General features: G+C 39.9%; 3 protein-coding genes across 3 annotated transcripts in view; 2 read left to right on the top strand and 1 right to left on the bottom strand.

The window, feature by feature from the left end:
* The window catches only part of LOC134308130 (nucleotide exchange factor SIL1-like), a gene marked incomplete at its 5' end in the record, with an annotated part of 168095 nt that extends 150914 nt beyond the window's left edge, over window positions 1-17181 (top strand). The window contains 4 exons of the mRNA XM_062990664.1: window positions 14175-14296; window positions 14426-14522; window positions 16395-16559; window positions 16732-17181. Of these exons, the coding sequence (XP_062846734.1) occupies window positions 14175-14296; window positions 14426-14522; window positions 16395-16559; window positions 16732-17091 (744 nt within the window). The remainder of the gene's footprint in view (window positions 1-14174; window positions 14297-14425; window positions 14523-16394; window positions 16560-16731) is intronic.
* Window positions 17182-26306: 9125 nt separating this feature from the next.
* Window positions 26307-39928, bottom strand: LOC134308128 (transcription factor atoh8-like). The gene is made up of 3 exons (XM_062990663.1): window positions 39134-39928; window positions 32139-32330; window positions 26307-27272 (listed from the first exon to the last, which is right to left on the bottom strand). The coding sequence occupies exons 1-3, from the start codon at window positions 39779-39781 to the stop codon at window positions 27267-27269; spliced, it is 846 nt and encodes a 281-aa protein (XP_062846733.1). The 5' UTR covers window positions 39782-39928; the 3' UTR covers window positions 26307-27266.
* Window positions 39929-48079: 8151 nt separating this feature from the next.
* Window positions 48080-56473, top strand: LOC134308127 (mitochondrial import inner membrane translocase subunit Tim8 A). Its single transcript, XM_062990662.1, has 3 exons — window positions 48080-48152; window positions 48231-48363; window positions 56136-56473. The coding sequence occupies exons 2-3, from the start codon at window positions 48253-48255 to the stop codon at window positions 56295-56297; spliced, it is 273 nt and encodes a 90-aa protein (XP_062846732.1). The 5' UTR covers window positions 48080-48152; window positions 48231-48252; the 3' UTR covers window positions 56298-56473.
* The last annotated feature ends 15616 nt before the right edge of the window (window positions 56474-72089 follow it).

The following is a 72089-nucleotide window of genomic DNA, read 5'->3' as shown; positions in this document are numbered from 1 at the left end:
CCCATTCACTTCCATTCATTTTTTGAAAGTTCGAGATATCGACGCCGTTCCAACTCTATATCGTGAAGCTCACTGATGTAACCCCGACTCAGATACAGCATGGGGATTCGAACCCATGCCCACCTGCCACGCCCGGTTTTTGTCCCCATTCACTTCCATTCATTTTTTGAAAGTTCGAGATATCGACGCCGTTCCAACTCTATATCGTGAAGCTCACTGATGTAACCCCGACTCAGATACAGCATGGGGATTCGAACCCACACCCACCTGCCACGCCCGGTTTTTGTCCCCATTCACTTCCATTCATTTTTTGAAAGTTCGAGATATCGACGCCGTTCCAACTCTATATCGTGAAGCTCACTGATGTAACCCCGACTCAGATACAGCATGGGGATTCGAACCCACACCCACCTGCCACGCCCGGTTTTTGACCCCATTCACTTCCATTCATTTTTTGAAAGTTCGAGATATCAACGCCGTTCCAACTCTATATCGTGAAGCTCACTGATGTAACCCCGACTCAGATACAGCATGGGGATTCGAACCCACGCCCACCTGCCACGCCCGGTTTTTGTCCCCATTCACTTCCATTCATTTTTTGAAAGTTCGAGATATCGACGCCGTTCCAACTCTATATCGTAAAGCTCACTGATGTAACCCCGACTCAGATACAGCATGGGGATTCGAACCCACACCCACCTGCCACGCCCGGTTTTTGTCCCCATTCACTTCCATTCATTTTTTGAAAGTTCGAGATATCGATGCCGTTCCAACTCTATATCATAAAGCTCACTGATGTTACCCCGACTCAGATACAGCATGGGGATTCGAACCCACGCCCACCTGCCACGCCCGGTTTTTGTCCCCATTCACTTCCATTCATTTTTTGAAAGTTCGAGATATCGACGCCGTTCCAACTCTATATCGTGAAGCTCACTGATGTAACCCCGACTCAGATACAGCATGGGGATTCGAACCCACACCCACCTGCCACGCCCGGTTTTTGTCCCCATTCACTTCCATTCATTTTTTGAAAGTTCGAGATATCGACGCCGTTCCAACTCTATATCGTAAAGCTCACTGATGTTACCCCGACTCAGATACAGCATGGGGATTCGAACCCACACCCACCTGCCACGCCCGGTTTTTGTCCCCATTCACTTCCATTCATTTTTTGAAAATTTGAGATATCGACGCCGTTCCAACTCTAAATCGTAAAGCTCACTGATGTAACCCCAACTTGGGTACAGCATGGGGATTCGAACCCACGCCCACCTGACACGCCCGGTTTTTGTCCCCATTCACTTCCATTCATTTTTTGAAAGTTCGAGATATCGACGCCGTTCCAACTCTATATCGTAAAGCTCACTGATGTAACCCCGACTCAGGTACAGCATGGGGATTCGAACCCACACCCACCTGCCACGCCCGGTTTTTGTCCCCATTCACTTCCATTCATTTTTTGAAAGTTCGAGATATCGACGCCGTTCCAACTCTATATCGTGAAGCTCACTGATGTAACCCCGACTCAGATACAGCATGGGGATTCGAACCCACGCCCACCTGCCACGCCCGGTTTTTGTCCCCATTCACTTCCATTCATTTTTTGAAAGTTCGAGATATCGACGCCGTTCCAACTCTATATCGTAAAGCTCACTGATGTAACCCTGACTCAGATACAGCATGGGGATTCGAACCCACACCCACCTGCCACGCCTGGTTTTTGTCCCCATTCACTTCCATTCATTTTTTGAAAGTTCGAGATATCGACGCCGTTCCAACTCTATATCGTAAAGCTCACTGATGTAACCCCGACTCAGATACAGCATGGGGATTCGAACCCACACCCACCTGCCACGCCCGGTTTTTGTCCCCATTCACTTCCATTCATTTTTTGAAAGTTCGAGATATCGACGCCGTTCCAACTCTATATCGTGAAGCTCACTGATGTAACCCCGACTCAGATACAGCATGGGGATTCGAACCCACACCCACCTGCCACGCCCGGTTTTTGTCCCCATTCACTTCCATTCATTTTTTGAAAATTTGAGAAATCGACGCCGTTCCAACTCTAAATCGAAAAGCTCACTGATGTAACCCCAACTTGGGTACAGCATGGGGATTCGAACCCACGCCCACCTGACACGCCCGGTTTTTGTCCCCATTCACTTCCATTCATTTTTTGAAAGTTCGAGATATCGACGCCGTTCCAACTCTATATCGTAAAGCTCACTGATGTAACCCCGACTCAGGTACAGCATGGGGATTTGAACCCACACCCACCCGCCACGCCCAGTTTTTGTCCCTATTCACTTCCATTCATTTTTTGAAAGTTCGAGATATCGACGCCGTTCCAACTCTATATCGTAAAGCCCACTGATGTAACCCCGACTCAGATACAGCATGGGAATTCGAACTCACGCCCAACTGCCACGCCCGGTTTTGTGCCTATTCACTTCCATTCATTTTTTAAAAGTTCGAGATATCAACGCCGTTCCAACTCTATATCGTAAAGCTCACTGATGTAACCCCGAGTTGGATAAAGCATTAGGATACGCTCCCGCCCGACCGGCACACGGCAATCACACTCGCATTTTCTCCGGAAATGCACATCTCTAGTTAGTGTGATTGCAGAATGCAAGCACACTATTGTTATTGTTATTTTCGTTTTCAATATATTATTACCATTCCGCCCGTTTTTTGTCTCCCTTTCTTCGTCCGCAATTTTCGAGATATCGACCCCGTTCCAGTGCCAAATCGTCCGGCCCATACGGGAATGGACTGCTTGTATACAGCTTTTGGATCGAACCAACACTGTGGGCACAGTGCCCGTTTTAAGGTGCCCGTTTTGCCCCATTGACTCCCATTCATTTTGAAAAAAATTTCGAGCTATCAACGCCGTTCCAACCCTTGATCGACCGGGTCATTAATTAGCGCCCAAATCCAAAAAATCATCCGGATACGCCCATCCGTGTGGCATTTATGCCCGTTTTTGCCCGAATTTTTGGACAAAAATGTTGACACCTTTGGCTTTCCATAGAACGTCAACGTGATGACGTAGGCGACATCTTCAGGCCGTTCTGAGAATAGAAAATGGCGGCCGCCAAAAAATCTGACTTATTTTGGTCTGTAACTAAAGTATTAGTGATTTTTAAGATGAAAACGCTGCACAGAATGAAATTATACTGCAGTTACACTTAGCAGGGAGCGTCATATCGTTCGCGTTGCAACAGAAAAAAAGATATTTATATCCGTTAGCTTCAAGGCTAACGGATGCATTAAAATCAATGGGAATTGCTAAATGCTAAAAGAGGGACCGAAGTCTGAGTGCACTATGCTTGAAAGCTGTAAATGAGACACAGCCGATCATAGATTGCGCAATACCATGGACCCTGCAGTGATAATAATAATAATACATTTTATTTATATAGCGCTTTTCAAGATACTCAAAGACGCTTTACATAAGACAAATAATCAAAACAAATACGTACATACACCATACAAATCATAGTACAAAATCAAAATAGTACATCAACATCAAGAATAATTAAGATAAAAACAAAGAGAGCAGCATAAGACAGTTCATTAAAAATTAGCTAAATTATGAGAGAGAACAACAAATATAGAACAATTTCTTAAAATTAGACAGAAACAGGACAGATTTACATGCAATCAGGAAACTGAAAACTTTACAAGTTTTAGGATCTAGGACTTCACATTTCTGTCGTGATCTAAGTATAAAAACTATTAAAAAGAATAGCAAAAATAAAAGCATTTATTTTGTGTTGTTACAAGTTAAATGCCACTCTGAATAGATGAGTTTTGAGAAGTGACTTGAATTTGGACAGGTCAGGACAATCTCGTAGGTGTTTGGGGAGAGCATTCCATAAAGATGGAGCAGCTATGGAAAAGGCCCTGTCACCCCAGGTCCGGTGCTTGGTCCTAGAGGGTATGGACAGTAGGTTAGCCTCAGAAGAGCGAAGGCTACGGGAGGGAATGTGCTGATGGAGCAGGTCGGTGAGGTAGGATGGGGCCTGATTATGGAGAGCTTTGTGAGTGAATAGAAGAATTTTGAATTGAATGCGTTGAGCAACGGGAAGCCAATGAAGTTTTTGTAGAACAGGTGTAATATGATCACGGGAGCGAGTATGAGTAAGGAGGCGAGCAGCTGAATTCTGGATATACTGAAGTTTTTTTAGGATTTTGTTAGATGTACCATAAAGGATGCTATTGCAATAATCAATTCTGGATGTAATAAAAGCATGAATCAAGGTTTCGGCAGCAGAAAAGGAGAGTGATGGACGTAGACGTGCTATGTTTTTTAGATGAAAGAAAGCAGTTTTGGTGATGTGATTTACATGGCGGTCAAAAGAGAGGTTGCTATCAAAAATTACACCAAGATTTCGGATGTTAGAAGACGGAGACAAAGTGTCATTATCAATGGTAATTTGAAAATTTTTTGTGGTTTTTGCCAGGGTTGTAGGACCTACGATGATCATATCTGATTTTTCACAGTTTAATTTGAGGAAATTAGCTTTCATCCACAATTTCATTTCAGTGATGCAATTTGTCAGAGTGGAGTGAAGTTCAGTATTAATGGATTTGGAGGAGATGTAAAGCTGAATATCATCAGCATAGCAGTGGAAATGTAAACCATGCCGACGTATGATGTCACCAAGGGGGAGCATATAAAGAATAAACAAAAGGGGACCTAACACTGAGCCTTGGGGAACGCCTTGGGACAGTGGAGCAATGGCAGAACTACAATTGTTGATATTAACAAACTGTTGTCTGTTTATGAGATATGACCTTAACCACAAAAGGGCAGTACCAGTGATGTTGACAGAGGATTCAAGGCGGGACAGAAGAATGGAGTGATTAATGGTGTCAAAAGCTGCAGTAAGATCAAGGAGGACGAGAATATTAATTTGTCCAGAGTCTGAGGAAAGAAGAAGGTCATTTGTGACTTTGAGGAGGGCTGACTCAGTGCTGTGCTGGGGGCGGAAACCAGACTGAAATGATTCAAATAGATTATTGGAATTTAGGTGATCTTTGAGCTGTGAGGCAACAACACGTTCCAGTATTTTCGACAGAAATGGAAGATTGGAAATGGGCCGAAAGTTACTCATAATGTTAGAGTCAAGTCCAGGTTTTTTAAGTATGGGAGTAACAGCAGCCAATTTGAGTGATTGAGGGACTGAGCCAGAACTAAGAGAGGAATTGATTATCTCTGTGATAAGTGATGAGATAACTGGAAAACAACCCTTAACAAGTTTTGATGGAGCAGGATCCAAAACACAAGTGGAGCTTCGCATCCCTGTTAAGATCTCAGATAGGTCCAAAAGAGACACAGGTGAGAACTGAGACAGAGGCTGGGTAATAAATTGAGATGAGATAGGCGGAGAAACAGAGATGACAGGGGAAACTGTCAGAAAATTGTGGATATTCTCAACTTTTGTTTGAAAAAATGAGAGGTAAGAGTTACACTTGTCAACTGTAAAGGAATTGGTAGTATTGTCAACTGGTTTGAGAAGTTTATTTATTGTGGAAAAGAGAGTCTTAGGATTTGTTGATCCAGCATGTATGAGTTCGGAATAGTAAGTGGATCGGGCTGCCGTAAGAGCGTCTTTGTAATGTTGAAGATAATCAGAATAAATCTGATAATGTACTGTTAGACCGGTTTTCTTATAAAGTCTTTCAAGCTGGCGTTTACGGGATTTCATTTGGTGAAGCTCAATTGTGTACCATGGTGCGGAATGACTAAATGAAACAAATTTGGTTCTCAAAGGAGCCAGCTCATCAAGACATGAGGCGAGTATGTCATTATAGTAATCGACAAGGTCAGATGAATTACTAGACAGTACAGGACAGACAGACATCTTTTTAACAAGAGAATCTGAGAAAGCAGAGGGAGAGATATATTGAAGATTCCTGAAGGATATTTTACGTTTAGCTCTAGTGATGGGCCTAGTGACCTCAATGTCCATGATGATTGTCAAATGATCAGAGACAGTAAGGTCATGGCTGGACGGCTGATGAACTAGGACACCAGTAGAGCAGACAAGGTCAAGAGTATGACCTTTTTTATGAGTTGGAAAATGTATATGTTGTGTGAAATTAAAACACTGTAACAATTCCAAAAATTCCCTGGCAAATTTACAGTTGTTGTCATCAATATGGATGTTAAAATCACCCATAAGCAGTACAGAGGATGAGAGGGCACTAAGCTGGGTTAAAAAATCTGAAAAATCAGAGAGAAAGGAAGCGTTTGGCTTTGGCGGACGATAAACTACAGCAGTGACCAGAGGAGTAGGCCCTGACAACTTGAAAGCCAGGTGTTCAAAAGAAAGAGCAGCAGGAAAAGACAAAGTGGTTATTTTAATATCATCCCTATAGACTGCAGTTGATAATCACATATAAATGAATGAGTACTGATTTGTAAGCAGTACAAACGTGCAGAAATGCATTTTTTTACAGGTTTGGCTTTTCAAACACACCCAGAGTGAACTTGTGCTCACACCACAGCTTGTGCACAGATACAGTGGCCTGTCTGGGAGAAAGTATTCACACCCCACGCACCGCACCACTTCTAAACGCATGCGCGCCCCCGACCTGCGCACGCCCGCCGACCGGCACACGGCAATCACACTCGCATTTTCTCCGGAAATGCACTCTCTAGTTGTTATTGTTATTTTCGTTTTCAATATATTATTGCCATTCCGCCGGTTTTTTGTCTCCCTTTCTTCGTCCGCAATTTTCGAGATATCGACCCCGTTCCAGTGCCAAATCGTCCGGTCCATACGGGAATGGACTGCTTGTATACAGCTTTTGGATCGAACCAACACTGTGGGCACAGTGCCCGTTTTAAGGTGCCCGTTTTGCCCCATTGACTCCCATTCATTTTGAAAAAAATTTCGAGCTATCAACGCCGTTCCAACCCTTGATCGACCGGGTCATTAATTAGCGCCCAAATCCAAAAAATCTTCCGGATACGCCCATCCGTGTGGCATTTATGCCCGTTTTTGCCAGGATTTTTGGACAAAAATCTTGACACCTTTGGCTTTCCATAGAACGTCAACGTGATGACGTAGGCGGCATCTTCAGGCCGTTCTGAGAGCAGAAAATGGCGGCCGCAAAAAAATCTGACTTATTTTGGTCTGTAACTAAAGTATTAGTGATTTTTAAGGTGAAAACGCTGCACAGAATGAAATTATAAGCCAGTAACACTTAGCAGGGAGCGTCATATCGTTCGCGTTGCAACAGAAAAAAGGATATTTCTATCCGTTAGCTTCAAGGCTAACGGATGCATTGAAAGCAATGGCAATGGCTACATGCTAAAAGAGGGACCGAAGTGTGAGTGCACTATGCCTGAAAGCTGTAAATGAGACACAGCCGATCATACATTGCGCAATACCATTGACTTCCATTCATTTTATTTTAATGGTTATTTAATGGTTATTTCTATAACCTTTATTTAACCTATAAGAGCCCCATTCATTCCATTCATTTTTTGAAAGTTTGAGATATCAACGCCGTTCCAACTCTAAATTGTAAAGCCCTCTGATGTAACCCCGACTCAGATACAGCATGGGGACTCGAACCCACGCCCACCTGCCACGCCCGATTTTCAGCCCCATTCACTTCCATTAATTTTTTGGAAATTTCGAGATATCAACGCCGTTCCAACTGTAAATCATCCGGGCAGTTAATGACACCCCAACCTGGGTACAGCATGGTCATACGCAGCCCCGCCCGCCTGCCACGCCCACTTTTTTAATATTTCGAGATATCAGCGCCGTTCCAACTCTAATTTGTTTAGCCCACTGATGACACCCCGACTTGGATACAGCATGGTCATACGCAGCCCCGCCCGCCTGCCACGCCCACTTTTTTAATATTTCGAGATATCAGTGCCGTTCCAACTCTAATTTGTTTAGCCCACTGATGACACCCCGACTTGGATACAGCATGGTCATACGCAGCCCCGCCCGTCTGCCACACCCGTTTCTGAGACGTCCGGACGTCGACGCTGTTCCGACTCTGAGCCGTCCGGCCCGTCGACGCTGCTCCCAGCTTAGATATGGCGTTCGGATAAGCGCGCACGCACGCCGACCGGCACACGGCAATCACACTCGCATTTTGTCCGGAAATGCACTCTCTAGTTGTTATTTTCGTTTTCAATATATTATTGCCATTCCGCCCGTTTTTTGTCTCCCTTTCTTCGTCCGCAATTTTCGAGATATCGACCCCGTTCCAGTGCCAAATCGTCCGGCCCATACGGGAATGGACTGCTTGTATACAGCTTTTGGATCGAACCAACACTGTGGGCACAGTGCCCGTTTTAGGGTGCCCGTTTTGCCCCATTGACTCCCATTCATTTTGAAAAAAATTTCGAGCTATCAACGCCGTTCCAACCCTTGATCGGCCGGGTCATTAATTAGCGCCCAAATCCAAAAAATCATCCGGATACGCCCATCCGTGTGGCATTTATGCCCGTTTTTGCCCGAATTTTTGGACAAAAATCTTGACACCTTTGGCTGTCCATAGAACGTCAACATGATGACGTAGGCGACATGTTCAGGCCGTTCTGAGAACAGAAAATGGCCGCCGACAAAAAATCTTACTTATTTTGGTCCGTAACTAAAGTATTAGTGATTTTTAAGGTGAAAACGCTGCACAGAATGAAATTATAGTGCAGTTACACTTAGCAGTGAGCGTCATATCGTTCGCGTTGCAACAGAAAAAAAGATATTTATATCCGTTAGCTTCAAGGCTAACGAATGCATTGAAATCAATGGGAATGGCTAAATGCTAAAGTAGGTACTGAAGTGTGAGCACTGTGTAAGTGCACTGTGCCTGAAAGCTGTAAATGAGACACAGCCGATCATAGATTGCGCAATACCATGGCCCCTACAGTGATAATCACATATAAATGAATGAGTACTGATTTGTAAGCAGTAGAAACGTGCAGAAATGCATTTTTTTACAGGTTTGGCGTTTCAAACACACCCAGAGTGAACTTGTGCTCACACCACAGCTTGTGCACAGATACAGTGGCCTGTCTGGGAGAAAGTATTCACACCCCACGCACCGCACCACTTCTAAACACATGCGCACCCCCCACCTGCGCACGCCCGCCGACCGCCACACGGCAATCACACTCGCATTTTCTCCGGAAATGCACTCTCTAGTTATTATTCCACCCGTTTTTTGTCCGGCTTTCTTCGTCCGCAGTTTTCGAGATATCGACCCCGTTCCAGCGGCAAATCGTCCGGCCCATACAGGAATGGACTGCTTGTATACAGGTTTTTGATCCGCCCGCCCGTTCGCCTGCCACGCCCGTTTTTGTAGCGTTTTTTTGGTCCCATAGACCTCCATTCATTTTCGAAAAAATGCACTCTCTAGTTAGTGTGATTGCAGAATGCAAGCACACTATTGTTATTAGTGTGATTGCAGAATGCAAGCACACTATTAGTTAGTGTGGTTGCCTAAAGGCAATCATACTATTGTTATCCGAAAGTCATATTATTTTTATTATTATTATTATTCCACCCGTTTTTTGTCTCCGCTTCTTCGTCCGCAGTTTTCGAGATATCGACCCCGTTCCAACGCCAAATCGTCCGGCCCATACGGGAATGGACTGCTTGTATACAGGTTTTCGATCCGCCTGGCTGGTCGCTTGCCACGCCCATTTTTCCGGAAAATTTTCCCCATAGACTCCCATTCATTTTTGAAAAAATGTTGAGATATCGATGCCGTTCCAACTCTAAATCGTCCGGCCTGTTAATGACACCACTTCTTGAAGAAAGCTTTAGGATCCGCCTGCCCGTTCGCCCACCACGCCCGTTTTTTACCGGTTTTGGCCAATCTTTCTGGCTTTTTTTTCTACAATTTTCGAGATATCGATACCGTTCCAACTCTAAATCGTCCGGCCCGTAAATTACAACAATGCTTGTTTACAGCTTTTGGATCCACCCGCCCGTTCGCCCGCCACGCCCGTTTTTTTGTCTTGTTCACTTCAATTTATTTTTTGGAAATTTCGAGATATCAATGCCGTTCCAACTGTAAATCATCCGGCCAGTTAATGACACCCCAACTTGGATAGAGCATGGTCATACGCAGCCCCGCCCGCCTGCCACGCCCGTTTTTTAATATTTCGAGATATCAACACCGTTCCAACTCTAAATTGTTTAGCCCACTGATGACACCCCGACTTGGATACAGCATATTGATACGCAGCCTCGCCCACCTGCCATGCCCATTTTTTCTATTTCAAGATATCAACACTGTTCCAACTCTAAATCATTCGGCCCACTGATGACACTGGGACATGGATGTAATTTTTGGATGGGCACACCCGGCCGCCTGCCACGCCCATTTTTGACATTTCCAGATATCGACGCCGTTCCGACTCTGAACCGTCCGGCCCGCCGATGCCCCACCTGGCTTACAAACGGCGTCAGGATACGCGCGCACGCCCGCCACACGGCAATCACACTCGCATTTTCTCCGGAAATGCACTCTCTAGTTCTTCTTGATCTCACACTGCCTCAAAAATACATCATTCATGACGGCATAAAAAACAGTCATGTATAATTAACGTTTAGCATTATCCAGCACTTTTACATCAGATGCCCTGGCTAAAGGTAACTATATAGGGGAGGCAATGTACAAAGCTGAGAGTCTCTTTAGCAGAACACTTTTATTAACAGATTTCTCAGAAAGCGAGCTGCTAAGTAGGGAATACTGGTTAGACGTGTAGACCTGAAATGTTTGTTTAATGTTGGTTCTTAGCCCTTTGGCTTTGTCATTGAGACATCACCCATTTGTCCCTGTGTCGAAAACTCTACTTTTTTACATTCGAATCAGAATCAGAATCACTTTATTTCGCCAGGTATGTTACACATACGAGGAATTTGTTTTGGTGATACATAATAATACACATAATAATACACATAGTAATACACATAATAGTACACATAATAATACACATGTATGACATGTAGCATGTTAACAGTCCGTGTGCTGTCTGGTCTGTTAAATAAGTATTAACCAAGGGAGCAAATGTGGTTGAGAATTGTTGCAGCTCTTGAAAAAAATCTGTTAGCATGTCTGGTTGTTTTCGTTTTTATTGTCCTGAGTCTCCTGCCAGACAAAAATGTTTGCAAAAGTTGATGTCCAAGATGAGAGGAGTCTGCTGTAATTTTGCCGGCACGCTTCAGCACTCTGCTGTTGTAGATGTCCTGAAGTGTTGGCAGACTACATCCAATGATCCTCTCCGCTGTCCTGATTATACGTTGGAGTTTGGCTCGTTCTTGTGATGTTGAGGAACCAAACCAGATGGTGATAGATGATTGCTGTGTAAAACTGGATCAGCAGACTCTGTGGCAAGTTGAATTTCCTCAGTTGTCACAGGAAGAATATTCTCTGCTGAGCCCTCTTGGCAATGGAGAGTGTGTTCTTTTTCCACTTTAGGTTCCTGGATAAGGTGGTGCCCAGGAACTTAAGTGGCTCCACCATCGAGACCATAGAGCCATTAATTGTGAGGGGGGGGGGGGTTGCGCCTGAGGTCCACCACCATCTCTACAGTCTTTTGTGTGTTGATCAGCAGGTGATTGCTGCTGCACCAGGTGACCAGCTGCTCGACTTCCTTTCTGTAGGCAGACTCGTCACCATCGGTTATGAGGCCCACCACAGTGGTGTCATCAGCAAACTTAAGGATCTTTACAGCTGGTTTCTTAGAAACACAGTCATTGGTGTAGAAACTGAAGAGGAGGGGTGAAAGCACACAGCCTTTTGGTACACCAGTACTTAGGGTCCGCTGGTCTGATGTGTTTTCCTAGCCGTACCTGCTGTCTCCTGTTTGTTTGGAAGTCCATGATCCACCGGCAGCTGGCATTAGGCACAGACAGCTGGGACAGTTTGACCTGTAGCAGCTCTGGCACTATGGTGTAAAAAGCCGAGCTGAAGTCCACAAACAGAACTCTAGCATAGGTTCCAGGACTGTCGAGATACTGTAGCATGAAGTGCAGGGCCACGTTGACTGCATCATCGACAGATCTGTTTGCTCTGTTTGCAAACTGCAGGGGATCCATCAAAGGAATTGTGGTTTGAAGACCTTCATGACTACAGATGTCAGGGGCTACAGACTTGTAATCATTCAGTCCAGAAATGTTCATTTTTTGGGGGACTGGTATGATGGTGGATGTTTTAAAGCACTATATCTCCACTCCTGAATGCTGCTTCCTTTTCCCTCCGAAGCTGTCTGAGTTCAGCCGAGAACCATGGTTAATTGTTACTACAACACAGGAAAAATACAGCTGTCCTCACAGAAACTGATGTATGATGCTACAGTGTCTGTATATTCATCCAAGCTGTCCGTCGCCCCTCAAAGACAGACCAGTTTGTGGATACAAAGCAACCCTGTAGCTTTTCAATGTCTTCACTGCTCCACTTCTTCACTGTTGTAATGACAGGCTTATTAGTTTTGAGTCTCTGCCTGTATGAGGGAATGAGGTGAGCGAGACTGTGGTGGGAATGTCCGAGAGCCGAACGCAAGACGGAGCGATAGGCATTTTTAACAGAGATGTAGCAATAATCCAAAATGTTCCCTTCTCTCGTGGCACAGTTGACGTGTTGTTTATATTTTGGCATTTCTTTTGTAAGATTTGCACTGTTAAAGTCTCCCAGGATGATGAGCAGTGAGTCCAGGTTCTCCCTTTCTATTTTAATTATCTGATCGGCCAGCAGTTTCTGCACATCGTGTGCGCATCCGGCGGAATGTAAACAGCAACCAGAATGAATGAAGAAAACTCTCTGGGAGAGTAGTACGATTTACAGTTAATGAAAAGTGATTCTAGATGAGGAGTGCATGATTTTAACAGTACCGTTACGTCTTTACACCAGCGTTCATTGATGTAGAAGCACAGTCTTCCTCCTCTTGTTTTGCAGCTAAGCTCCGTGTCTCTGTCCGCTCGGTGCAGCTGAAAGCCGGGGAGATGCAGCTCGCTATCCGGGGAAAGCTCCGAAAGACAGGTTTCCGGAAAGCACAGGGCAGATGTGTTTGAAGTCCTTGTTTTTTTTTTTTTTTTTTTTACCCCTTTTTCTCCCCTTTTAGCGCATCCAATTGTTCAATTAGCATCGTGCTTCCTCTCTGTCTATGCCGAACCCTGCCCTGACGGAGGTGATTGAAGCTAACCCGTATCCCCTCCGAAACACGAGCAGCAGCCAGATGCATCTTTGCCACCCACACATTGACGAGTTTGGCGCCACCTAGCGTTGCATGCGTAGAGACACACCCTAAGGGCACCCTCTCCCATCTCTGTGTAAGCGCCTCCAATCAGCCGGCAGAGAACGCAATCGCATTCTGACAGAGAGAGACCCACATCCGGTTCTTTGTCCCACCCCCCACATGAGCAACCGGCCAATCGTTGCTCATATAGCCACTCAGCTTCGAACCGGTAAAGCAAGGCTGGATTCGATACCACGCTTCTCAGAATCCTTGAAGTCCTTGTTGGTCTGGTTAAGCAGAAGTAGTTCCTCCATTTTGTTGTGCAGAGATTGCAGATTGGAGAGGAATAAAGACGGTAAAGGTGTTCGGGCTCCAATCCGCCGCTTTCTTGCCAGATTGAGTATAGCCAGCGCACCCGTTGTGAGGATTTCCAAAAACTCTAAAGGATTTTAAAAACTCTGGAATAAAAGTTGATGAAACATTGTCCCTGAAGCTCCAACTGACCGAGTTTGACGCACAATAGATAACATTAACAAACAAAAACCAACACAAAACAAAGAGAGCTCTCACCGAGGCAGCTATCTGCCACGCCATCCTTCTACTACTATGCTGATATCTTTATCAGATTAACAATTAATCTATACTTATTATTACACATAATACTATCACTAATGACTGAGAGAGAATAAACATGTCCCACTTAGATGTTGCAGAAACCACGTTTTGATGAGTAAAATTGCTCAATTGGAAAGAAACACCGGGGTTGCCAGTTGGTAATCCAATACTGCTTTCATTCCAGATATGGAAAAGTGTGTTAATCAGATAACTGATAAAAATCTGACCTTTTTTTGCTTTACTGCATTGTGTGCATGTAAACACATGCAATCATGGAAAAAATAGAGTAAAATGATCTGATCTAATTTTTTATCTTTTTTTATTTTAGGTGGATAATGCACATAATCTGGTGTCAATGGGTGGATTGATATTGGTAACTGATACCTTAAATGACACAAATGATAAACTTCAGGAAAGTGCGGCATTTGTATTAGGAGCAGCCGTTTCAAGGTTATGTTCTTTTCAATCACCCAACAAAAATACTTTATAGCTCTACTATCATTAGGAATTATTGTTGAGTAGTTGCTAAATTTAAAATATTGGATTAGTAAGTAATTGCCTGGTTTCTCCTTGTTTTAGTAACCCATCTGTCCAGGTTATGGCTTTGAAGTGTGGTACATTACAAAAGTTACTCACTTTACTTGCTACCCCACAACCATTGCCTATTAAGAAAAAGGTAGGAAATGTGTTTGTGTTGTATTCTCATTTCATACAATTGTTTTACTTTTAGGGCCTTACATTGAGAAATTGATACATTTTAAAGATTCAGCTTTTTATTTAAATTATTTAGCTAATTATGGTTTGACATTTTTTGTAATTTGTAGTAATAAAACACTGTATTAAATTGAAAAATGAAACTAAACTATCACCACTAGAGAAAAAAAAACATTATTTCACTAACCATTGTACAGTTGCAATCAACATTACTTAACCCCATTGCAATTAACGTTTAGTAGCCAAACTTTCAGTTGTTTGCAATAAACAAGTGGTTGCTCCAAATTCAACTTAAAAAGCCACTTTTAATGGCTACTGCTGTCTCATAATTATTAAACCCCTTCATGACACTAATATTCTTGCATTTGTGTGCCTCAACTGTCAAATCCCACCAAAGTTTTTCTATGGAATTTAAGTCGGGCAACTGTGACTGCCACTCCAGAATCTTCCAGGACCTTATCTAAAACCAAGCTTTGGTGGACTTTAAGGTATGCAGGGAATCATTTCCTGTTGGAAGGTCCAATTATGCTTTCTTACAAAAACCATGATATTTTCCTCCTAGGATTTTCTGACACTTGATTGAATTCATCTTGCCATCCATGTGCTGCAGGTTTTCAGTGCCAGAGGAAGCAAAGCAGCCCCAGAGCTTCAGCGAACCACCCCCATGCTTCACTGTAGGCAAGGTGTTCTTTTCAGCATATGCTTCTTATTTCCTCCTGCAGACAAACCAGGACCAAAAAAAATATTTTGTTTTATCACTCCAAGAACAGAATAATCCCATAATGTCTGTGGTTTATTTATATGGTTTTGTGTATATTAGAGCTGTGTTTTCTTGTGCATTTGGGTTAGTAGGGCTATACGTCTTGGAATTAGGGCATGGAGACCTTCAGCATTTAGTTCGCGATTTACTGTGCAAACTGGAACCTCAGTGCTTGCTGCTACCAAATCTTGCTGCAGGTCTTTTGTAGTCACTCAAGGGTTTTTGACCAAATGCCTCATCAGGAATCTTGTGTCAGTCATTCTGCCACTTCCAAGTAGTGTAGACAGTCAACTTTAACTTTGAACTCACGAACTATGCTTCCAACTGTATATCTAGAGTTATCTAGGTATATCTAGGATTATTAATCTACAATTATGTTTTTCTTGTTTGTGCATGCCAATTAGCTTTTTTCATAACAATTTGGACAACTCTCTTGACTTATTTCTAACATGCAGTCTAACCTCAGAGTCAATAACCCCTGTAGCCAGTCCAGGTATTTGATGTGTCTTATCTCAAACACACCTGATTCAACTAATGGAACTCTTAATTTGTTGCTTTGGGTGTGCTTGAGACATTTCCTGATTCGCAAATGTGTGCTCTTATAAGGAATTCTATTGAGAAAGTTAAATAATTCTGAGACTGCAGTAGTCAATAAAAGTGCCATTTTGTGTTGAAATTGGAGAAACCACTTGTTATACAGTATTAGTTGTGTAGAGCTATTTAAATTTTTGTTTGATTGCTTTTTTGCAAACAGCTGAAGTCTTGTACATTTTCTATTAAACCTAATTTGCAATGATGGTTGAATAAGTTTAAATGCAACTGTAATTATTCCCAGCATCTTTTGTGTATATCTGTTAGTGGCATCACCACATAAACAAAGGTATTCATTGTGTTTTGATGTTAATAAATTGAAGGACAACATTGCCATTACCCTTGTACCAAAAATAGCCATATGCTATATTGCTAAGTAAAACATTTGTGTACTAACAAAGTTGTTAAAATATGTGAGCATTTTTCCATTGTAATGAGTGCATTAACTGCTTATTTTTTACTTTTTCCACTGTTGTGTTTCAGGTGTTGTTTGCATTAGCATGTCTTTTGCATCACTTCCCCTTTGCACAAAGGCAGTTTGTAAAGCTTGGGGGTTTGCAAGTGCTTCATGAGCTGTTCCAGACACATGGTGCTGAGACTCTACATGTGAGAATTATTACAGTGCTGTATGATATGATTACTGAAAAGGTGAGTATTGGGTTTAGACTATCAAAGTTATTATATTAAAATAACCTTTCAACAAAACACATTTTGGATTCCAAACAGTATATAATAATATTGATGCAAATAAAATGTAAGTGTATTACAGTTGTTAGGGACAAAATCTAAATGGTTTTTATATCATTGTACTGTGTTCTAGGAGCTTGTCTCACAAACTGGTGTTGATCCAGTACTGGATTCTAATCATCAGGAAATTTTGGACCAGTATGGTGAAGTCATACTCCTCCCTATGCTTGTAGAGCAGGGATGGTGTAGCCTCGTGCCTGAGGTTCTGACCTATCCAGATCATGACAGGAGGGAGAAAGCTTTGCTCACTCTTCTTGCCATGGTTTCCCACTGTCAGCTGCACTATCTGCAAAACCCTACTCTAAGCATTTTACTTAGTGCCCTGCACAAGCAATACCAAAAAATGGCTTTCACAGAGAAGACCCAGGGAGAGGAAGATGGCTACTTTGGAGAGATCTTGGTTTTGGTGGACTCATTGTTGAAAATGCTCTAACTGCACAATGAAATAAATTAAAATAAATGAAATTACAATTAGAAATGTTGTATATGTGTACTATTAAAGTCTATAAAACATTTGTACATATATGGAGAGGAATCAGTGCTTGTAACTTCCATTGTGTTCATTTGTATTCTTGGGTAAGGTAGGCTTCTGGTTGAAGTATATTCTTTGCTGTAACTTGTTTTAGAATGTATCTTTGTAACTTTGACTATTAACTTGCTTAACTGCTAGAATTTAACTATTTGTAAGAAACTAAAGCTAGTCTATTGCTGCATTAATCTGTGTTTTGCTGATTGCTTGGGTGGTTTCAGGTGTCTATTGTTAGCGGCCTAGGTGTGAATTGAAGGGCAGGCCTAAGCTAAGTATAAAATTAAATCTCCGCTATGCTATTACTCCGCTAAATCTCCGCTTTACTATTACTAGGTTTTAATGTCTGTCTGGATTGTTTAATCTGTCTAACTTTTACTACTAATCTAAACTAAACTAACTTTGGGTAAGTACTATCAGTCTCTGACATTGTTTCATTTACCAAACTTATCTCGGCATGTGCTACTCATTTATTCCTGTGCTCATATCTCACAGACCCTGCAGACATCACAAGTCACATTACAGGAACAGCAATGCCAGCAACCTCATCTACCCCCAACTGTTGCAACAGTCTCAAACAGTGGTGGTAGGTGGGGTCTGGAACTGTCAATCAGCCGTCCAAAAAGCTGACTTCATCTCAGCTTTTGCACTTCCCCACAGCCTTGACTTCCTGGCACTGACTGAGACGTGGATCACCACCGAGAACTCAGCAACACCAGCAACCTTATCCTCTGCCTACACCTTCTCTCATACACCGAGAGGATCTGGTAGGGGTGGTGGTACAGGTTTGCTCTTGACCAGGAAATGGCACTTCACTCCTGTGAATCTTTCTCACCTTAACATTTCATCCTTTGAATTTCATGCTATTACTGTTACTTTTCCAATTACCCTTCATATCATTGTCATCTACAGACCACCTGGCTCATTGGGAGATTTCATAGAAGAGCTGGATGTTCTTCTGAGTTTTTTTCCTTCAGATTAAACTCCTTTGACTCTTCTTGGTGGCTTTAATCTCCCTACAGACAAACTTCAGTCCTCCTGTTTTCTTCCTCTTCCTTCATCTTTCGACCTCCTCTTTAATCACAGCCCTCCGACACACAAAGGAGGCAATCTTCTGGACCTGGTCTTCAGCCGTCCAGCTTCTGCTCTGGACCTCATCGTCACCCCACTTCACCTCTCCGACCATCACTTTGTGTCCTTCTCTCTCTATCTCCCAACTCTTTCTACTTCCAACCACACTTACACCCTTAAAACACACCCTAATCTTCACTCTTTATCTTCCTCCTTGCTGATCTCCAACATCCTAACTTCACTACCTAACCCTGACATGCTTGCTACCCTTCCACTCAACTCCGCAACTAATACTCTACTCTCTTCTCTTTCAACATCTCTTGATCAGCTCTGTCCTCTTACCCTCAAACGAGGAAAACCTTCTCACCCTGCTCCTTGGCTTTCAGATGCATTGCGCAGCAACAGAAGAGAATTAAGGGCAGCTTAGAGAAAGTGGAGGAAATCTAAGCTCGGTGTTGATCTCCACTCCTACCACGATCTGCTGTCCAAGTTCTCATCTGACGTGACTGCTGCAAAAACATCTTTTTACAAAGCTAAGCTTGAACAATCTGCTGCTGACCCACGTAAGCTTCATTCTATCTTTTCGTCACTTCTGAACCCTCCTCCTCCTCCCCCATCTGCCTCTCTTACTGCTACTGACTTTGCAACATTCTTTCAGGACAAGATTGACAAAATCAATCAATCCTTCTCTCCGACTGACCCACTTTCAACTGACCCTCAACCCACCAACACACTCACCAGCTTCACCCCACTCACCATGGATGAGGTTACACAGCTCCTCTCATCCAGCAATCCCACCACATGCACACTCGACCCTATACCATCCACCATCCTCAAAGACATCTCACAGGACCTAATCCCCTTCATCACACCCATCATCAACAACTCCCTGACATCAGGTGTTGTCCCTACTGCTTTTAAGAAGGCTCAGGTCATTCCCCTTCTTAAGAAACCTACACTAGACCCTACAGACATTAACAACTACAGACCTGTCTCACTCCTCTCTTCTCTATCCAAAATTATTGAACGTGCTATAACCAACTATCTGCCTTTCTTACTCAGAATGACCACGAGCCGTACCAGTCTGGCTTCAAGGCAGCGCAATCTATGGAAACAGCACTTGGTAGCTGTTACTGAGAAGCTTCATGCAGCCAAACTGTCATCGGTCCTTATTCTTCTTGACCTCTCCGCAGCCTTCGACACAGTGAATCACAGCATTCTCTTGTCCACTCTCTCCAACCTTGGAGTAACAGGTTCAGCATGGCAATGGATGGCCTCCTACCTCGAAGGGCGCTCCTACCAAGTGTCATGAAGGGGATCTATATCTCCCCCATGCACTCTCTCAACCGGTGTTCCTCAGGGCTCTGTACTTGGCCCACTTCTTTTCTCTATCTACACCCGCTTTCTGGGTAAGGTCATAGCCTCCCATGGCTTCTCCTACCAATCCTATGCAGATGACACTCAGCTCGTTCTGTCATTTCCTCTTTCAGACACAAAAGTCTCAGCTCGCAGCTCAGCATGTCTGCGAGATATCTCACAATGGATGTCAGCTCATCATCTAAAACTTAATCCCAGCAAGACAGAGATGTTGCTCATTCCCGGAGATCAATCTCCAACCCAGGACCTAGTCATTTCTCTTGATGACTCCCAGATCAGACCATCTGATAAGGTAAGAAACCTTGGTGTTGTCCTGGATAACCAGCTGACCTTCTTTCCTTATATAGCCAACATGACAAGATCGTGCCGGTTCCTCCTGTACAACATCAGGAAGATTCGGCCATTTCTCTCCAGGAAAGCTACCCAGATTCTGGTCCAATCACTTGTAATCTCACGGTTGGACTACTGCAACTCCCTCCTGGCAGGAGCTCCCATGTCCACTATTAAACCCTTGCAGCTCATTCAAAATGCAGCTGCCTGTCTGGTTTTTAACCAGCCCAAACACTGCCACATCACCCCACTGCTGCGTTCTCTTCACTGGCTTCCTGTAGCTGCACGCATTCAGTTTAAAACACTGATGCTCGCCTACAAAGCCAAAAATGGACCAGCCCCAAGCTACCTTCGCGGTCTAATCAAACCCCGCTCTGTACCACGCAACCTCCGAGCCACTAGTCTCGCTCGACTTGAGCCTCCACCCAGGACTAAAGGAAGACAAGCATCAAGGCTCTTCTCTGTTCTAGCACCCAAGTGGTGGAATGAACTTCCTCTGTCTGTCCGAACATCTGAGTCTTTTGCTGTTAAAAAACGATTAAAAACCCACCTTTTTACTAAGCACTTAAGCTGACTTGTACTTATTTACTAACATTTTTTTTCATTTCCAAAAAAAAAAAAATACACTTTGGTTCTAACAGGTTTCAGCAGATTTGTGTTCTTCAACTGTTGTTTACTAAAACTTGAGAAATGAAATATTTACTATGGAAGCACTTCTGTAAGTCGCTCTGGATAAGAGTGTCTGCTAAATGCAGAAAATGTAAATGAATCAGTGCCAAATTAATATGAAATCATTACAGTGGAAAAATATGAAATGCAATACGGGTCATGTTTATAAAAACAATGCACTATGATTTGCATTTAAAAACAAAATTCTAAATTTGTGTAAAATTGTACAGAATTGAAAAGTAAAAGATCCCCTGCATTTATTTAATGTAACAGAAAAACAATACATCTAGGTTTGCATTTAAAAAAATGAAATGCTAAATTTTAAAATACAAATCAGCTTGAAATGCAGTGAGCTCGCAGATGTATTACATTTCACTGTGGTGCTTTGAATTTGTCAAAACAAAACGCAAGCAAATACAACCATTGTATTTCAGTCCAGTGCAGTATTGTGCGATGCCACAATAAAAAGTAATCCCTGTTCTATCACAATGCTGAGGCGCATGGCTGAGAAACCAGACAGATGTAATTACTTGTAACTGTAATTTAATTCATGCAGATGAAATGTTTTTTGTGACATTAAACCATCCTCAACTTGTTCGATTTCTTTTTTAGTTACAGGCAACTATGTGCTTTTTAAAGTTGATTTTTGACAACATGGCAACATGGATTAGGTCCTCGCAGTCAGCAGTGAAGACTTTTCAGAAATAATAAAAAGAAATTGCTTAAGTCTATTCTGAAACAGCCATGCCACAAAGAATTGCAATTGGACAGTGATTACTGGCATTACTAATATGTGTACCCCAATGGTTAGGTTCAGATAATGCCATGCCATGCTGGTTATGTATTTTTTCCCCCTTTTTTCTCAAATTTTTTCCCCCAGTTTTCTCCCCTAATCTAGTCATTTTTAATTACCCTGATTGCGTTACGCTTCACCTATACCGATACAACCCTCCACCGCTGACTGAGGAGCTTTGCAACTGACACATGCCCCCTCCAACACCTGCAGGAGAGCCACACCCTGATCAGCAACTCTGCTCAGGCGCCATTAATCAGCCAGCAGAGGTCGTAATTGCACCAGTTATGAGGAACCCTGGTCCGGCTTGTCCCACCCCTATGAACAACAGCCAATCATTGTTCATGAAGCTGCCCAGCCCAGCCGGAAGGCAGAGCTGAGATTCGATACGATGTATCAGTGACCCAGCTCTGCGTATTTTACTGCTGCGCCAACTGAGCGGCTAGGTTGTCATGTTTTGGTTCATCAGTGTATACAGTGCCATAAAAAGCCCCCATGTCTCATTCGTATATATTTTTGCACATTTTATACAAAATGTAATATACAGTGGATTTAGATCATACCCCATTTTGCATGTTTTTAGAAGTTAATTTAATTTTAAATGGATATTTGCCATTTTACCCATACATCTGTCCTAATTTAGCCATAGAAATAAAGTGAAAACTTGTTTTTAAAGAATATCTTAGTCTACCTGTTGCAATTTGAATTGATGGAAAAGCTTTAGAAGTCCTCTGCAGAGATGGGAGAACTAACTCTTGCATCACTCCATGAATCAGGCCTTTATAGACAAGTGGAGACAAGATGTTGAGGAGACAAGCCAATGTTGAGTAAGCAGCAAATGACAGCCTGCCTGGAGTTTGCTAAACAGCTTTGGCAAGATAAAAAAAAAAACACATTCTCAGATCTGAAAAGATGATAATGACACTGTTTGTACAGTGGTACCTTGAAACCTTGAGTTACAATGTCTTTTTTCCATAAGGATGTTTGGGAAACCTGTTGATGCGTTCCATGGTACTGCATATATTTAAGGCAAATGTAAAATAATGGGGTTGTTTTTGACACTTACACACTGAAAATGTACAAATATAATATAAAAAAAACTGAAATAAGGCGCTCAGGTGGCGCAGTGGTAAACATGCTAGCACACCAGAGCTGAGATTTCTAACACGTCGTTTCAAATCTCAGCCCTGCCATCTGGCTGGGCTGGGCGCCTACATGAACAAAGATCGACTGTTGTTCATACAGGGTGGGAAGCCGGACCAGGGACTCCTCATGATTGGTGCAATTACGGCCTCTACTTGTTCATTGATGACGCCTTCACAGAGTTGAGGAATAATGCGTTAATCAGGGTGTGGCTCTCTATACCCAAAGCTGATCCGCATATGAACTCACCTCGTGCCTTTCACCTAAAAGATGCAGTCAGTACTGCACACGTGTCGGAGGGGGCGTGTGTCAGTTGCGGCGCTCCTTAGTCAGCAGTGGAGGATTGCGTAATGCAGTCAGGGTGATTGGATACGACTTGATTGGAAGAAAATTTGGGGGAAAATTGCAACAAAAAAAAAAACACTAAAATAAAATGGAAAAAGTTCAAAATTAACAAAAAAATACAATAAAACCTGCACTTTACCTTTACTACTTTATTGTTTCCGTATGCTTTTTTAATCAAGGAGGTGCTTGATCTTGGAATACCGTATTCCTTAGCAAGTTCAGTAAGGGCGCATTCACATGAGAAGCTGCAAAACTGCTTTTGCGCTGGCTGTGACGTTATTTCCTATAAGAGTGGCGATGCATAAAGCTTAATGTGATTTATTGTACTAAAGCAATGAGTGAGGAATTTCTTTTGTGGAGAGAACTTATGGGCAGTAATAATTAATAGGGGTTTAGTGTCCCTAAATCATTCTTTTAATACATTGTCACATAAGCTTTTTTTTAACGATAAGCGGAAAAGCTGATTCTCACAATTTCTCAGCGACCCGAGCTGTAACCCAAGTTTAAAAGTGAAAGAAAATCCAACTAAACACAGATAAATGTGGAGCTTTCAGAGTGAATTTGACAGTTATTCCACACAAATGCATAATCGCCTAATATTTGCACTTTGATGATGTTTTATCCCACCAATCAAGCCAAGTGCACACGAAGGGAAACGTCGAGTTTTAGGGTACAAATTTCTCGAGGAAGAGAGTCAAGTTTCAAAGATTTCTAGTTCAGGGGATGTCGAGTTACTAGATACCACTGTATGTGCACATTTTACTAGCATATTATAATTTGTACATTGTCTGCTTACATTTTGTATACTGCATTGTCTGTATCTTGTAGAGAGCTAACAACAGCTGGAAACAAATTCCTAGTAAGTGCATTCATACTTACAAATAAAGCTGGTTCTGATAATGAAAAGTGTAGATTGGAAATGCCAATTATATCCATTCAAAATCAAATCCACAATGCAGTGTGTGAATCCACTGCAAGCACATTTTAAGTTGCTGCTTGGGTTGCACTCTGGGCCATGAGCTAAGTTGGTTGCATAGTGAATCAGCTGTGCTTTTGTACACTGAATTAGATTTGACAAGACAAACTTGTTTATTCAAGCATTTTTATTTAAGATCAAAACATATTACCTGAAAGGACACACTGATTGTATTCTTTTATTTTAGCTTTGTTAATTCCACATATTTTATGCATATGTTTGGGAGATGAGTGGAAACCTGCTTATCTGCAAGAACACACGCAGAGAAAAGAAGGACATGCAAATTAATAATTTGCCAGATTGGCTTATTAATGATTTTGTATTACTGGAAATATTATCCTCAAAACAAAATACTTTAGTTCAGTTGTTCCCAAGAAATCTTAACCATTGATGCTCTTGTCCCTTTCCAATGGTTTAAACAAATCTAAGCTCTGAAACTGGATATGGAATTGGTGCTGACTTCCCATCGTCGCCCTTTCCACATCCTCACTCTGTGTCGGACACGTAGCTAGTCAGCAGTAACTCTGAACATGCACTGGGTCCTTCTCATGGACCTCCTCTTTTATGGTCAGGACCCTTGCCCATCCCTGTCATTACGGCAATAGACATTTTATTTACAAAAATTATCTTTACAAAATCCAGGATCAAAAACTCCCCTTTGAGCAAACCGAGGGCAACAGGGGCAAGGAAAAACTCTTTTAAAATTGTCACCGACTGGCTGTTTGTGTGTTTTTTGGAATTAACATAAACTGACGTTTTTGAACATTTCTCAGCATAAAGCTTTGTTTTCTAAAATTACACAGACTTAATGTTGCTTCCTAATGCCATACACTCCATGCCAGTCACAAATGATTCTAATCCTAATTAATGACCTGTTTCCACACTAATATAAAGTTATGTCTATAACTTCCTTTTATTGATTTCAGCTGTCATTAGTCAGAACACTGCAAAAAAAAAAAAAAAAAAAACACTGCTTCTGGTGGTCTAAGATGTAAATACAAGGGTTTTACAACTAATTAGAGGAGGGTTAGGTCTCCCAGTCACTGGGTGGAGCAAAATAGAGGAAGAATGTGTAAATGTATTTGTGTGCGCTTAAAGAATGTATACTATGAGCATTTTAACTGTTTATTATTCATATGGCCTGGGGAAAGAAGCTCCCTCTTAGGCTTGCAGTCCTGGCTCTGATGAAGTAGAGGCGTTTGAGTGGAGAATGTCCCTGATCTGCTTTGCTGATGACCTGCCTGAGGGCATTCCTGTCCTGGTCATGCGCATTGGATTACTATGTGGAGGGCCTTTCTGTTATACAGGGTGGGGCATAAAGATCTCCCACATTTGGAGTGGGCACCGTATGGGCTGTAGTGGCAGTAGAGAGGCGGGACAGGTTTCATTCGGTAGGCTAGGCTCTACCATTTTGTTGAAATGTTGGAGAACTTTCTGCGCCCGAAACTGGATGACTTGGATACAGAACATGTATGGTTTCAGCAGGATGGGGCCACAGCTCACACAGCACGACGTTCGCTTGGAGTGTTGAGGGAAATGTTTCCTGGGCATTTGATCTCTTTAAGGGGAGACGTGGGGTGGCCGGCAAGGTCACCAGATTTAAGCCCTTGTGACTTTTTCCTTTGAGGATACCTAAAGGAAAAGATTTTCCGACATCGTCCTCGAACTCTTGAGGATTTGAAGGAAAGGATCCGAGAGGAAATCGACGCAATACCACCTGAGATGACACGGAGAGTCTTGGAGAACTTCCGGGAACGACTCCATCAATGTATTGCCAACAACGGCCGCCATTTGTCTGATATAATTTTTAAAACCCATTAAAACAAAACTGTTTTTTATGTACTTTTCAGAAATATAAGCATTTTTTTTTCTAGATAGTTGGGTTCTTTTGGTAGATTCATTCAAAATGTGGAAGATTTTTATGCCCCACCCTGTATAAGGAGCAGCTTCCTTACCAGGCAGTGATGTTCCCAGAAGGAACAGACTCAGTTATTGCAGTGAAAAAGCTTTTTTTTTTTTTCCAGTGCTTTGGAGATTTTGAATTCTCAGCTGACGCAAGCGTTGCTGTACCTTTTTTACCAGGCTGTGATAGTGTTTTGAAGGATAAACTGTATACTGTGCTGTACATGGTTAAAGCATTAAACTCATTTTTCTTCACCACAACAAAAGCAGTGGGACATGGGGTAGTCACTACGACTTTCAGTAGTGTTTGCAGTTTGACATTTCAGCTACTGACATTTCAGTTAAACAATCTCAAACTACTAACATAAATACTCCTTTAATGCATCTTGTCTAAAACACATATTGTTCGAAATGACTAAATAATTCCCCACCATTGTGCAAGTTCGGTTGCTTGGTCTGAATTACATTTTGTAACAAGCTAAATGCTTTTAATAAGAAGAACCACAGTTTCAACAATAATTTTGTGTGAATATTTATTTAACTGACAGAAAGAAAGATTTTCAATGTCTTCATTGAATGCCTGCAGAACACTTTCAAAAAGTTTGAACAAAGGCAAAATAACTAGGAAAAGTTGATAGAATATTCTATACATAGCCTGCCCTGACCATTTAAAGGGAAGATGTGACTGGTCATTTTTACTGTCATTTAAAATTGGTCTCACATTGAATTGAATTGCTCTGGACCTTTGTCACGTACAGACTGTCCCCGTTTATTCTACTGCCAGCAGAGGGCAGGCTTTTTTAGTCCAACCCTTTACTTTCCAACACAAAATGAACAAACAGGTATAAATGCCCAGATTTGTATATGTTTAAATCCAGCCTGTCAGATTGTTATAGTGTTGGGTACACATTTGATTTTAAGCATAATCACAAATGTATTCACATAATATATTTTTTACCAAACTATTTCATTAATAATTATTTATTTATGAATAGAAGCTAAATGTTCTAGATGAGTTTTCTCTATGCATTAAACATACAATAAACACCTTACAGTATATTAACTTAAAAGTCAAAAGGCAAATGCAAAAAGATATAATTGAATGCATTAAAAGCATACACTTTAAAGCACACCTTAAAACAATATATTGCAATTTACTCTTCATTTTGCAATGTACACAGCAATGTCTGAAGTCTGAAATAATGAACATTACAATATTTAAAATGATAAAATTTTAAAAACTATAATAGTATTTTGGGTGTTTTTTTTATATTCTTAAGAAGGTTTAACCAAATCTGATCTATGCAGAATTACTTCTAAAAGCCTTATTTTAAGTAACGGTACAGCATGCTGCTTTGACAAGATTTGAAAGCTTGCTCTAATACTTTTAATAAAATGTAATTAGTGTTTACATAAAAATCATTGCTTTAATAATAATGAAATTATTTGAAAGTCTTCTTTTGTCAAAGGCAGTCTTCACTCCTGCAAAAAAACAAAACAAAAAAAAAACATGCAAGTTAGCTTACATACAAATTGCATTACTTTAAAAGGCTTACAACTCTTCCATGAATGCCAATTTGGACAGTAGTGTATTGTAAAATCCTGTACATTGACCTTAACTGAGGCAAATGAGGCATGCAGTTCTTCTCTGACCTTCTGCAATAAGCATGCATCATAGGTCCAGGTAGGGTAAACAGCATTTTTCTTTAAATAAATGAAATAATCATTTAAAAATCACTTTTGGTTTACCTATTATCTTTATCTTATTATCTTTGTCTATTATTAAAAGTAGTTTAATAAATTGGAACCATAAATTGGAATTACATTTTCACAGTACTGACTTCGATATGTTCCTAAATTTAAATGTGCAGTTATTAAACCCCTGATTAAAAAACCTAGTCTAAATACGGACTGATATCAAACCTTATCTTATCTGAACAGAGATGGTATTTATAAAACATTTAGATCGGGATTCAGACCCAACCACAGTTAATGATCTATTAATGTCCTCTTATGATGGATGCATCTCTACTCTTGTTCTGTTAAGAGCCTTTGCACTGTTGACGCATGCTCAATAATCCAGGTACACAAATCCACAAAGTTGAATCAGTTCATCTGGACACAAGTTTGTTGTAGAGATACAGACTGAAGAAGTCATTCGGATTGAGTGACGAAACGTATCTCTACAACAAACTTGTGTCCAGATGAACTGATTCAACTTTGTGGAGCCTTTGCACTGGTTTAACTCCTATTTAACTAATTATTAACAATTTGTTAACAATTGTCTCTAAGTGTTCCAAGATGTTCCACAGAGGTTTATGTTGGGACCTCAATTATCTACACTTTACATGCTACTACTGGGAAAGAAGGGCATTAATTTAATTAATGTCATCAACATGGCATTCGTAAACTTGGCATCAATTTCCTTTGTAAACCTGGTGGTCTGGTGCTCTCATGGTTTGTCCCACCTACTGGCATGTTTTTACGAGATATTCTGGGTCATCTGACTATGCCCTAAATGACCAGGACTGTCTACCTCTGCCCTAGACAAAGCTTGGGGAAAGTATTAGCACAAAATTATTGTGCAGAGAAGGAAGAACAACCCTGACTTCTCTGCAGTGCTTTGAGGTCTTAAACAAAACATTGACCATACTCCACTGAAATGTACCAAGTTAGTTTACTTTCTATGGCCCCAGTATAGAAGGTTTTGTAGGTTGTTGGGGAGACCCTGAAATTCCTCAGCTGTGGTCTAACCATTGTCCAGCTTTTTCACCTGAGCTTGGATATGCTAAGTCCAGGTTAGGTCCCTAAAGATGTGTACTTTAAGGTACCTAAAACTACTCACTTTCTCCACTGTGGTACAAGTTTCTTGGTTTTGCTGATGTTACCAGAATTCTCCACCTAATCAAGGTTGGCAGCTTCATTATTGTTGGAGATTAAGCCCAGAACCACGGTCTTATCAGCTTAGACAGAGCTATACCTGTGTCAGCATGAGGTGAGACATATAGAGCAATGGCAATGATCGGCACAACAGACGGCACATTATCATCGGATGCTTCAGGTGAGACAAGGAGAAACGTGACGAGTGGTAATGTTTCTGTGGTAACAAGGAAACAAACCCCTCCACCTCTGGATTTACTGGCCATTGTCCATCCACATAACACAGAAGTTTTCAGACATTATTACAGCTAGGTGTGGTACAGGTAGGGTCAGCCACGTTTCATACAGACAGAGGATGTTACAGTCCCTGCTGTCCCGCTGAAACCTTTTCTGACTCTAAAAATTGGATATGGAGAACTGTGTACTCTGTTGTAAACCCCAGCATGTTTTCCTTGATTTTTTCTGTTTCAATGCATAGGTGAGCTCTCATGTTGACACTGTTCACCTCTGCATCAAAGTACCTCAGATGGCCACATTCAGTGAAAAAAAAAATATTGCAAAATAGATGAGTGTAATGATTTCCAGTGTATAAATTTATTTCAAGTATGTGATCAGTACAGATGATAATTGTGCAAAAGGACAAAAAGTAGTACAAGACAAAAAAGCGAATAAAAACACAGTCTAAGCAGCATGATCAGAACAGTGTCCAGATACAGTGGCACCATCTTGGAAAGACTGATCAAAAGCCAGAGTGACTAAGTACGTTTTTAATTCGAACTTGAAGTTTAAGACTGTATCTGAATCCTGGACAGCAATGGGAAGATTATTAGTTGTGGGGCCGTTTATGAGAACACTTCTTTTACTAAAAGTAGCTCTGTACCTTGTGACTGTAGTAAATATGCTGGATTGTTAGTAAAATGATTTTGTAATTAATGCAAAATCTGCAATTTTTAATGACATTCATTTTACATAAGTAATTAAACAATTTAAGTATTTAAAGGTTTACCATTTGTGTGTGACAGAAAGCAACTATTAACACCTAGCAGCAACATTTTGTTTATTCTATATTTTTTTAATTATTTTCTTTAGATTGTACTTAAAAACAATAAGTTTTAGAGGGTAATGGAAACAGAAAATGTCCCTAAGACAGCATTTATATATGCTTTAGTTATAAACAAAAAATCAAATTTCTTATGCCTGAGTTATTCAACAAAAACACTAAAACCCTGACAGGTTTCTATTAAGCCCCCAAACACCCCTGCTTTTCTAGCTCATTTTCTGCAACAGTTGCTTCTAAACGTTGTATTGTGAAAGAGTGATACGATTTTTTTTCTCAGAACAGATGGCCTAGGAAAGAACTGGGGAGCCAGCCAAGGCTGCACTAGGGAATGTGCCAATTCCTGCTGTGAGTGATATCTCCTAGTTCCAGCTCGCGTGTCTTTACCCTCCCTCTGCCCATGAGTGGCGCCAGAAGGACTCCTCAGCTAGCATTTAAAACATCTGGTGTCTGGGCCTGCTGGCAGGAGGGGGAGGAAAGCCTTTTAGAGTTTCCTTCTGAATGCACTATAAACATACTGCCTCAGACATGGAGCAAAACAATCAAAATTCTTGCAAATGTATAAACGAAGACTGTGTGCTTCTTGATTATATTTACACATGGTAAGGTATATTATATTTCATTTTTATCAACTACTTCTGGTCAGGGTCGCAGCGGGCTTGGCTCCAATAGGAAACACTGGGAGCAAAGATGGAATACCCTGGAAAGAACGCTATTCAACAGTACTTCAGTCAGTGTTAAAACTTTGGCCAAAAGAAGTTAAGAAAATTAAGCATGTGGTCAGTATTAAAAACCAACTATCTCTTTTTCTACATTTCTCCAGAAAATAGACAAAAATTTTTCTAGTACAAGTACAGAATAAGAATAAAAAAACATGTTCAGTGTAATCCCTTGCTTTAAGTAGGTGCACTTGGGTAAAAACAGGATGTTTTTTTTTTTTTTTTTTTTTTTTTTTTTAGTAATTTAATTTCTTGAATAAACAAAAACCCAACATGCATATCAAAACTAATTGCCACACTGGTTGCTAAAGTAACCGGGTTCATTTATTGAACATCACAGCCAGCCCTGTAGAATAAATATCTTACTTTACTAGTGCATGCAACATCTTTAACTGCAGTAAAAGTGATTATTAGACTGTGAAGGAGGGAAAAGGGAAGTCTGAGAATAGTTCAGAGGGGCTCCTGCTTTGTGCTGGGCAGCGCATTTATTTTACATGTTGTATAAATTGTAGAGGAAAGGGGGAGGAGGTGGGTACTATAATCTAAAAAAAAAAAATCAGTAAAAGATTAGAAAAAAACTGTTGAATTACAGCTGTCTGATAAGAATCACAAAGCCACATAAGAACTATCTTCAAAATTTCTCTGTAGTATCTTACACAAGTGGTAATAACTCGATAATACCAAAAAAGTCTAAGTAAAACAGAGCTTTTGTGAAGCTAGAATCCAGTGCAAGTTTTTTGACAGCGAGGGTCTCATTAGGTCTGGAGAAAAAAAAAGTTTATTGATCTGCATTAAATAAAGCCCTTTTTTAATTGTATGTAAAAGGTGTCAAAAATCATTTTCCTGAAAATTAAACTTTTACACACATATATACTGTGTATGTATATATGTATCTTAAACATCTCTAAATACCTGTAGGACTAGTAATGAGCAGTGACTGAGCTATGGAGAAACAATTTTCTTTGCTATGATGATCAAGCATTATTTGCACTAAAAAAAGTTTTTTAATTGTATATATAATTATTGTTCTTTTTAAATTGTAAACAAGTTTACAACTCTCTTACTCAATTCTCATTTTTGCACAAATTCTAAGTTAGAACCCACCGTTCCTTGCAAAGATTGAGGTGGAGCCTCCTTAAACACCCAATCATGATACCCAAACCTTTTACCAATTTACTTGCTTGTTGTGGAATGTTTTAAAACATGAATATTTTATCCATTTTTCACTCATATTTATCCAGTATTTTTGTGTGATACTGGCATAAATTTATATTTGCAAAACAAAATCAATTTAGTCAGCCAAAACAATACAATAATTTATTTTTACTTATTTGTAGTTAAATAAACATTCAGGAATATTAACAAATCAAAAATTTTTTTTTTTATTGCATTTTACAAACCTTTTCCAGAAATGGTGTCTGTATAAAAAAAATAATTTGTGCGCATGCAGTCAAGAGTATTAGTGAGGTCAGTTCACAATCAATGTTACAATTCACCATAAAGGTGTCCCCTGGAGTAACTCCACACCAAACTTGTAAAAGCATACAACTGTAGACTGCATTTTGCTTTTACAAAGAAATAAAATTATTATAAAAGTATTATTTCCACTTACACACCCAATGATTATTCAAAAAATAAGCTACATGTATGCGTGCTATATTCTGCAAATTGTTGATGCTCACATATATTTACCTTTCGTTTCTTGGAGCGCCCCTCAGCCTGGAGGGTTCTGGTGCACTGCTCAACACACTCTTTGAAGCTTATGTTGCTGTGGTCTGGTGAATAATCCAGATCTGCAAGTTGAGCCAGGGACAGAATATAGTTGCATGCAATTCTTAATATAGCCAGCTTTGAGAGCTTCTGCCCATAGGAATAACAAGGCACCTGTAAAAACACAGTTTGTATAATGATACAGTCTAGACAGTCAGTACTAGATTAACACAATGAGTAGGCCTGTCAAGATTATTAAATAATAATTATTAAATAATAATAATTAAATAATAAGATTATTAAATAATCGCCTGCCCACAATTGTAATCACAAACTGTGATTATTTAGGCTCTATTTAAGCTTGTAGAATTATTTTGAAAATTATTTTCAGGCGTTATACTTTGCAAACTTTAACCTTGCAGGAAACAATAATTATTTACTGCACACATAAGACTCTGAACTGCCATGCAATACTGGCTACATCATAAATTCTTAAAAAATTTACATTTCATAAACAACCATATAAAAAAACAAACACAAACAAAAAGGTTTTTTTTGGGTAGAAGAAAGATTTTTCAAAAAAATCCTAGAGTGGTAGCTCAGTTGTTTAGGCACTGGACTAGATATCAGAGGGTCAAAGGTTTAAGACCCACCACTGGCAAGTTACCACTGTTTGGCAGATAAGTAAAGTCCTTAACCCTCAATTAATAATGTTGTATTCAGTCACTTCTGTAAGTTGCTTTGGATTAAAAAGCATCTGCTAAATGCTATGAATGAAAATACGTAAAAAGTTAAGTTTACCACTGTGTATCACCAGTTATTTTAATAGCTAAGCACAACAACTGAATCGCTAAAAAAACCAGTCCTAGCCTAAACCCAATGGGCAGTTTATGTATAAAACTCTCTACAGTGTCACCAAATTAAAAACAATTCTGCAGAAAACAGTGGGTCAGAGTTTCACAACAGCAAGATAAGACTTCCAGTTATCAGAATCAATTGGTAGCAGTTATGGCAGCTTATGGTAGTACCTGCCTTATTGTGTAGGTCCACCTTGTGCTGCCAAAACAGCTCTGACCCTTCAAAACATGGACTCCACAAAACAGGTGTCCTGTGGTGTTCTGAACACCTTGAACGTAAAAGAAAATGTAATTCATCAGACCAAATTCTTTAATCACTCCATGGACCAGCTGATGCTCATATGCCCATCCTAGGCACATTAAGAGCTATGCAGCCCCACAGACAGCAAGCTGCAATGCACTGTGTTTTGACACCTAGTCTCTGCTTGAGTGTCCATAACATTATCAACAGTTCACCATTATCACCATCACAATTTGTCTAAGTCACTTAGATTCCTACGCTTGACCATTTTTTCTGCTCCCAACATAACAAGAACTAACTGTTCACTTGCTGTCTAGTATATAATGTTATTCACTTCACCTGTTGATGGTTTTAATGTTGTAGTTGACTGGTGTAAGTACTGTAGTTAAAACTGACCACAAAACCACAAAATATGACAACAAGGATTACAGACTACTGAGCAGTTAAAGTGTTATCAAACAAGAATGAAGAATCCACAAAAACCCAACAACTGATGTTCTCAGTTCCCAACAATTACAGAATGTTAAATGGAAAGCGGATGTAAAAGACTTAGACAAGTGTCCCAAATTTTTTGGAATGTGTTGCAGTCATTAAATTGTAATGGTTTTTCAACTGAATGCAGGTCAAAACAGATTTGCAAATCTTGCTTTCTGTTTTTATTAAAATTTTAGCTCCTCTCCCAACTTTTTTGGTTGTATTTTACTAAGCTACTTCTTGTAGGCAAACCTCCTGTGTATACTGAGCAAGCCATGTTTGTGCGTTATGCAGGTGTTTCATTATCACACCATCAGAGACTTGCAGTTTGGGTACATTATAATTAACTGCTTTGAAAGGCTCATCAAAGATATTACATTCTTCCACCTTCACTTGACCTGCTGCAGTTTGCCTACTGCCCAAATCACTCCAATGAGGATGCCTTATTCACTCCATCTAAGCGTGGAACATCTAATGAACAGTAATATATTTGTATGGATGATGTTTGTTGAATTCAGATCAGTGTTTTATACAATAATCACACAGCATCTGGTTGTCAAACTGGGTACTTGCCAGTAGGGCTGTCGCGGTGAAAGAATTTCCCCTTGCGATATTCAACCTGTCTCAATATCGCGGTATGCGGTAATATCGCCATTTTTTTTTGTTTTTGAAAATTACTTAATTAATCTGCATTTTAGAGCTATATAAACAAGCTTTATTGTTAGGCTATGATTCGGTATATTATTGCTTTATAATGACAAAGATGAGACAGCTTTAAGACCAATGAAATGCGTGTTTAATGTTAAATACAGAACAGAGCAGGGATGCGCGTCTTTTCTCTATTAAAAAAAGGTTTAAATTTAGCTCCTAGGCTAGATATACAGTGTGAAACGAAAAAAAAAAGTGTTTAGGCTAAATATTGTAAATACACATCTAATCAAAATATGGTAAAAAAGAAATATAATAAAGTCTGTAAGAGTTTAAACCTGCGTTATTATGCGCGCTAGAAGAACCAACACGTTCATCTGATGTGGTTTAGAGAGAATTTGAGTGGGGTAGCGATGTTCCCCTCGGTACTAAAACTCTCTCTGATGGGGCTCGTTACACTAATACACGTGTACTGTACCTGCATGCGACTTTACAATGCGACAAACTATCTATTTAGTAGGTATAATTAACATAACAATATATACTACATTTCAAGTTATTATTCGTTTCAATACATTTTTATTCAACGAAAAAATACATTTAAATCATTCCAGCAAGACCAGAAAGAGAATATTTGCAGGCTGCAATGCCATATTAACCGTCATTAAGTGTTTTAGTTCACCAAGGCTGTTTGAATATAGTCTAAATTACAAGTATTTATTGAGTGTGAACTCAATTTGATCATTAATAAACTTGCCTATAATTCCTCAGCAGCAACGCATGAGAACAGGTTGCGGGAAAATGACGCTCTTAGCTCATTTTCATTATGAATTCATTTAACATTTATTACGCCCGAATGTAAGAGTATAACAAGATGGACCCTGCAACAATATAAACAAAAAAAAATAGAAGAAAGAAAGAAAAAACGTGAACACCGCGGTGTTGCGGTTGCTTGGCATGCCCTGCGGTTGGCTGGTCTATACCGCGATATTTCAAAATTGCGGTTAGCGCGACAGCCCTACTTGCCAGTGTAACTGGATACTGGACTTTCTTACAGACAGACCTTAATTTGTAGGGTAGGCAATAACACATCAGCCACCATGTCACTGAGAACTGGTTCTTTACAGGGATGTGTCTTGAGGCCCTTCGTATTTGCCCTGATGACACATGACTGCTGTGCCAGGTTCAGTACTATAAAATATGCAGATGTCAACTTTTTTTGGGTCCCATTCAGGATGACAAGGGGAAGGGATACAGAGAGGAGGGGAAACCTTTTATAGACTGGAGCAACAAAAAAGAACAATCTAGCTATAAACATAAAAAAGGAGATAGTGATAGTGAGTGGGGTGTGAGTGGGTCATTTATTCAGTGGCAACGATGTACAGGGGTTGGACAAAATAACTGAAACACCTGTCATTTTAGTGTGGGAGGTTTCATGGCTAAATTGGACCAGTCTGGTGGCCAATCTTCATTAATTGCACATTGCACCAGTAAGAGCAGAGTGTGAAGGTTCAATTAGCAGGGTAAGAGCACAGTTTTGCTCAAAATATTGCAATGCACACAACATTATGGGTGACATACCAGAGTTCAAAAGAGGACAAATTGTTGGTGCACGTCTTGCTGGCGCATCTGTGACCAAGACAGCAAGTCTTTGTGATGTATCAAGAGCCACGGTATCCAGGGTAATGTCAGCATACCACCAAGAAGGACAAACCACATCCAACAGGATTAACTGTGGACGCAAGAGGAAGCTGTCTGAAAGGGATGTTCGGGTGCTAACCCGGATTGTATCCAAAAAACATAAAACCACGGCTGCCCAAATCACGGCAGAATTAAATGTGCACCTCAACTCTCCTGTTTCCACCAGAACTGTCCATCGGGAGCTCCACAGGGTCAATATACACGGCCGGGCTGCTATAGCCAAACCTTTGGTCACTCGTGCCAATGCCAAACGTCAGTTTCAATGGTGCAAGGAGCGCAAATCTTGGGCTGTGGACAATGTGAAACATGTATTGTTCTCTGATGAGTCCACCTTTACTGTTTTCCCCACATCCGGGAGAGTTACGGTGTGGAGAAGCCCCAAAGAAGCGTACCACCCAGACTGTTGCATGCCCAGAGTGAAGCATGGGGGTGGATCAGTGATGGTTTGGGCTGCCATATCATGGCATTCCCTTGGCCCAATACTTGTGCTAGATGGGCGCGTCACTGCCAAGGACTACCGAACCATTCTGGAGGACCATGTGCATCCAATGGCGGTGCCGTGTATCAGGATGACAATGCACCAATACACACAGCAAGACTGGTGAAAGATTGGTTTGATGAACATGAAAGTGAAGTTGAACATCTCCCATGGCCTGCACAGTCACCAGATCTAAATATTATTGAGCCACTTTGGGGTGTTTTGGAGAAGCGAGTCAGGAAACGTTTTCCTCCACCAGCATCACGTAGTGACCTGGCCACTATCCTGCAAGAAGAATGGCTTAAAATCCCTCTGACCACTGTGCAGGACTTGTATATGTCATTTCCAAGACGAATTGACGCTGTATTGGCCGCAAAAGGAGGCCCTACACCATACTAATAAATTATTGTGGTCTAAAACCAGGTGTTTCAGTTATTTTGTCCAACCCCTGTAGAGATTACCCTACATGTGCAATAGCTGAAATAAGTACACTGCATTTGTGTCCTGTCCGAATCTTGGTAATACATTCTCACTCCAACTTGTGTGGTCGGCACTCTTGACAATTCTCCAGAGGTTAACAATGTTGCATGTCTGTCTGTCTGTCTGTCTGTCTGTCTGTCTGTCTGTCTGTCTGTCTATCTATCTATCTATCTATCTATCTATCTATAGATCTATAGTACTGTGCTAGCTTTGTTGTTTTAGCAATAGTAATTGGTCGTGTCTAAGAGACTAAAAGAGTGCTTATAGTCCGGATTTAGCGCCATCTGATTTCCACCTTTTTGGCCTGCTCAAAGAGGCTTTAAGAGGAAGGAGATTTTTAATAATGTACATTTATTTAAGTGAACATGACAAAAAGTATTTGGACACCACCAACTGCATAACCAAAAGTATTCAGACGCCACCAACTGAATAAGCAAAAGTATTTGGACACCACGAACTGTATGACCAAAAGTATTCGGACACCACCAACTGCATGAACAAAACTATTTGGACACCGCCAACAGCATGAACAAAACTATTCGGACACCGCCAACTGCATGACCAAAAGTATTTGAACGCCACCAATTGCATGACAAAAAATATTTGGACGCCACCAACTGCATGACCAAAAGTATTAAGACACCATCAACTGCATATCCAAAAATATTCGGACACCACCAACTACATGCTTGCACACAAACACTCACTCACCTGCATGATCATGTACCAACTGCACTCTTGCCCACAGACACACTCACCTGCAGGACCAAAAGTATTCCGACGCCACCAACTGCATGCTTGCTTGGACACACATATGGTGTGTTTGAAAACCTAGTGAGCTGTCTACATAGACAGCATTTTACGTCATTCTATGCGCGCTCCCGAGAAGAAGGCTGTTCGAATTCTCAGATAGCTTAAAATGCTGCCTAGTAAGGTACCTTAAATTTGAGCGGTATTTTGACAGAATACAACTTTTCTCACACAAAAAAAAAACAAATATGGCGGACGGATGCAGAGCAACGAACAGTTATTTTTAAACGTAAATAATTTATCATTGATTTTTTATTTGCACAAGTGTCATTTATTAGCAAATTCTGGCTTGTCAGCTAATTTAACCATTTTCGGTACACGGAGGGAGATGTTAGTTGACATGCTAGTGCGTTGTGCCACCGCATCCTATTGGTTTGAATGGCATGAGGCTAACTGTGTTAGCTTAGTAAGCAAAAACTGATAGAATTTCTGTCTTTAGTAGTGCGTTTGAATAACCTGACTTATAAATAGGCAGTAAGACAACAAGGCAGCTCACAAGACAGCTCACTTTTCGTACAGACCCCATAGTGACCCTTCCTGAAGTATAGTATTAGGAAGTATAAGTAATATAAGTATTAACATTCCCACCAACTGCATGACCAAAAGTATTAGGACATTGTAATTTATAAAACGTTGTCAGTGCTAGTGAACGAACTGTAGTCCATACTGACCTGCACGCCTCTGTTTTTTGTTTTTAAATCACTCGTTTCTCCCATTCACTCCCAGTTATTTTCATCCATGCCCAAGTCTTTGAATTTTATTTACCAGACAGCAACCAAACTGCATGTAGTCCATTTTAAAGTATTTACACCTCCACCAAATACATGCCTGAACACACAATTAACTGAATAAGCAAAAGTATTTGGACACCACCAACTGCATGAACAAAAGTATTCGGACACCACCAACTGCATGAACAAAACTATTTGGACACCACCAACTGCATGACCAAAAGTATTTGAACGCCACCAATTGCATGACAAAAAATATTTGGACGCCACCAACTGCATGACCAAAAGTATTAAGACACCATCAACTGCATATCCAAAAGTATTCGGACACCACCAACTACATGCTTGCACACAAACACTCACTCACCTGCATGATCATGTACCAACTGCACTCTTGCCCACAGACACACTCACCTGCAGGACCAAAAGTATTCTGACGCCACCAACTGCATGCTTGCTTGGACACACATATGGTGTGTTTGAAAACCTGAACACACACAATCACCTACATAGACTTACATCTAATGATTTTTCAGTCAGTAAAAAAATCTCAATACCTGCTTTCGCAGAGCTTCAAAAGCTGCACTAATCGTGTGCACCCGGGTCCGTTCACGAGCATTGGCCAACAGTCTTCGTGTCTGTTGAACTGCTTTGATCTCATTGACGATTCCAGACGTCTCTCCCAGTCGTTTCCTAGATGAGTCTGTCGGTTCAGCATTGTTACTGATGTATGGTACCTGAGAGCTCGAGGAAAATGACTTTTCTGAACGTTTGCACAACCCACTACAAGACTGCGGCGAATAAATTTTTGGAAACCCTTGTTGATTGTCAAAGATTGTAGCCTGTAACGATGTTGTGTCGCTGGCTTTAACTGTTGCCCCCAAAATGGACTGTGCCTGTATTTTCGCGATACTGCCAGGAAATGTCGACATGCTATGTGTTTTTGTATCAATAGTATTAACTATGTCCGAATTTCGTCTGTGTTCTCCACGCGATGCAGTTGAATCAAAAGGCTGAAGTTGTTTTTCTCGCCCATTTTCATAAACTGCATCCACAAAAAGTCCCAACGAGTCGACAATATTTTTAGAGTCGCGAATGCCCTTTTCCTCGCTCAAAAGTTTAAGACGACGCCGAGCTTTTCGTTTAAAATTTTTGCATGCGTCTGTTGAATTACTGTAGTTTGAGGTTACATGAAGAATCTTCATCTTTGATGTCCACGTTTATTTGTCTTTAAAGTGTACTAGTGCCGGCGTCAAGAAGTAAGAAAATTAGGGTCGTGCGAAAGCTGCGGTTTGCAGTTGTTTCCGAAGCTCCGAAAATCAAGGAATCATTGCCTGTGCAACAGCTCATCTGCGTTCACATATAAGCCCCTACTGGCGAGACTTTCGGCGAGACTTTCAGCGAGCCTGCAAAGAAAGATGATGGCCAAAATTAAATTAGGCTTTTTCAGACTCCTCATGAACAGACAAAATAAAAGTCTGCGTGTCATACAACTATTTCGCGTGTCATACGCGTATTTCGTTTTAACAGTTAAGGTAGCCCGTGACTTATGTAAAATCGTTAGAGGAAACATTTGTTACAACGATCGCCGAATGGTGTGTCTTTAGGCACAGCTATTTTGCAGTTAAAAAATATTTATTGACATAGGCACTAGGGTGCGATCGGGTGGCACATTAATAATTTTTGATAGATGATTGTAATACTTAGAGCCATTCTAAACAGAGCATAGTATTTATACTAATATACTCGAACATATCTGGCAATGTAAAGCAGGCTAGAAAATCTCAAAACAAAGCACACAAGACCGCATTCTAAAAAGATTTAAAAACACACGCAAAACAAATACATGTAAATGTATCAGTCTCAAAAGGATTACAAAGCCATTACTAAGTATCTGATACTCCAGCAATCCACAGTGGGAAAAACGGGTCGTATTTTAATTTTCCAAAATCAACATTTTTTATCAGTTCAACCAGAAATAAAAGTGCGAGCGCGTGCACGCGCTGACGTGCGTATACATACATTTATACATTCATATAAAGTGTAAATCAGGTACAAGTGCTGAGAAGACGGAGCAAAAAGTCATAATAACGTTACGCCGCGTCCCCTGTTCTGACTTTTGTGTCTGTCGTACTTTTTCCTGCCCTTGTAATTCACACAAGAACTGTTTATCCTAAAAAAAATAGGGGGCTATTCTAAGAAAAAAGAATGCTGCATTATTTTTTACATTATTATTATTATTATTATTACCGTATAGGACCCAGTTCTGTAATATAGGCATAACTAATCGTACATGTCACATAGTGGTGGTAAATTCGGTTCATTTTATGGACTCGGGTTAGTCTGAGTCACTCAGTGATGTGATTCGGTTCACTTGAGTCACTTGTACTGACATCTTGATTGCGATTGATTTACTGCATGAAAATACATCCAAATATCACTTGTCTTCCATGCACTCAGAGCCAGTGCCAATCAGAGGACTCATAGGATCCGGGTTAATTGAGATCTCGGACTCGTGATTCCTGATTCAGTACGAAGATTCGAATCCTTAACCGAGGCGATTCAATATTTCTTGTTCTCGGCCAATAAACATCCAAAAATTAATAAAATTGCACGAACTAACTCTGCAGTAAACAAGGAGCAACAACTATCAAATATATTTGTAATAGTTTCACCGTGACATGTACGATTAGTTCTTATTACAGAATTGAGTTCTATACGGTAATATAACAGGGGACGCGGCGTAACGTTATTATGACTTTTTGCTCCGTCTTCTTGTACCTGATTTACACTTTATATGAAGCATGTATACGCACGTCAGCGCGTGCACGCGCTCGCACTTTTATTTCTGGTTGCACTGATAAAAAATGTTGATTTTGGAAAATTAAAATACGACCCGTTTTTCAATTTCTGCTTATTTGTTATTTGATTTTTGATCTTAAAACGAATAACGCCCAGTTTTCCCGTTTTTCAGTAATGGTTTTTGAAACGAAAAACGAAAAACGACCCGTTTTCTTGTTTTTCAACTTTGGGATTTAAAGTGAAAAACGAATTACCAAAGGTACACGGACCCTGGTAGCACACGACGGGCAGAAAAAAGCCTGTGAGTTAACGCAGCTTTGTCAAACAGCAGTTTTTTTTTACGAGGTCAGTGAAAAAGTCACAAAAATCAATGGAAGCTTCATACAGAGCTGTGAATTTTTATTAACAAAGAATAAGAAAGCCTTTTCATACGGAGAGGTTCTAAAAGTAGCAATGGTGATAATAGCAAACACTGTTTTCAAAGACGAGAAGAATGGTCCCGATGTAATCTCCACTCTCTACGATGAGCGGGGGCAAGTCCGTGGACAGCAGCAACGCATCACAGCTTTTTTTGTAATTCCTATATAATAATTTGTTTTACAAATATGTAATTTGTACAAACATGGGACCACCCAATGCCTGCGCCGGGCCACAAGCATCATTAAGGACTCATTTCACCTTTGTCGCAACCTGTTCTCTTTGATGCCCGCTGGTAGGTGCTTTAGGAGTATCAAGGCCCTCACTTACAGACTCCTGAAAAGCTTTTACCCCTCCGCCATAAAAAAACCCACTAAATTCTAAAAACTCTGCATCCTAGTACATCATGTGCAATTTATAGTACTGTGCAATCTTTCTTTAAAGTTCTTTAAAACCCACACTTTTTTGTATATAGATGTGTATATGTTTATTTGTAAATACGTTTATACAGTATATACCGATCAGCCATAACATTTAAACCACCTCGTTTCTACACTTACTGTCTATTTTATCAGCTCCGCTTACCATATAGAAGCACTTTGTAGTTCTACAATTACTGACTTTTTTTTAGCCTGTTTTCACCCTGTTCTTCAATGGTCAGGACTCTCCCAGGACCACTACAGAGTAGGTATTATTTGGGTGGTGGATCATTCTCAGCACTGCAGTGACACTGACATGGTGGTAGTGGTGTTAGTGTGTGTTGTGCTGGTATGAGTGGATAAGACACGGCAATGCTGATGGAGTTTTTAAACACCTCACTGTCCCTGCTGGACTGAGAATAGTCCACCAACCAAAAATATTCAGCCAACAACGCCCCGTAGGCAGCGTCCTGTGACCACTGATGAAGGTCTAGAATATGACCAACTTAAACAGCAGCCATAGATGAGCAAGCGTCTCTGACTTTACATCTACAAGGTGGACCAACTAGGTGGAAGTGTCTAATAGAAAGGACAGTGAGTGGACATGGTATTTAAAAACTTTGTCTGATCCACTCATACCAGCACAATACACACTAACACACCACCACCAGGTCACCTAAGAAGGATGGGCCCTGCTGAGTCTGGTTCCTCTCAAGGTTTCTTCCTGTAATTTTCAGGGAGTTTTTCCTTGCCACAGTCGCCCTCGGCTTGCTCAACAGGGGGTTTTTGTATCTGTTGGTCCTGGATTTTGTAAAGTTGCTTTGAGACCATGTCTATTGTAAAAAGCGCTATATAAATAAAGTTGACTTGACTTGACACCATGTCAGTGTCACTGCAGTGCTGAGAATGATCCACCACCCAAATAATACCTGTGAGTTCTATTCTATTCTATTCTATTCTATTCTATTCTAAACTTCATAATTTGTTCAAAAATGTTACAAAGGTAGTGATAAGTACAAACAAGACATGATTTCAAGATGTGACAGTTGATGATTTTCTAAAAAATTTTACAGAAGTAATAATTTCTAAATATATAGTTATACAGTTGTGATTTTAAACAAAATATGCTGATTCATATAAAACTGTCAAGAAAGATATTTACAAAAATATTAGATGTGATGACTGACTTTCAAATATTGAAATAGATTGAGATTAACAGAAATAAATAATGTTGCATGTTTAAATACATTTGTCTCCTACCATGGTAAGTCATTGTTAATAATTATTGTGAGGAATCACTAACATGTGATCAAAGATAAAAGATATCCTTTATTTGTCATATATACATATACAGATGTACAGTACAATGAAATTCTTTCTTCGCATATCCCAGCTGGTGTTGGAAGCTGGGGTCAGAGCGCAGGGTCAGCCAACTTACGGCGCCCCTGGAGCAGACAGGGTTAAGGGCCTTGCTCAAGGACCCAACAGTGGCTACATAGCAGAGCCAGGATTTGAACCGCCAATCTTCCGGTTGATAGCCCAAAGCCCTACCCACTAGGCTACCACAGGCCCCAGGCAGTCTCTTCACATATATGAATATTTATTATTATTATTATTATTATCATTAAAGGTGAACTGTGCAACTTTGTTATTCATGAAGTTTGTATCAAAAAGTAGCCCTTCGTATTAGTACCCTTGAAGTAGCTCTCAGTTTGTATTGTCTTAACATATGCCAAACAGTAGATGACCATCAAGATTTTTTGGATAATATTCTATGGACTGATAAGTAAAAAATGGAAAATTCTGGACAACGTCAGTTATTACATCTGGCATACAACACATTTCACCATAAGAACATCACACAGTGCCTATAAAAAAAATCTTCATGCCCCTTTGAAACAGTCACTTAGACATCAAGTTTGTTCCAAAGATGAAAAGAACCATCCAGACATGAAATGTTTAAAAGCCAATATCTGTCATGAAATGGGGATGCATCAGTGCCCATGCTATGGGTGACTTCCATATATTTAAAAGTACCATTGACATGGTGGCATATATAACAAGAATTACTCAAGAATTGGATAGAACTTGGCAGCATCATTTTTCCCTTCAATCTTGACCAACAGCCCAGTTCCTGCTGAAGAGAAACATTCCCATAACATAATGTTGCTACCACCGTAGGTGGTGTATTTTTAATGGTGTGCTGAGTTCAGTCCAGAATGTTCAATCTTGGTTTCACCTAACACTAAAACACGGAACAGCCAGTTTAATTTTGAAGTAATCAAAACAATTTTCAGGTGTGGGCTAACCTGGCATAAGGTGATCTAGAAGGTGACTGATTGTACCTGACTAAGTTTATAATGGTTTATAATGACTTCACAGTTTTTTGTTTTATCTTAACCTGGTATTTTCTTTCTAAATAAACTTTAATAATTCATAATATTTAAAAATGTCTATAAATGTCATTTCTATTTATTAATGACTTTTAAAAACCACGTTTTAAAAACTTTGGGGCATTTTAAAAATTGCAATAAAGCAAGAAATATTTGTAATCTGCCATTTGTTGATTTTCTTTACCTTTAATTAACACAAATTAAAAATGAATTTTAAATGTTTTCACTTACCAATTCTTTTTATTACATTCTGGATTTGCCTGCAAGTAAAAGAAAGATCCACTAAAGGCTCATGGCTAAAGAGTAATGACTTACCACTAAATGGGATACAAGCAGAGTAATAACAATGATTGCCCTGTTTCAGAACTAACTGCTAGTGCCTGTCCAGCCACTGTACTTAGGTATATGTATATATGACAAATAAAGGCTTTTTTCCTTCTTTCTAATACAAACCACATTTCCAGGAAGGTTGAGACATTAAAAAGAAGAATATGTGATTCGTTAATACTGTTGAATCTTTATTTAACCATTAACCCACAAAAATACATAGAAAAAAGATTTTCAGTGCTTTCACTAATCAACTTCACTGTATTTCATAAATATTAACATATTTAGAATTTAATGCCTGCAACACACTCCAAAGAAGTTGGGACAGAGGCATGTTCGGCACTGTGTTCCATCAGTTTTTTCTTTGTGTAAATACTTCTATCACAAATCACTCCTGCCATTCTACACCACCTATTTCACCCTGCCTGCACTCTCTTCTTCACCACTCTAAAATATTTATTTACTGCTTCCCAAATACAAACAAACACTGTTACAGAATAACATGGGCAAGATTGAGCAGCTGATGCAGGAGAGACACACCATGGGTACCAAGTCCTACAGCTGCCCAGCCCTGCCTGATGAATCCAGCGTGCCTCGCTTGAAGCAAAAACAGCACTGAGACAACTCTTCGGCGGAGTTCCAGCAACAGCGGTACAACTGCTGCTGCTTCAACAGCAGTATCGTGGGAAGGGCGAGTGGCTGGTTGTGTTAGCGGTGGACCTGCTGACTGTAGTCTGTCACGATTACACCCAGTTTCCTGGGCAAAGTGCTGGATGAGTTCCTCAACACACTCAGTCTGGAGGCACTGCAGTGGTATATACAGAGTGCCAAATTGGCTACACTTAGGACTACACCATAATCCTATTAACAGGTGTGCTGTCACAGAAAAAGAGGTGATGGGAGAGGCCCTTTGTTGCTGGAACTCTGCCGAAGCATTGTCTCAGTGCTGTTTTTGCTTCAGGCGAGGCACGCTGGCTCCGTCAGGCAGGGCTAGGCAGGTGTAGCCCTTGGTACCCACCGTTAAGACTTTTCCTCTCCTGCATCAGCTAGCCAATCTTGCCCATGTTGTTCTATAACAGTGTTTGTTTGTATTTGGGAGGCAGCAAATAAATATTTTTATATTGTTTAATGAGAGTGGACCCTCCCACTAAAGCTTGTGTGTTGGCAGTGTAAGAAGAAAGCTCACACAGGGTTCACACCAGTGATGTTGATGTTCGGCCCAGAGCGTTGCACACCAGTAAATTTGGCATTTGGGTTGCCGCTTGATTCTGGGGAGTCACAGACCACTTGCGTGGATTATGTGCGGGAACTGAGTGCCAGGACGAACGAACGATATGAGTGACATGCTAATTGTTGACGTTGTAGTTTATTCCCCATGACCGTGTTGTTAAGTGTAACTGCCTCTGGTAGAGGTCGTTTTTTGTACCTGTTCTTTCGCCCACTGATTTACATCTTTAATAAAAAGAGCAAAATGATTCCTTCGGACTTGTCTCAGTGTGGGTCGACGCCACACATGTACAGTGGTGTATAGTAACGAAGTAATAATACTTCGTTACAGTACTTAAGTAGTTTTTTGAAGTACTTGTACTTTACTGGAGTATAAAAATTTTCGGCAACTTTCACTTTTACTCCACTACATTTTCTAAAGAAATTGTGTACTTTTACTCCGTTACATTCGCTGTATGTAAATTCGTTACTCGTTACTACAAAATGAAAGGTAAATGATGTGAGATGTGTGACGGACTGCACGCTGGTTTGGCGAATCTGCGCTTGTGAGTTAAACACATTAATGCGCATGTGCAAACGTTCTCTAAAAGCTATCGGAGTTTTCTAAAAGTGCGTCGTTCACCCAAAGACACGCAAATATGGACATTTCAGAAGCTCCAACACACTGATGTAAGTTAACAATGATTAACAAAGTAAAGCTGCAAAATCAGCGGTTTTTAAATATTATTAGCATTAACATTGTTCAGATATCTACCTACCATTTTTACCGATTACATTCGAACCACAAATAAAACGTTTCATAAATCATTAAATTTGTTTGGAATTCATTGACTGCAAAACTCATGAAGACACGTCCATTATTTTTAAAAACTCACCTACGGACAAATATTTCCTCAGATAACTTCTGTATTAGACCAGTATAGGAGAGATTCATGGTGCTGAGGAACATGCAGCACGTCTTTAACCCTTTAATCATCTCAACAAGAACTCAACTTATCCAACTTATTATTCATGATTTTTCAGCTGTTGGCTTCAAGTTAGAAATGGTGTTTTCTTAAAGTAAGAATACCAATATTTTTTTTGTTTAACACATGCCATTCAGTGAGTAGATACGGCCCCAAAGAATATTATTTAAATACAGCTTATTTTACTCAAATATTTTGATTTAAATTAATGGTAGAACAGATCATTAAAGGGATAAATGTGCCACACGTTTTGTTAAACTCTCCTGAGTTTTGCTTTAAATTAATTATGCCAAAATAATTTTTTTGTTATTGAAATATACTACCCAAATAAAAAAATGGGACAGTATAGAAAATGCAAATAAAATAGATGCAGTGTTTCTTACATTTACATCGACTCACATTCTAAAAACGTTGGAGCAGGAACATTTAGGGCTAGTAATAAGTTAAAAAAACAACTAAATAATGATGTGATTTCAAACAGGTGATGTCAACAGTTGATTATGATCATGAATTGGCACAAATCATGTTCAGATGAAAGGAAGAAAACAGGTTAATTGTTAAGGTGGTTTACAGGCTTAAAAGAACAATCTTTATATTTAAAATGATCGCTTCCATTTACACTAACAACATTTACTTTTACTTCTACTTATAATACTTAAGTACATTTAATATCAAATTACTTTTGATACTTAAGTACATTAAACATCAGATACTTTTAGACTTTTACTCAAGTAATATTCTAAAAGGTGACTTTTACTTCTATCAAAGTAAATTTCTGGTAAGATACTTGTACTTTTACTCAAGTATGGCCCTCCGGTACTTTATACACCACTGCACATGTAAATGCCGACAAGTCGCCTGGACAAGATGTCTCCTTATGGTTAAAGAAAATGTTTCACCACGATACATATAAAACCAACAGCTTTTATTTTGAAATGCAATCTCGAACGCGACCGGAACTGGACTTTGCCTGCCGTTGCTCGATATTTCTTCTTGGCATGTGTCGCCTTCTGTTGTCGTAAAACTGTAAGTGTAGTACGTACACGAAGGTCAGAATTACATGTGATATTGTCCTAGTTAACACCTTATTTAAATCTCTTGTAGAAGAGAAGAAGTAGAAGAAGTGATGGATAATCAAGGAGGCTCGACTGATCCACAACTCCAGCACTTTATTGAGATTGAGTCTCAAAAACAGAGGTTTCAGCAGCTGGTTCACCAAATGACAGAAGTGTGTTGGGTAAGGGAAAAAGATAATTAAAAATTAACCTGGAATGAGCGTAAATGTACAAATTAAGCGGTTCTTTCTGTTCACGGTATTTGCGACATGTACTTGGTTCTCTGGCGAAATGTATAACTAGTAACGTAAGATCACAACATTCTAAACATTTTGAATTCTTTACTGGACAACGAAACAAAGAAATGTTTCTACTTTTTGTGACTTATAGTGTTCTTAATTCCACTATCCAAATATGACCACTTTTTGAATTGTTAGTATTTTGTTAAGTATTTAATAGGTTGTATGTCTCGCAGACATTACAGTTTTTTTTTTTAATTGTATATTTATTTATATGCAATTATTTAAGGTAAGTTTAATGTTTTTTCTTTACATTAAAATGAACAATTAATGACTTAGTGATTTTTTTTTAAAAACACAATGATTAACTTATTTACTTATACTATAGGACTGTTGGCATGTTTAACACCGTGTTTTATCACCTTTCCTAATAATTAGACTTTTTAATGGTTTGGGAACTGAGGACACTAAATGTTGCAGTTTTGCAAGTAGATTTTTTTCTCTTTAGCTGCTCCACAGTCCATGGCCACCCTTGTCTGATTCTCCTCTTCATGCTGCACCATACATTTTCAGTAGGAGGCAAATCTGGACTGAAATGTTTGCAGCCACTGTTAGGCCCTTGAGCAAGGCCCCTAGTCCTCTCTGCTCCAGTGGGCGCCGTACAATGGCTGACCTTGCACTCTGACCCCAGCTCCCAAACAAGCTGGGATATGCAAAGAAAGAATTTCGTTGTACTGTACACCTGTATATGTATAAATGACAAATAAAGGCTATTCTATTATATTCTATTATACAATTCATGTCATTTAGCATGGGACTTTTCATTTTTGTATAGTAAATAATATAGTGATGTGAGGGGCTCCAGGGGCATTGTCTTTTCAGGTTCAGAAATTCAGGTTCAGGTCAAAAAATTCAGGTTCAAAAATTCAGGTTCGGGTCAGGACACATCTTCCTCCTTTTCATACAAGCACACACTGGCTACTATTGCTTATTGTTTTATTGGTATTTGTAAAGAGATATACTGATGCTTAATTTCTTTGTTACAAGGCATGACAGGTGAAGCACCAGGTAGCGGCCTAGCCTGTTACGTTTGTTTTTCATAGGGCTACCCTGTTAGCATCCATGTTACATTCACTTTTCATATATTTCAGTAGCATGGCAATTATGTTATTATCATTCAAGTACATTCATGTGCAAGAGTGGTTGTGCACGTCGGCTGACCTGCCACACAGGTCCCGTTAGTTGCATTTCATTTGATTTAGTGCAGTTTAGTATGTAAAATGTTGTGTACAAATCATTGGATTCATAGTTTTGATATAAATGTTTAAATATGCCACTACTTTCTGTGCCAACATGTGACATGTTGTGTCGTAAAAACGTTTTGAGTATAATATATATATATATATATATATATATATATATATATATATATATATATATATACTGTATTAACGTAATCCAAATAGAATGAGATTAAGAGTAAACTGTAAGCTGGCCTGGTTGGGCTAACAGGCTGGTTAAATGTTTTATGAGCTAAATTACTGTAAAACTGCAGCATACAAATAAAAAATATGTTATGTTAACATCCCATCGAGATGATAGTTAAAAACGAACGTAAAAACTAGGCCACTACCTGGTGCTTCAACTCGCATACTTTGTAACCAAGAAGTCAAGTATCAGCATATCTATGTACAAACAACCAATAAAACAATAAGCACTAGTATTTGATGTGCACTTTTATAAAGAGGAGGAAGAATAAGCAACTTAAGTTGGAAACGTTCCACTGGCATGCTCTTGTGCCATGGTCATGAGAAAGAAGCCAGCTCAGAGATGTGTCGTGTTTGGCCAAGTAAGAGTTCGATTAGATCTACTCTTGTTTGCTTTTCCCCAGTACCATCAATACAGGTCCTTCTCAAAAAATTAGCATATTGTGATAAAGTTCATTATTTTCCATAATGTAATGATAAAAATTAAACTTTCATATATTTTAGATTCATTGCACACCAACTGAAATATTTCAGGTCTTTTATTGTTTTAATACTGATGATTTTGGCATACAGCTCATGAAAACCCAAAATTCAAAAAATCTCAAAAAATTAGCATATTTCATCCGACCAATAAAAGAAAAGTGTTTTTAATACAAAAAAAGTCAACCTTCAAATAATTATGTTCAGTTATGCACTCAATACTTGGTCGGGAATCCTTTTGCAGAAATGACTGCTTCAATGCGGCGTGGCATGGAGGCAATCAGCCTGTGGCACTGCTGAGGTGTTATGGAGGCCCAGGATGCTTCGATAGCGGCCTTAAGCTCATCCAGAGTGTTGGGTCTTGTGTCTCTCAACTTTCTCTTCACAATATCCCACAGATTCTCTATGGGGTTCAGGTCAGGAGAGTTGGCAGGCCAATTGAGCACAGTAATACCATGGTCAGTAAACCATTCACCAGTGGTTTTGGCACTGTGAGCAGGTGCCAGGTCGTGCTGAAAAATGAAATCTTCATCTCCATAAAGCTTTTCAGCAGATGGAAGCATGAAGTGCTCCAAAATCTCCTGATAGCTAGCTGCATTGACCCTGCCCTTGATAAAACACAGTGGACCAACACCAGCAGCTGACATGGCACCCCAGACCATCACTGACTGTGGGTACTTGACACTGGACTTCAGGCATTTTGGCATTTCCTTCTCCCCAGTCTTCCTCCAGACTCTGGCACCTTGATTTCCGAATGACATGCAAAATTTGCTTTCATCCGAAAACAGTACTTTGGACCACTGAGCAACAGTCCAGTGCTGCTTCTCTGTAGCCCAGGTCAGGCGCTTCTGCCGCTGTTTCTGGTTCAAAAGTGGCTTGACCTGGGGAATGCGGCACCTGTAGCCCATTTCCTGCACACGCCTGTGCACGGTGGCTCTGGATGTTTCTACTCCAGACTCAGTCCACTGCTTCCGCAGGTCCCCCAAGGTCTGGAATCGGCCCTTCTCCACAATCTTCCTCAGGGTCCGGTCACCTCTTCTCGTTGTGCAGCGTTTTCTGCCACACTTTTTCCTTCCCACAGACTTCCCACTGAGGTGCCTTGATACAGCACTCTGGGAACAGCCTATTCGTTCAGAAATTTCTTTCTGTGTCTTACCCTCTTGCTTGAGGGTGTCAATGATGGCCTTCTGGACAGCAGTCAGGTCGGCAGTCTTACCCATGATTGCAGTTTTGAGTAATGAACCAGGCTGGGAGTTTTTAAAAGCCTCAGGAATCTTTTGCAGGTGTTTAGAGTTAATTCGTTGATTCAGATGATTAGGTTAATAGCTCGTTTAGAGAACCTTTTCATGATATGCTAATTTTTTGAGATAGGAATTTTGGGTTTTCATGAGCTGTATGCCAAAATCATCAGTATTAAAACAATAAAAGACCTGAAATATTTCAGTTGGTGTGCAATGAATCTAAAATATATGAAAGTTTAATTTTTATCATTAGATTATGGAAAATAATGAACTTTATCACATTATGCTAATTTTTTGAGAAGGACCTGTATAACCTAAACCTGAATTTCTGAACTTTTTTTACCTGAATATTTTAGACCTGATTTTTTCCCCTGAATTTATAAACCTGATTTGTTTTTTTTACCTGAACTTGATTTTTTTTTTTATATCTTAACCTGACTTTGCAGTGAAAATTTTTAATACTGTTAAAATTCAGGTTTTGGTGACACTGATTTAACTGGTGAACACTGATTTAAGTTGCTCTGGATAAAAGCATCTCCTAAATGTAAAATGTTAGATTTCTTTTAATTCTTTTAACTGCAGCATAGTATTCTGTTTGTTGAGAACTTTAAATCAACTTTTGTCTAGTCTAATTAAAACTAAATTTGGTTAAGTTAAATAAGTAAGTAAGGGAAGTAGTTTATTATTTGGTATAAATACCTTTTTGTGATGTGTCCTTAAATGCAGTAAAATAGTAATAATGTTTTTTATAAAATTTTCTTTAATATATATGGTATATTCTATAATATTCAGTGGTACCTTGAAACTCGATGTCAGTCGGTTCAGGGAGTGGTCTTGAGTTTAAAAGACATTAAGTTTCAAGATATTTTTTCCCATAAGAATGGGACCACAGCCTAGAGTATGGGAAACCTGTTAATGCGTTCCATGGTCCCGTGGAACTGCATATATTTTAGGCTAATGTAAAATAATGGGGTTGTTTTTGACAGTTATACACTGAACATTACACAAATATAATATACGAACACTGAAATACAACTGGAAACAGTTACAAATTAATATAAAAATACAATAAAACCTGCACTTTACCTTTACTTGCTTATTGTTTCCTTACACTTCTTAATTCTGGAGATGGAATCTTGGAATATTGTATTCTGTTCAGTATTCCACACATAGGAGATGCAGATTCGACTCTTATTCGCACTTTGATGACGCTTCACCGCACAGCTCAAGCCGAGCGTTGAACAAAGTGGCTATTTATTGGTAATTTGAAATTAAATAAACATAAAAAAAAAGACATCGAATTTAAGGAAAACATCGAGTTTAAGGGCTGTAAAGAATAACCTGAGTTTTCTGAATCCCTGCTTATCATCTTATGACAACTACACTAATGTCAGCAAAATCTTTAATATACAGACAGCATTTTAATGTGTTTAGCATGTTTAGTTAACCTTGTAATGAACTGTTTGCTATTTACTTTGTGTAAAAGCTCCATTCTAAATGCTGAACTGGTTTTGCTTGTGAAGTTTATGTCCATCTTACTGTGTCTTACTGTTCGTGTTTGCTGTGCTAAACTATTGATAATCTACAGGGGTTGGACAATGAAACTGAAACACCTGTCATTTTAGTGTGGGAGGTTTCATGGCTAAATTGGACCAGTCTGGTGGCCAATCTTCATTAATTGCACATTGCACCAGTAAGAGCAGAGTGTGAAGGTTCAATTAGCAGGGTAAGAGCACAGTTTTGCTCAAAATATTGCAATGCACACAACATTATGGGTGACATACCAGAGTTCAAAAGAGGACAAATTGTTGGTGCACGTCTTGCTGGCGCATCTGTGACCAAGACAGCAAGTCTTTGTGATGTATCAAGAGCCACGGTATCCAGGGTAATGTCAGCATACCACCAAGAAGGACAAACCACATCCAACAGGATTAACTGGACGCAAGAGGAAGCTGTCTGAAAGGGATTTTCGGGTGCTAACCCGGATTGTATCCAAAAAACATAAAACCACGGCTGCCCAAATCACGGCAGAATTAAATGTGCACCTCAACTCTCCTGTTTCCACCAGAACTGTCCGTCGGGAGCTCCACAGGGTCAATATACACGGCCGGGCTGCTATAGCCAAACCTTTGGTCACTCGTGCCAATGCCAAACGTCGGTTTCAATGGTGCAAGGAGCGCAAATCTTGGGCTGTGGACAATGTGAAACATGTATTGTTCTCTGATGAGTCCACCTTTACTGTTTTCCCCACATCCGGGAGAGTTACGGTGTGGAGAAGCCCCAAAGAAGCGTTCCACCCAGACTGTTGCATGCCCAGAGTGAAGCATGGGGGTGGATCAGTGATGGTTTGGGCTGCCATATCATGGCATTCCCTTGGCCCAATACTTGTGCTAGATGGGCGCGTCACTGCCAAGGACTACCGAACCATTCTGGAGGACCATGTGCATCCAGTGGTTCAAACATTGTATCCTGAAGGCGGTGCCGTGTATCAGGATGACAATGCACCAATACACACAGCAAGACTGGTGAAAGATTGGTTTGATGAACATGAAAGTGAAGTTGAACATCTCCCATGGCCTGCACAGCCACCAGATCTAAATATTATTGAGCCACTTTGGGGTGTTTTGGAGAAGCGAGTCAGGAAACGTTTTCCTCCACCAGCATCACGTAGTGACCTGGCCACTATCCTGCAAGAAGAATGGCTTAAAATCCCTCTGACCACTGTGCAGGACTTGTATATGTCATTTCCAAGACGAATTGACGCTGTATTGGCCGCAAAAGGAGGCCCTACACCATACTAATAAATTATTGTGGTCTAAAACCAGGTGTTTCAGTTTCATTGTCCAACCCCTGTATATTTGTAATCAATTATTTATAATAAGTGGTTATCGGTTAACCCTTGACTTATGACGTTATTAGTAATAGCCATAGCCTAGTGGTTAAGGTACTGGACTAGTAACCAGAAGGTCGCTGGTTCAAGCCCTACCACTGCCAGGTTGCTGCTGTTGGGCCCTTGAGCAAGGCCCTTAACCCTCAATTGCTCTGACTGTATACTGTAACTGTAATGTAAGTCGCTTTGGATAGGCGTCTGCTAGATGCTGAAAATGTAAATGCTTCTGTATGGTCTTTGTATTTAATAATGCATGAGACCATTTTAATATGAAACTAAAAAAAATGTGCTTATAGTTTGAGGTGACACTAAAAGCTTGTCAGGTGACTGTGAATTTGGTGATTGGTTTTTGGTTAAAACACTTGATCTTGATGTAGCCAAATGTAGCTTGGATGTTTTTTCTTACCACCCCACCCCACAGCCCAGAGTATGGGAATATAGGAAGAATACAGGAGTTTATCACATGTAGTACACAACCAGTACTTGCCAGAAATTCCAGTCACTCCTTGTTGCTGTAAGCCTCTTCAGAATCAGAATCAGAATCAGAATCAGAATACTTTATTGATCCCAGAGGGAAATTGCGGTTTTTTACAGTAGCACCCATTTATGTCAAAATAATAAACACTCTACTCTCTTAAAACAAAGAAAAAAGAAGAAAATTTTAAAGTTAAAAAGTTATATACACACAATTAAATAATTAAAATGCTTACGTTATTATAAATTGCCCATGTGAAAAATGAGTATTGCACATATGAAAAAACTGAACATTGCACATATTAATACTGAATATTTCACGTATGAAAACTGAATATTGCACATATCAAAACTGAATATTACACAGATAAACCATAATGTCACACATTAAGGGAGGAATTATAGAGTTTGATGGCCACAGGTAGAAAAGACTTCCTGTGGCGCTCTGTGGTGCATTTTGGTAGGATGAGTCTTGCACTGAATGTGCTCCTTTGTCTCATCACCGTGTCATAAAGTGGGTGGGAGCCATTGTTCATAATAACCTGCAGCTTAGACAGCATCCTCCTCTCCGACACTGCAGTGAGGGAGTCCAGCTCCACACCAACAACATCACCGGCCTTGCGGATCAATTTGTTGAGTCTGTTGGCATCTGCCACCCTCAGCCTGCTTCCCCAGCATGCAACAGCATAGAGGATAGCACTCGCTACCACAGACTCATAGAAGATCTTGAGCATAGTCCGGCAGATGTCGAAGGACCTCAGGCGCCTCAAAAAATAGAGCCGACTTTGGCCCTTCCTGTAGAGGGCATCAGTGTTCTTAGTCCAGTCCAGTTTATTATCAATGTGCACTCCCAAATATTTATAGTCCTCCACAATGTCCACACTCTTGACAGGCTTTTTAACATCTTTTCATCAATTTTGGAGGGATGTCTGGTTCTCAGTAATGTCACTGTTGTGCATATTTTATCCACTTGTTGTTGACCATCTTCGCTGCATTAAATAATATAATGCGATGCCTTATTATATTATTTACAGGTGGCCATAATATCTTTGTATATTTTGTGTGATGTTTTCCTAAAACATTTTATAATATATGAGCTTTTATTATTTCTTTGAGCCTCATAGTGATTTCTTTTTTGTATAGGAGAAATGCATGGATAAGCCAGGTCCAAAGCTAGACTCAAGGACAGAGGTCTGCTTTGTAAACTGTGTGGAGCGTTTCATTGACACAAGCCAGTTCATTCTCAACAGACTCGAACAGACTCAGAGGACAAGAGGTGCCTTCTCAGAGACTATAACAGATTAGCCAGGACCTGAATGGATGGTTATCTTTTTTACTCTAGTTGTGAAGCAGCTGTTATTAAAACAAGACATTATTTTTATTCTTACCATCTGTCTTATTGTTGTATCTGGTTGATATCTTGTTAAGCCAATACTGGTTTTGCATCAGGGTAAATAAATATAAGTTGCATAAAAATGTAATTTATGGTTTTAGTCTTGTCAGTTGCAAGAAAAAATGTCACAGCTATTTTGTGAAACAACTTTTTGCTACATAATATCTACATAATATCTACATAATATCTACATATCTATTTTTCTTGCATAAATGTACAGTCAAGCCAGAAAGTCTGCACAACCCTTTTCATGTTTTATTACGTTACAGACTCATTCTATAGTAGATCGAGTTCATTTTCTGCCTCAAACATCTACACACAATCGCCAATAATTATGAAGTGAAAACAGGGTTTAGAAAATATGCAATTTTATTTTACTGACAAATCGTTTATTTAGGGATTACATATCTGTACATACCCTTATACCTAATACTTGGTTGATGCATCTTTGGCAACAATAACTGCTTCAAGCTGTCCTGGGAAAGAAGCTACAAGCTTAGCACACTTGTTTCTGGACATCTTTGCACATTCCTTTTGGCATATCCCTGCAAGTTCCGTCAGGTTGGATGGGGAGCTTTGGTACACAGCCATTTTCAGCTTCTTCCACAGATGTTCGATTGGATTCAGGTCTGGGCTCTGGCTGGGCCACTTAAGGACATTTGCAGACTTCCTCCGAAGTCACTCCTTTGATCTCTTGCCTGTGTGCTTCAGGTTGTTGTCATGTTGGAAGGTAAACCTTTGCCCCAGTCTGAGGTACAGAGAGCTCTGGAGCAGGTTTTCTTCAAGGATCTCGATGTACTCAGCTGCATTTATCTTTTCCTCTATCAGGACTAGTCACCCCAGTCCCGCTGCTGCAAAACATCCCCACATCATGATGCTGATGCTGCCACCGCCATGCTTCACTGTAGGGAGGTTATTAGCCAGGTGATGAGCGGTGCCTGGTTTCCCCCAGACGTGACGCTTGGTATTCAGGCAAAAAAGTTCAATTTTGGTTTCATCAGACCAGAGAATCTTCTTTCTCATGGTTTGAGAGTCCTCTAGGTGCCTTTTGACAAACTCCAAGCGGGCTGTCATGTGCCTTTTACTAAGGAGTGGCTTCTGTCTGGCCACTCTACCATAAAGGTGTGATTTGTGGCGTGCTGCCTGGATGGTTGATCTTCTGATAGGGTCTCCTATCTCCACAAGGATATGCTAGAGCTCTGTCAGAGTGACCCTCTGGTTCCTGCTCACTTCCCTGGACAAGGCCCCTCTTCCCCGATTGCTCAGTTTGGCCGGGCGGCCAGGTCTAGGAAGATTTTTGGTGGTTCCAAACTTCTTCCATTTACGAATGATGGTGGCCACTGTGCTCTTTGGGACCTGTAAAGCTGCAGCTCTGCAGCTGAGGTCTGCAGATAATTCCTCTGACCCCATGGCTTGGAGTTTGCTCTGATATGCACTGTCAACTGTGGGACCTTATATAGGCAGGTGTTGGCAATCCCTAATCATGTCCAATCAATTCAATTTACCACAGGTTTGACTCCAATTCAATTGTAGAAACATCTCACTTGTGTACATATGATATTTTACACTTTGATTTTTAATAAATTAGCACAAATGTCTAAAAACCTGCTTTCACATTGTCACTGTGGGCTATTTTGTGTAGAATTATGTGACAAAAAATGAACTTGATCTACAGGGTGGGCCATTTATATGGATACACCTAAATAAAATGGGAATGGTTGGTGACATTAACTTCCTGTTTGTGGCACATTAGTATATGGGAGGGGGAAAACTTTTCAAGATGGGTGGTGACCATGGCGGCCATTTTGAAGTCGGCCATTTTGGATCCAACTTTAGTTTTTTCAATGGGAAGAGGGTCATGTGACACATCAAACTTATTGAGAATTTCACAAGAAAAACAAGGGTTTTAACGTAACTTTATTCTTTCATGAGTTATTTACAAGTTTCTGACCACTTATAAAATGTGTTCAAAGTGCTGCCCATTGTGTTGGATTGTCAATGCAACCCTCTTCTACGCTAAATGTTTACAATGTTTTCTATGTTTACAGGTATGAATGTGTGTGTTAGAGAGAGTGAGCTGTGTGAATAAGATTGTCTTTACTGTATTTTTTCGTGCACTGCAAGCATCTGTGTAACCAAAAACAAATTCCTTGTATGTGTGGGCATACTTGGCCAATAAAGCCCGATTCTGATTCCGATTCTCCCACTCTTCACACACTGATAGCAACACCGCAGAAGAAATGCTAGCACAGGCTTCCAGTATCCGTAGTTTCAGGTGCTGCACATCTCGTATCTTCACAGCATAGATAGGTATGGTGTGGTATATGGGGTACAAAGATAGTGGGGCCATTCTTCATCAATGGAAACCTCAAGGCCACTGGATATTTGAAATTGCTACATGATGATGTGTTTCCCTCTTTATGCACTGAAGCTGGCACGTTCCCTGAGTTTTTCCAGCAAGATGGTGCACCACCACATTATGGGTGTCAGGTCCGAGCATTCCTAGATGAACAGTTTCCTGGAAAGTGGATTGGTCGTCGTGGGCCAGTTGAATGGCCCCCAAGGTCTCCCGATCTGACCCCCTTAGACTTTTATCTTTGGGGTCATCTGAAGGCAATTGTCTATGCTGTGAAGATACGAGATGTGCAGCACCTGAAACTACGGATACTGGAAGCCTGTGCTAGCATTTCTTCTGCGGTGTTGCTATCAGTGTGTGAAGAGTGGGAGAAGAGGGTTGCATTGACAATCCAACACAATGGGCAGCACTTTGAACACATTTTATAAGTGGTCAGAAACTTGTAAATACCTCATGAAAGAATAAAGTTACGTTAAAACCAAGCACACCATTGTTTTTCTTGTGAAATTCTCAATAAGTTTGATGTGTCACATGACCCTCTTCCCATTGAAAAAACTAAAGTTGGATCCAAAATGGCCGACTTCAAAATGGCCGCCATGGTCACCACCCATCTTGAAAAGTTTTCCCCCTCCCATATACTAATGTGCCACAAACAGGAAGTTAATATCACCAACCATTCCCATTTTATTTAGGTGTATCCATATAAATGGCCCACCCTGTATTATAGAATGAGTCTGTAATGTAATAAAACGTGGAGAAGGTGAAAAGGGTGTGCAGACTTTCCGTCTTGACTGTATTTTAAATTAGAGTACAGTGCAAGTTTTTAAACAAACTTATTGCTGAAAGATTTTCATGCCTTCATGCTCAGTACTTATGAATAATAAATTTGTTAAAAAAAAAAAAAAACTTTACTTTTATGTTTTTTTTGGCCAATTTCTTTTACATTTTAAATGTGTATTACAACCTCAGTCGTACATAGTCCTTCAAGTGTGTCTTTTAAAAACTAAAAATAGTCTTGGTAGAATAAGTCAAGTCAAATTTATTTGTGTGGCAATTTTTACAATGGACATTGTCTCAAAGCAACTTTACAGACTTCAGGATTGACAGACCAAAAACCCCTGTTGTTGCTTTGGGCAAGAAAAAACTCCCAGGAAAAAACCTTAAGAGGAACCAGACTCGGCAGGGACCCATCCTCCAAGGTGGTCTGGAAAGAAATATTTGAATGAACAGGATTTACACCAACCATACATACACAAAATTAATTTAAATTAAAAGTTATAATTAGCAAAAAGAAGAAAAAAAAAAAGGCAATTGTAGTTCTTCATTATTTAGTCCAGTCTGTGATTCTCCCACCGCAGCTTTACGCCACCAAACAATCTCATCATAAAGCAACAGCGTTATGCACTAGCTTTTGTTACAACCAGACAAGATGAATAAAACACCACCTACTAACATGCAGGCTGGGGATGTGTCTGCAATTCTGACAAAACTAATACTCAGTTCCTTGACCAGACCAAGGTATAAAGTGTGACTTGGACTTGAGTCGCTAACTTGAGTGCCCATCTCTGCTATAGATTGGTGTGGTCACACATGGACAAAAACCCAAACCACCAGTTAGAGACCTATGCTGCCATGTCAAAATTGGACACCACTCAAATTTGACTAGCCCTGAGTACAGTAACTTCCAGTAGTGAGGGCAGTTGTAGCCTAGCAGTTAAGGTACAAGATTAGTAAGCAGAAGGTTGCTGGTTCAAACCCCACCACTGCCAGGTTGCCACTGTTAGGCCCTTGAGCAAGGCCCTTAACCCTCAATTGCTTAGACTGTATTATGTAAGTCGCTTTGAATAAAAGTGTCTGCTAAATGCTGAAAATGTAAATGTAGTGAGCACCCAGAGGTGATTAGACCCCAAATAGGTAGAAATTGAAGGGTTGAGACTGAGACCAAGTAAGTATTTTGGCAAGCTAGACTCTTCTTTAAACCCTTTGAACCCTTGTCTTATGTTTTATTTATCAAATGTTATAAATGATTTCATAGCCACAATGAGGTTGATGTTCTGTAGTTATTTACTCCCTCTAGTGTCTCCAACCTGCTGTGTTGTTATGTCTCTGTGTATATATACACCTGTCCAGGGGTGCATTTCCCATACTTACATAGTTGGAACGATGCAAGTTTTTTCCAAAACCACAGTTCGAACTATTGTGGTAACTACGTTGGTAACTTGCATAGTTCAAAACATCGTTATGACTGAGGTGTTTCTCAAAACCATAGGTCCACCAAACATTCACAACTACTGTGGTTAAGTTGTGTAGTTGTAACTACACTTGTAGACCTGTGGTTAGAAGTGTAGTTCCTGGTGGCTACGTCATTGTTGACCAAGGACGCAGTTAAATAACGATCACTATAATACCATGTAAGCAGAAAGTTTACATTACTTTTGTAGAGCAAACATTTAAAATGGCAAGTGCTTTGAATATGTAGTTTTTAATGGACTTCTTAATGTATTTATGTGAATATAGTTGCATTTGTCGAATAATATACACTAGACTCTTGAGTTACGAACCATTTACCATACGAACATTTTGGGGTTACGAGTGTTCTTTTTCAATTTAACAACAAATTTCGGATTACGAACGGAAATTCGCGAAACACATGACGTCACGAACAAGTTGACTCTGACCGTCTCTCTCTCTCTCTCTCTGTATATACAGTGAGCGAACATTCGGACAGCGGATGGTATTTTTTTCTGTGTTTTTTTTATATTTTGTAAAATTCTATATTAAAATGGCCCCAAAGAAGGTGCAGAGAAAGCGCAATGGTAAGAAAATAAATCTATTACTATTTGTTGTTGTATAATGACTCCTGCCAGTAGCTGTCACTGTGTATCAGACAGAGGAAACAGTGAGTGAGAGAGAAGAAGGAAATTGGCTGAGAAAAGTATTCTTTCTTTTGTGCAATTACACCTACAAAATACAACACTATTGAAATAAAGAAGGAAATAATAGAGAAATATAAGAGTTATTGTTGTTTCTGGTAGATACATTTTATAAACAAAAAAGGAAATTTATTATGGTGTATGGTACAGCACATGTACTGTACTGAAATGTGATGTGTGTTTTTTATGTACAGTACACCGATCAGGCATTATGACCACCGCCTTGTTTCAACACTCAATGTTCATTTCATCAGCTCCACTTACCACTACAAAGTGCTTCTATATGGTAAGTGGAGCTGATAAAATGAACAGTGAGTGTAGAGACAATGTGGTGGTCATAATGTTATGGCTGATCTGTATATAATGTGGTGATAATTTTTTTTAGCTCTGAATAAGGAGAACATGTTTTCCTGTGGTGAACCTTAATTTCTTACCCTATGTATTTTTATGTATAGGAAAGGATGTTGTTTTCCCACTTGACTGTACACTGTGATCAACTGTACATAATGGATTCATAAAGGAATGAATAAAATAAATGGTTAATGGATAAAAGAATGAATGAAATAAACAGTTGAATGAATGAATAAATGAATGAATGAAAGTAAAATAAAATAAAACAAAATAAAAGTAATGAATGAATGAAACTAAAAGTAAAATAAATGTAATGAATGAATGAAACTAAAAGTAAAATAAATGTAATGAATAAAACTAAAAGTAAAATTAAATAAAAGTAATTAATGAATGAAACTAAAAGGAAAATAAAATTAAACTGAAAATAATATGTAAAATTATAAAAGGTATAGTGTAGGACAAAGCTGAGGTTTACAAAACAAGCGTGCGTGAGTAGGTAGGTTGGGGTTATGGGCCAAACATATTTTCTATTAATTGAAGATGTGTTTCTTGGCCTGCAGGATGCATCGCATCATGTTATAGATGGTTAACATTATCAGCATTGTTTACAAAGTCCTCATTTTCTGGCAGCTGCACACTGGCTTTAAGGGCAAGGTTGTGCAGCAGAGCTGTAACCACCACCACAGCACTGTGTGGGGTCCACTTGCAGGCCACCAGCAGACTTGCTCAGTCCTACAGTCCTCAGTCCTTGCTCATTTCCTGCAGAAATATGCTGGCTCGTTGTATGGACTTGCAATTGGAATGAGGGTGCAATCGATCACGCCAATGACCTGGGGAACGTCTAAAATGGTGTGAAAGCCTTTGTTGACTCTGGCAATGTCCACTGGTGTGTTTGGGAAGGTCATACTCTGACTTAGCTGTAACAGCACCCAAGATACAGCTGTTACAGCTCTGCTGATGGATGCCTTGCTGAGACCTATGTCACAGGGGTGAAATTGGTGTTTGTGGTATTGAGACTCTCTCCCTAATTAATGACTGCTTGCTGTCGTAATAAGGCTTGATGGACAGCGACAGCGGCCGATCACGATTGTGCTCCATGAACTGAGCAACCAATGGGAATGGTTGGGAGGTGGGGCTAACCTGTTGTTTTGGATAAAGACACAGTAGAGACGAATGGAAAGGGAGAGACGGGAAAGAGGAAAAGAAGCCAGGAAGAGAGAGGAGCGGGTTGGCCGTGGCAGTGGCTTCGCTGCCCGGAGCGTGACGAGACTGAGCAGATCTGGCCATGCAGTGACTGGGGAGCAGTACGGTGGCGGGTGCTAGGTTGGTGACTAGAGCCGGAGAGACGGAGCCTCGGGATCGGTGTGGAAGCGACTTGGAACCACGAGTGACCGGCGTGCGGGCGAGACGAAAGGGTCGAGACGCACCGGAAGAGGAGCTGCACCGGAGGCTGCTGTCGTGTTACATTTCACCCAGGCCTTGGAAGACTTACACTGGGAGTTGGTGGTTACCACTCCCGGGCAGAGTCCGGTCGATTACCGTGAAGCACGTGGAGGAGAATCAGTGCGGAGGAGAGAGAGACATTGAGCCGCGTCGCGTTCTCGGGGTCTGCTTCGGGAAGACACAGATTTGGTCCTGCTGTGGCTGAGGGAGGTTTCGCCCAACGATTTTCCTTCCTTCTTCTGATTGAACCCTTTTTAAGGGTACTGGGGATGGGATTTTTAGGCTTCTTTCTGGTCTAGATAATTGAGTATGATATAGATCCCCTGAGGTTATTTTACGTATGTGCTTTTTGTCTGTTTTCTTTTCTGTTTGGGTTAGTTTTGTATTTAATGTAATTGTTTGTACTTTTATTTATTTCAGTATTAATACTGATTGGGCGTGGGTTATATCGATTAGTACTTTAATTGTGTGATTTGTAGGTAGTGTTTTGTGTGTGCTTGATTTTCTTTTGATTGATGTGCAGGTGTTGGTTTTGTATTGATTTGTGTGTGTTGGGGGTTGTATGGGGGATGACCCTAACCTAGTCGTACTGAACTGTAAGTAAAAGTCACCCTAGTATTTTAAAGTAATTAGCCTGCTGAGAAGAGTAACTTTAATGTGAATTCTTTTTATGGTCAATAAAAATAATTTTTAAAGTGTCAGACAATTGTGGTGGTTCATCTCGACTGCTTGCACCCCAGACAAAAAGAACCTGTGGTCTTAAAAGCATTGTGTTTGCTTAGGCTCAAAGAAAAACCTTCCTTATAAATACTAAAATTTGAGTTCCTAGAGCTCGTTAAACTCCTAGGTGGCGTTGTTGGCAACATTTAGGACAAATTGATAAAATTGACAAATTTGTGTCGCGGGTGGACCACGACCCACCGGGTGACACCTAGGTCATCTCCCAATACCTCATAAAAACTGCCGGAGGCGTAAAAACGGACTTAGTGCGTAGTTACGCCTAGTGGCCCTCACCAGGTGAAGGTGAGCAAAATGAAGCAACTCTTCAATAGTTGCCCAAGAGAGGTGATACTTCCGGATGATTGCCTCATCCGCAAGGACCTTGAGGGGGTTAAAGGTGGTGCGTATAAATGCATTCATATATACCACCTTACTACGCCGCCTGTGACGATGGTTTAATGCTATAATGCGTTGTAACGCTGCCATTGTGCTAAGGGCCTCACATGTTGCAGCAACATTAATAGGGAACAGGAAATACTTGGAGTTAATTAATAGGCTGTGGTATGCTGCTGGTGGGCATATGTATCCTGGTGGAATTGTTGGCAGCAGCTGTAAATGCATCCACTTTTAAGGCTAATATAATTATCCATTATTTATTCAAGGCAAGGTTGTAATACATGTTTATACAAGACACCTATTTTTAATACAGTCATCACTAAACACCTGTTTTTAATACCTTATATTTTTGTTTTTAATACCTGCTGTTTTATGATTGACCATTATGAAATATGTTTGAGAAATTATAATAAAAGGAACTGGAAATACATAATTGTTAAAGAAATAGCAACTGTCATTTTCCCCACACTGTTATGGTTTTTCAGCAATAATATTTCTAATTTAGTCCCAAACTAGCTTATTCTACAGAAAACTACATGACATTGATATATGAGGGTATTATTAAAATGTACTAGTTCAAGATGGAATAAAACACTTTCAATTTCAACATGGCTGTTGTAAAAGATACAGAGGTATGAATTAATTTACTTGATACAATTGCATTCATCACTTGCATCACATGCATAACTGCTTCACCAGCACCCCGTTGGCCAGACTACATCTGTTTCCACCGCCCACAACTGGGACAAGGGGTTGTAATTTGGAAGGCATGTAGGCCTGATTTCCAGGCCTTTTTGGAGTAAAAAAAAATAGAAAAAAAGAATGGACTAAAAGGATTGCAGGAAGGATCACTCAGGGTCTGTTCAAGAAAAACAAAATTACTCCTTGTGAAACCAGCACTTTATATAATGCAATATTTATATGTTGGCAATATTAACTTACCCTCAGAGGTGGGGAAATATATTGTGACACAATATTGTGAGACAGCAGCTTCTGTAGTTGAGCTCCCAGACTTAGGGGATTCTGGGGGTCCAGGGGACACTGATAAACTGATGGCCATGCCAGGGAGTGTGTAATGTTGAGTGTCCCTGTGGAGGGATAGCAGATGTGGAGGGCCTTGGTGTAGGAGTCCCTGATGTTGAAGGGCCCTGGGGATCACACTGCAATGGGCCAGACGATGGTGGGCCAGAAGGAGGTGGGTGGGGGGTTGAAGTCTGGGAGGTCTGTATGCCACAGACATCTATACCCCCTGGGAATCCCTCCAGCACTTCTGGTCCCAAGACTGCCAAAACTTTCTCCTTCTCAGGAGTGAGAGGTGGCACACTGCTTCTCTCACCACCAGTCCTGTTTTGTCCTCTCCTTAGAGCTGCAGCCTTCCTTTTAGTTACGCTGGCATAGTTTTGCCATTTTGCCCTTACATCATCTGCTGTTCTTTTCCATTCCTGTCCCACAGAAATGATTTTGTCTGTTATTTCCTGCCATGCTCTTTTTTTTGCAGTATTTGTAACAGTATTATTTAATTTAACAAAAATAATGTGGTGGTTTAAGTTGACCTCATCGACCAACACGCCAAGTTTTCTAGCTGAGTAGTGTGGCACAGGATGTCTGACCACCAATACAAGAGCTTATATAGTGTAAAGCAGGAATTGGTATCAGGTGTTTTCTTGCAGATTTCCCACCTGCTCCACATTGCTTAATTACTACATGACTCAACCAGAGGTTAAAGGCATATAATTTACCCTTTAAATTTACATTTTATGTGTAAAGGTGTTTATTTTTAGAAAAATAAGTTACAGTTGTTTAATGAATCAATTGTTCATCAAATAGAGATTTCACTGCCATTATAGAAAAGATACATAAGTGAATGCACTGCTGTTCGAGATTTGAACACCCACTTACTCGTTCACCATCACTCAATGTGGCACACTGCGTTTACACATCTGTCCTACTGAGCTACAATGGATTGATATTTATTTTATCCTTTAAATGCATTGGAATAGCTAGTTCTTTTATTTTTTTCCTTTTCGAAGTTTTGTATATTATTACAATTGTCATACTTGATAATACTTGATGATAACAATATTAACATTTATGATTATTAAGATTATTTTTGCTCTCTACCAGAACCCTAAATGTCCCATTTTTTATAGTCTAGAGTTTCTATTGCATCTAATTGTTGCAACAGAAACTTTTTTAATCAGTCAGTCAGTTAGCTGCCTGAGGATCCATGTGGAGTAAAGCGGCAGTTAACGACACCTAAATGTGCTAAATTTACTGGTAACTGGTAAGGTAATTCTCGAGAAAAGGCCATTAACATTGGTGGGACCGATGAGATGTAATGAATCTGACAGGTCAGTCAAAAAGAAAATAAAACGTCCATCTTACTTTAATAATAACTGGATAAAAAACAAAAAAGTACACCACATGGGTAAAGCCAACCCCAGGTGATCCACTTCCTGCTACCTGTTCCACCTGCTCAGTTAGAATTTGGAATAAATACGAGGGGAAAAACCGGAAAAGTGGTCCAGATTTGGTCAGACATTTTGGCTTTTCCTCTTATCGGTATTGTTGTATTGTGTGTTACACAGCTTTTGACCCCTGCCTTTTCAACAACTACGTTTTCGGTTTGCCCTTATTTATAAACATCAAAACTTTTAATCTGTTAGAATTTGATTCTGAACAAAGTTAGTGTTAAAGAAGTTAAAATATACTTAGTGGCATTATTTTTGTGTTTTTTTTTTTTTTTTCAGATAAACCTAATACAAAAAAAGTCTTCTTTTTTTTTTTTAATTGGGGTGATTTGTTAAGTGGATATGATGCTGTATGAGTTGGACATCTATGATTAGAGATATATTAGTATAAGAACTAGAAAATAGCGTGCTACTTGTTAACATTATTTTAACATTTTATTATTAGCTTGTTTTGGCTACAATTTCCAACTTATTATTCATTAAGAACTTAAAAATGTGCATATAATTTTAAGTAACTATAACTTGTAACTTTGTAATTTTATGATTTAATTAATGCTTTTTTAAAGCTACAATCACTGAATTGTTATCCAATAACAACTAAATATCAATTAAATTGATATTTAAATTATGGATAAGTACAATTGTTACCCAAATATTACTGATACCAAATATTACTATATCTTTACCCATTTGATTACTGATTCATTACTGTAATGTACTGTAAAGTGTTACCAAAAATTATTTTATAGTTTAAGTGAGGTGGTACTAATCCAACAGCAAGTGTGGTTTTATTAATAAGAACATACAGTTTAAGTTCAAGTTCAGTTCATGTTTAAAGGGCATGTTACAGTTTATAGAAATAATGCTTGGTACATAAAAGTCTTGTTATACAATAGTTGAGTTACAGTACAATTGATTTGGATAAGCACATATTATTACAGGTATTAGATAGAGTAATGTAAGGTTGAGCAATAATAAACACAGGTATATATGTGGCAAAAGGTTAATGAGCCAGACTTAACTACTGTGGGAAAATGATAAAGAATGTTCAAATTTGTTTCCTTTGGATTGATGTAATTCACAGGTATAAGCCTTAATAAGGATTAACTCAAGTAAGTTCTAAAATAACTTTTTATTCATCCAGTTCATCCAGTGGGCTTCAATAAGTTTACAGCATTAAAGCACAAATGCTTAAAGTTCCACATATACACTTGGTTTTACTCCGCAAGTTTCCTGACCACAAAAGGGAGACCAAAGGCTGATTACTTCTATTACTCCTCAGAGAAATGATCATTCTTAATCATCCTTTCAGTTTGATCCCTGCATCCTGTATCCTGATCCCCTCATTTTGTATTCTATGTTACCCCTCTCCTATTCATACCATTTGGTAGGGAAATTACCCTCTATAACCACCAACATCCTTTTGTCTCTATCACACTTCCTCAATCTTTGTTCATCAGACCTTCTTTGTCATCTTCTCTTCATTTCCATTTCCTACCCCCCTTAATCTTGTCCTCTTCCTCTTACTTCCTCCCCTTAGTCCTTGGGTAGATAAAGCCTCCCCAAAAATATGCCTATTCAGATTTTGTTGGTCTACCAAGCTGCGCCATACTTCTGTATGTGTTGATAAAACTCTACTGCTGAAGACCCGATCTCCTGACTCCTGTATGCTAAATTTCTAACAACTGGTAGGGTTCACAAAGAGCGAGTCCGTTGTGAAATCATAAAGCACTGCCTCTTATAGAGCTTTCTGTGCACAGAATAGTTTCTGCCAGTTCACTATGGCCTGTTGTGTCACGCAGCTTTCAGTACAGCAATAAACTCTCTTGTACAGTTTTAAACACAAGCTTAAACCCATTTTAGCAACAGTGATTTCCAACACTCTCAATAGGGAGTTCTCCCACTGTTTCAACAACTTACTCTTTCCTTTTTCAAATGGCCATGTTATAACATCGCCAGTAATACCCCTATCACATAAATTGTAATGCTTTAATGGTAATTAGCCACTCTACTGTTAACAGCCCAGGGGTTCCAAAGCAGCCTGCAATTCCTAGAGTCTCACAGCAAATTGGGGTGCAATTTGGGATATATATGATCAGTTTTGGAAGCCTGCAAAACCAGGATACACCAAATGCATTATTAAAAATATGTGGTATGGTTATGCATGCAACAAATCATTTGGATTAACAGTAACTTTAACTCAGTGTGCAGCCGTGTGTTCTAAATATGCTCTTCAAGCTCAGAGTGATTTAATTCACAAATAAACACACAACAGAACACAATTGCAACATACTTTGTTATATAACAGATTAGTTTAGGTTTTATTATTTTTTTTTACAAAAGATTTAACACAGTTTAACATACACAACACATTCACATCCAAGTAGTAAGTTTCTGAAATGTTAAAGGACTTCTCAGCACATACTTGCAGATGTTTTAACAGGCAAGTTATACAATTTCATATTCTTAGCGAGATTTTATTCTGGTTTCATTACAGGGATGGCACCAATAAAATGTAGCGATAATACTACTTTTTAAAGATTTTTGTTCTCTTTATCACAAAGTAAAGAAGTGCCAAATAACATGCAACAAGCTGTTCTTCAAAGGTCAGGACTCTCCCAGGACCACTACAGAGTAGGTATTATTTGGGTAGTGGATCATTCTTGGCACTGCAGTGACACTGATTGTTAGTGTGTGTAGTGCTGGTATGAGTGGATATGACACAGCAGCGCTACTGGACTGAGAATAGTCCACCAACCAAAAATTTATCCAGCCAACAGCGCCTCGTAGGCAGCGTCCTGTGACCACTGATGAAGGTCTAGAAGATGACGAACTCAAACAGCAGCAATAGATGTGCGATCGTCTCTGACTTTACATCTACAAGGTGGACCAACTAGGTAGGAGTGTCTAATAGAGTGGACAGTGAGTGGACACAGTATTTAAAAACTCCAGCAGCACTGCTGTGTCTTATCCACTCATACCAGCACAACACACACTAGCACACCACCACCATGGCATTGTCACTGTATCATCCACCACCTAAATAATACCTGACCATTGAAGAACAGCATTAAAGGGGGCTAACAAAGCATGCAGAGAAACAGATGGACTACAGTTAGTAATTGTAGAACTACAAAGTGCTTCTATATGGTAGGTAAAGCTGATAAAATGGACAGTGAGTGTAGAAACAAAGAGGTGATTTTAATGTTATGGCTGATCGGTGTATATGGTTATGTAGGCTACTAAGAATTAATATTTAGGTTAAAATTATAACAGGAAATAGGTTTCTATTAAGATTTAACTGAACTTTGATTTATGGTGATTTAACTTTGTTTTATGGACAAAAAACAACCTGTGTGTATTACCTACTATCAGAGGCGATTTAACCTGCCGGTGGGCCCAGGGCAGTTTTCATAAAATCAGTACACAACGCAAAACAACAGAGTTCAGTGGCGTAACTAGGAGCTCATGGGCCCCAGTGCAAAAAATAATTTTGGGCCCCCCTCTATATATATATATATATATATATATATATATATATATATATATATATATATATACACAGTATATACTGTATATAGGTCTAGTAACGTTAAGCAGGTTACACTCACTGTGTATTACATGTATTCTGATATTTAATAGTTTTTTAGTTATTTTTATATTTTACTTAACAAAAATATTGTCGTGTTTTTACTTTCGCTATCGCAGCACTTTACCGCTAGCATTAGCCACTTGCTACTGTAGAGGGTCGGTTCACCTAGCCGCTGTCCGGTGGGGATGCATGGGTCTTTTGCTGTGCGGTGGTGGTGTAGGAATAAACACACACGACAGGGTAGAGTCACTTTAACTGTTTAGTCAGGACTTCAATGAGCGTTACAGCACTTTAGACCGCCTAGTTCCAGAACCCGAACTTCAATGCTGGGACCATAAGGCGAGTCTCATATACAAAACTAACTGCAGAACGTCCGTCCGAACACACGTGTATAAACCTGGTGCTGCATTCTGATCGGCTGAGCTGAATGTCACTCACGTACTAGCTCTAATGTTCACGTTGCTTAACTGAAACCACCAATCAGAATTACAGCAGCTCGTTAGAGTTTATCTGGCCAATCAACAGTCAGAAACATGAATAACGTGTAAATGATCTACAAAATCATTGGTTTGTAAGCTTTCCCATTCTTATTAACCAACATAACTAACAAAATAAATAAAAGATAATACAGCCAATCCGGGGCCCACAATTATTCGGGGCCCCTGGGTGTAAGCCCATGCATTAAATCTCCCCTGCCTACTATGGACTGTGGATATGGGAAAGTTACTAGCTTGAGATGTGAAATCTTTAGAACCTGATATACATCACTTGAGCACTTCAAAGCATTACTTGCCTTGCTGCTTCAAAGATGATGATACTCTACGTTTGAGGGTTCTTGGTCGGCCTGTTGATTGTTGACGGCTACTGATATTTGCTCCTAGTTAGTGCTCACAGGTCTGTTGCAGCCTCACATGCCACTTGTGTGCTGTAGGATGGGCTTTGATGGGTGCTTTTGTCTGTTTTAGGGGAGAAGAGTTGAAGGCACACAGACTTGTGCTGCTTACATGCTCCTCTTTGAGCACTTGTACTCTCTCTTTTGTTTCAACTGTAGAAATGTGAGTGCACAGAGTTAAGCAAAACACATGCTTCTGGAGGGTAAAGGTGTCAAGACTGCCGAAATCAAACTAGACAAACACTAAAAGGGAAACAGCTGAGTTGATCTGGAGGCACTAGTTTTAAATTAACTTAGGCATATCACAGAAGTTTATAGCTTATTTTCTTTCAGACTTCAGCTGCAACTTTCTTTCTCTGCAACTCTTGAACTCTGCCTTAACTTCTGTGACCAACTTTCCCATGACTGATGGCAATGAGAATTAGCTTTCCTGTTTCATATTTGTCATATTTTATCCATGACAAGAAAAAATCCTTTGTTTTCACCATAAACTCTGCTCACCTAGATGTATCTATATATTTGTTTATACAAACAAATAAACAGTATTAAG

This window comes from Trichomycterus rosablanca, unplaced genomic scaffold, assembly GCF_030014385.1.
Source record: "Trichomycterus rosablanca isolate fTriRos1 unplaced genomic scaffold, fTriRos1.hap1 scaffold_77, whole genome shotgun sequence".
Classification (NCBI taxonomy): Eukaryota; Metazoa; Chordata; class Actinopteri; order Siluriformes; family Trichomycteridae; genus Trichomycterus; species Trichomycterus rosablanca.
This window is presented reverse-complemented; position numbering and strand designations above follow the sequence as displayed.

Coding starts and splice junctions, on each gene's coding strand:
- LOC134308127 (XM_062990662.1), top strand. CDS start 48,253: ATGGATAATCAAGGAGGCTCGACTGATCCACAACTCCAGCACTTTATT. Junction 48,364..56,135: donor AAATGACAGAAGTGTGTTGG/GTAAGGGAAAAA, acceptor TTTTTTGTATAG/GAGAAATGCATGGATAAGCC.
- LOC134308128 (XM_062990663.1), bottom strand. CDS start 39,781: ATGAAGATTCTTCATGTAACCTCAAACTACAGTAATTCAACAGACGCA. Junction 32,331..39,133: donor TTGAAGCTCTGCGAAAGCAG/GTATTGAGATTT, acceptor GTGTTTTTACAG/GTGCCTTGTTATTCCTATGG.